The sequence below is a fragment of the Oryza brachyantha genome, chromosome 4 (genome assembly GCF_000231095.2).
Source record: "Oryza brachyantha chromosome 4, ObraRS2, whole genome shotgun sequence".
In the NCBI taxonomy this organism is placed as follows: Eukaryota; Viridiplantae; Streptophyta; class Magnoliopsida; order Poales; family Poaceae; genus Oryza; species Oryza brachyantha.
The window spans coordinates 3,066,372-3,138,460 of record NC_023166.2 but is presented as its reverse complement, the minus strand read 5'-3'; the positions used below and the strand labels follow the sequence as shown (position 1 = coordinate 3,138,460).

Here is a 72,089-nt window from a genome sequence, read left to right as displayed (position 1 = left end):
ACGTGCGAGAAGAACATCGATCACACTGCTGCTAACAGCATGAACACACTGAATTTCCCATATGTTTCACGAAGGTACATACCATCTTACCAATGGTTATCTAACCTGGGCAGGCAAAAACACCCAGCTGTAAATATCCAGCGGTAAAAACCGAGGAACGATATATGTCTGAAAGCTGAAAGACTAGCACGATGAAGGATGAATAAATAACAATAATTACACACGTGGGCTTGGTTGACAGCAACATACCTTCTAAGCAATATCATGATCTAGAATCAGCAACCACAAATAAATATACCTACAGTTTTGGTCGATAATGGTATGGCGCAAATCTTTGTATGGTTGTTTCCCTATCATACAAACCAAAGGTATGGCTAATACAGCCAATGGTTGCATCGGTGCTCTGATTGAGGCAATATATTGACATCCGTATTTAGCCCGCCTGACTAAAATGGCACAGCAGCCGGACTTAATCTGAACAACAGAAAAACGTTGGCAACGATAAACCTGTAGGTACCAATCACACAAACCGATTTCATGTCTGCCAGCTTGTACTGCAGCTCCACACAAGTGCACGATAATCTGAACTTTTTGGAGAAAATACTATTACAGCAACAATTAGAACAGCAACACGAAAGAACTCACCTCTCCCAACGCAAGGCAAACGGCAGCCCAGCTGTTGAGATAGGAAATGTCCTCATCGTCAACCTCCATGGCCTTTGAGCGGTACCCTGAGCGTAGTGGTGAGGACGGGTGGTTAGGCAAACTAAAACAGCTCACCACGCCGGGCCAACGAACCCAATAAATCCATCCTAAATCGTAGATGGGGATGTAAAAAGAGCAGCAGAATTATTATAGGAAAGGAGAAATAGCTGTGCTCAACCGTTAAAATCGCCCAATCGAAACCACAGCACAAAACGACACATAAATTCACCCACCAGATCTAGATGACCATACGCAAGATAAGTCCCCCAACCAAAAGAACGATACACAAATTCCTGGACCAGGCTCTGCCACCATCACCGATCCGTACATATGGCGACGCAACAGCGGAGCGACCTAGGAAGGCAGACAAAACGGGAAGAGAAGAGAAAAGGGCAAATAAAGAGGCGGTGGCGAAGATGGCTCTCTCGCTACCTGGGTAAGAAGATGGTGAACGGCAGGAGACAGGCCACGGCAGGGCAAAGCGCAAAGGGGAGGACGGTGCCGTGCGGCCGGAGCAAGCCGAGGAGGACGGGCAATAGTGCTGGACTGAGCTACGCGGGAGGGGACGGAGAGAACAAAACGGACAGGCCGCCATTAGCTGAACCAAGGGCCTCTCTGCAAGTTCGCCAATCCAGCGTCGATGGGGACCAAGGACCTTTCTGCAATAGTCCAGCAACGGGCCACGTGGATACCACCGTGAGCGAACACGCCAGTAGTTAAATCCCAGGAGCGCTGAGGTGGCTGCGCTTCGCGGTCCTCTTTAATATCTCTAATGAGTTTGTTTATAGGCAGCATTGCTTTTCTTCGTTGTCAGGCTGTATTCGGCAGCACCATCTTCCTAACCTATATTCTCTTATTATGTACACACTTTCCAAACTGTAAAACAGTATATTTCTTTGAAAAAAAGAAATATAGAAAAGTTGTCTTAAAAATCAAAGTCCTATATATCAATCTAGTTTTCAAGTTTTTATACCAAATAATTAATAAATTATATACTAGTTTACTGCTACATTTTCTATACCGGTTATCTACCTAAATGTTATTTCCAATATCCAACACTTCGCCACACCTCATTTTTCTTCTGTTCTCCGCCGCTGGTTGTCGCTTTTGTATCCTTCTTTAGCGAAGCCAGTTGGTGGGATGGCACCAGGTTGAATGTCGGGAAGAGTCTAAAAGCCATGTTTATTTTCATTCTTGATTTTCGTTCAGTTTGGATGGTTTTGTATAAAGTACTGTTATATTTCTAGGAATGGAAATGGGAAAAAGTTGTTAATAAAATATGTTGAGAGGAATATGAATCAATTCATGCTAGGGTGTGTGGCTCTTCAATTCACATGAACGTCGAAACGACAGCCAGGAAAGCAGGTATGACAGGTTGCTCTTAACCAGTGTCTTGTAGTAATCGGCATTATCCATCTCATTGTGCAGCAGATTCTCCATATTTTCCATATCCTCGATCAGGCGAGTCTCGCCGCCAGCAATCTGTGCGTGCTCACAAACGCTGAGGAACATCTCCCTCACAAGGAGTACTACCATTATTTGGTGGTAATCCATCAGATAAATTGTGTCCATCTTCTGCATCTCCCTCGCGAGAGTTGCCTCCATTTTCTCCATCCTCAACGCGTAGCGAGCATTGCCAACTACTCTTTCCCTTTCAGAAACATTCAGACACTTCAGCCTAGCAATGAGTGCCATGAATTTCTTGTAGTACATAGGGACAGTTACCTCCTTGCATATCATGGCCACTATCTCCTTCCCCAGGCGATGGTGCATCTTCTCCAATTCCATTGCAAGTTGGGTCTCGCCGGTAGATTGTGCATGTTTGGCACAGCTCTTGCACATCCTCTCCACAAGGTTCGCCACGAGTTCCTTATTGTTTGTGGGATCAGTTATCTGGATGGAAAAACATGCCTCCATGTTCTCCATCTCCATGGACATCTTTTCCTTCTTGAGTTTAACCTTGCCATCCGTCTGAGCATCTTGTGCACTGTACCCAGAGCCTTGGGGGGATAAATCTTTCATAAGCCGTTCCACAAGGAGTTGATAGTAACTGGGTTCAGTTATCTGCCCGTCAAGATTGGCCTCCAATCTCTCCAGCTCACTCACAAGTACCGCCTCCATGACAGCGTTGTGCACATGATTTTGAGAGACCTGCAACATGTTGTTTCCGAAAAATGTTAACTAGTGTTATCGATATAAAAGTTTTAGCCTTTTTATTAAATAATATGGAGAAAGTGTGTAAAATTACTTATGTTATTCTATCTTACTGTACATATAGTACTGTACAATGTATAACTCCAACCCTACCGAAGGAAAATTGAAAAAGATCAAGCATGATAACAATTCATTGGACGTGAAAAAAATGAAATACTTATATTAATTGCCATTACAGATGGTAAAAAAATGAAAGAAAAAAAACGAAGAGAAAGAAGATGTCAGATTCACTGATGTAGTAACAAACAATTAGGACATGCATATATAACTAAAGTAATTCAAAACCAGACTACTTATATATTTCATATGTACCTTATATGGTGAAAATGTTTGGTATTCACATAATAGTACCTTGGCATGTTGATAGTTCATCATGCTCCGCCTGGACTTGTTTTTATTCTTCTCCCTCTCATGGCGAGCCTTGCCGGCTTCTCGGGTGTACTCGTAGATTCTGAGGCACATCTCCCATGGGAGGCGTTGCATCAGTTTCATATTGTAATTCATGTCAGCCGTCTTCTTCTCCAGGTTGGCGTCCAGCTTCTCTGTCGCACTCGCGAAGATCTTCTGCATCGTTTCCATCTCCCCAGGGAGACATGTCTCCAGCTGCTGGTCGAAATTCGGATCAGTGATCTTAGTGACCATTTTGACGGCAGCAACACGGGCGATGCCGGCCTCTACCTCCTCGTCGTATCTGTCGATTCCGGAACGACTTGAACAAATCTTTTCACCGTTTTCTTTCACATCCTCTGTGCTCTTCGCTGCAGGAGAGCAGCTGACCTGAGCTGTGAACTGCTTGGACATGTTGCCATGACCACCCATATTGTCCAAGTAGAATATGAAGTTCTTCACCGAGGTGGCATGAATGGCACCAAGCCATACTGAACAAGACTTGTGGTTGTCGGCGACAGAAAACTTGAATTGGCCAGTCTCAACAGTGGACAATAATGCTGCACTGGAAGCAGAATCATTAGTGCATGTAAAGTCCACCTTTGTATCAACGACAACGATGCTGGTGATTCTGTCGATGCAGGACTTGAAGGCCTCCGTGATCAGGTTGCGTTCGTTGAGGACACCGTAGATGCCGTTGGAACTGTTGGCTATGTCGTACATCGCCCTGGCGTTGTGCGTCCCACTGAAACCGAATGCATGTATAGTGCAGTTGGGTATGGAGATCAGTGCTTGCTGGCGGAAGGAGTCGTAATCACTGTCGGAAATCACAATGATAAATCACACCCGTTCTGTCTCGTGTTTTGGCCGATCATCCAACATCTACCACAGTACATCCAGACAGAGACAAATGAATTAATAATTTTGTATATGACAATAATATAATTGTGATACGTAGGCCGCGTTCGGCCGTACATGCACATGATTCTCAAACTGCTAAACGGTATTTTTTTAAAAAAAACTTGTCTATAAAAGTTATTTAAAAAATTCAGATTAATCATATACTACTCTGTTACCGTATTTAATTTCCGCGTGGATTAACAAACGCCGTAGTACTGGAGTCTCACGGTGCTTTTCTACATGTATAGCTCAGAAAATAACTCGTGTAGAGTTGACAGAAGCCATATTATTTCCCTCAGAAAATAAGAAACGAACTAATCGGAGTTATATTCGTGCTAAATTATTAATTTAGCCTGTGTTTAGAAACCATAACATTTCCAAGATTCAGAATAACAAGAAACGGCCTGCTGCTTCTAGTCTTAGCGACAGTACTATTATTTAATAATAATAAAAATACTATCTCTATCCCATTGTATAAGAGCAAGTTCAATAGTATAGCCAACTACTGCTCCAATTTATTCATAGTCAACCTAATAGTCAATTCATACAATAGCTACCTATAAAATGTATACTATCATGCCCCATGTGCCATACACACACTATGTCTTAGAGTATGTGTGACAGCTAGCTATAAATTTGTAGCTCACTGCTCTTCTCTCTCCTCTCTTATCTCCTTAAAATATATTTATAGTTGGCGTATAGTCAGCTATTCTACCTACTCTAAGGGGCAACTAGCACTAACACAAAGTCCAAGAAACATTTATAACCACCTCCTGATTTAGATTACCTAATGCATGTATATATGCACGTAATGTGGTTGGATGTTTTGACGACGAAGAATTTAAAATAATCAAATTTAGAGGAAAAAATATGTGCTAGTTAATACATGCTTGTATGCACGCCTTATGTAATGGAGGGAGTATGAGTTAAGTTAATGTTCTAGTATTATAATAATTTTATTAATTTTGAATTTCTAAATTACTAAGTAATCAGTTGGAGTCTTAGTTATACCTTGCTATCGATGATATGGATTGGTAGTAATATACGGGGTGACTAACAAGTCACAAAATTAATGGTTAGATATAGACACGGGGTTACCCAAGTTCAGGCTCTTAATATACGATGTAACCCCTACACCTGCTTGGCGATTATATTCGATGATGAATAAATCAGCCAGAAAATAGATATTCTGCATGTGACGTGCCCGTAGAGGGGAGCCCCTGTCCCCCTTATATAATGAATAACAGAGTTATAGATAGAGAACTAATCTGATAAGAGTAGAGCCCACCCGGCCCAGATATGGTATAGTCTAGCAATCTCAGCATGTAATCTATATGTAGCCAAACTCTAACCAAACTAGTACAAGATATTGTTGCCTTCTCCGTACGGTACCCCTTCCTATACGGATACATATAGGTTACAGATACCCTAGGTACGGATATCCCACAGGCGTGCAAATCATCTGTGTATAATGTTGATCATCGGGCTTATATTCACACAACATGCTTGATGTTTTCTGAGTATTTTCCAAGTGCTCCCTGAGTCATCCCGAGTACGTTGTGATGATTGTAGAGGCTATGGAAGGATCCGAAGAATGAACAAAGATAGGTGTATTGAACATACACCTATTAAGTGTAGCCCCAGACTCTATGCTTAATTAGTAAATTTAAACATAGAGTCTAACAAAGACTATGAATATTTAGGTGCATTGAAGATGCACCTAATAGGTGTAGCCCTCTGACTCTATGCTTAAATGCGAAACAATTAAACATAGAGTCTAATAAGGACATTAACCTGAGGCGTCCTCAAATTTCGAGAATCTCGACTCGAGCAACACTGTGCTATGTCCTTCTAGACCTGCGTGGTTCCAAGTCGGGTTGCTCTCTCCCAAGCGATATGAACCCGAGTGCTCTTGTGGATACACCGTTGATACCCTAATTGTGAGAAATGGCGAATTTTATGTCACCATTTGGGCTAAACAGAATATCACAGCATTCTTGTTGGCATTGTATTAACCATGTTAACACTAAGTTTTAAGCAACGACCTGCTAGGCCCACGGGGAACATAGCAACATTTAGTCATTATTAGGCCTCTAGCTTACCAAGTCGTTGGTCGAGGAAGCCAAAAAGCAGCTTGTCTATATATCTCCGCCGTCGTTGCTTCGTCTTCCTTCCTTCGCCCTTTTCATTCAGCCCCACCACCATTTCGCCTCCTCTTGCTTTGACACAATCTTGTGCCCATAGATCTTTCACCGGTGCCTAGTTCCACCCCACCACCCATCACCGTCGCTCGTCGAGGTCCTTAGATCCAATTTCACAAATGGCATCTTCCGAGGATTCAGCCAAGGAGCTCCTGCTTGCAGCTTAGCAAACTTCCACCACCGGAGATAAAAAGCTCAAGAACATGGTGAAGGCTAAGCTTTTCCCTGACCTGCCACTCATAGGTTGGCGATTCACTGCGGGTGAGCTCTTCCCTACCCCCAACCCCGATGAGATTGTGGTGTTCGCATCTTTGTTTGAACGGGGGTTTAGCCTTCTAGTTTATTCTTTTTTCGGTGGCCTCCTTGACTTCTACAAGTTATAACTTCACCATCTGGATCCTAATTCAATACTCTGCATTTCTGTTTTTATCTATATTTATGAAACCTTTCATGGCATTCCTCCATATTTCAATGTATTCCACCACATCTTCATGGTTAAACCACAACTGAGCTAACTAAAACCCTCTATTGTTGGTGTTGCTTGCATCCAACCATGTGAGGGGTGTAAGAAGGTGTAGTCCGTCATTCCAATGCGGTGGCATACACCTTTGTTGGCCATGCTCCTTTGTATGCCGAGTGGTTCTATTGCTTGAAACTCTACGATTCTCTTCTCTCCTTTGTTCGCCATGCTCCTACCATTTAGGAGTGTTGAACTTCTTTTCCTTCTTGCAGTGAGACCTCTTAGATCGAGGCCTTGTTTTAATTTGTTGAAAAACTCAAGTCCAACAGCCTTACTAGGGTGTGGGCCGCTTGACACTTCATCCGTCTTTGGATTCAACCATTGAAGGAGCGGATCCACCTTTCCTTTGACTACAATAGGTTGTCTGACGTGATGAAATTGATAGTTATCATTGTTCGGGTCATTCGGTTCTTCTCAACGGGAACTAACATCCCGACTTGGGCAGAGGACATCCCAGCTCCTTTCACTGTGTTCTTCCAGCATCCTCCAATAATTATATCATAGAGACTGAAGACATGAATCTTATTTTGAAGACTGCCTTTGTTTGATCTTGACCGTCTTGTAGAACCGTCACCAGTTCTAGTCCTATCCGCCTAGGTAAATTTTGGCCAAACGGAAGCGTGTGGCAAAAACGTCCGCTGACGAGCCATCGGCAAAAAACCTTGCGCCTAACCCACACATCGGTCCTAAGTCCTCCAAAGCCTTGGAGGATGCTTGAGTGTCGAGCCCCCTATGATCTCCCTCACCTCCTCAACTTCGCTGTGTAAGGAAACAATTTACTTTTATGAAGGGCTCGAGGTGACTCTCTAGATTTAGAAATTTGTAACTTCTCTTTGCTTGTGTTTGCTTGCATTTGAATGCTTTTGGTATTTCAGGATATCAAGCGACATTGACCCAAATGCATCTGCATCAGGCGCAGGCTCTGCGCCACCCCCAACCAGCTCGCCAACCACACCACTCCTGATTAACAAGGGAGCGGAATGACCTTCGGTTGGCAGTCACGAGACACCTCCCCTGAGTACCGCTGCTTCTCCACCACTGAAGCCACAAAGTCTAGTGTTTGTGACCGTCTAGCCAGTTGCTTCTGCCTTGCAGACTAATCACCCAAAGGTCAGCATGCAGGTATGGCAACTAGCTCCCCTGCCTTCTCCTCACCCCTGTTCTCCTCAACTCATCGATGATCCCATTGTGGAAGAGATTCCTTGGGCAATCCCTCGACTGAAAGCACCTAGAGAAGAGGCGCCACACCCTTTAATTTGTCTTGGGAGATGGCGCATGGTCGGATTACCATCGACCATCAAGCCGAGGACGATGATATAGCACTAATGGAGAGTTATATCAGCAAGTCCGCCATAATTCTAGGGGTGAGTGCTATTTGATGACACCGTTCCTTGTTCCGAAACCAACACTTCTTGACGACTCCTATGCTTTGCTTTTATCATTTGGCTCATTTTTTGGTTCAATCTTTTTCTTAACCGTTGGCTCCATCAAGTGTTACACGAAGATGTTAGTTGGGACTTCGAGGCGCTTGGACCCAAGGCTGGCTAGTTCATCAGTGGTTATGTTGTGATGTCGCAGGATGTGAGCTAACTAAAGCCTATCAAATTTACTTTCCATCTTACAAACTTCCCAATCACATGGTTGACCACACAGTTGTGAGTCTCCGTGAACCAAGAGCCGTCTGATCTGGAACAACACAGCCAACCGTAACCCATTGAGCAGTGCTTCATAGTCAATGACATTGTGTGACGCTGGGAAGTGAAGTTGGAACATGTACTTGAAAATTTCTCCCTTTGGGGAAATAAGAACCACTCCTGCCCTAGCCCCTAACATTTTAAGTCTCCTGCTGGACGTCGATCCACTCGGCTAAAATGTCAGCCAAGGCTTGTGACTTTATTGCAGTGTGGGCTATGAAAGTGATTTCGTAAGGCATCATGTCAACTGCTGATTTTGTAATCCGTCCTTGGACCTCTTTGTTGTGGAGGATATCACTGAGTGGATACGAGGTCATGACCGAGATAGTGTGGGCTAGGAAATAGTGTACCAATTTTCTGACAGTAATGAGCACACCATAAAACAACTTCTGGACTTGGGGTACTTGACCTTGGATTCATTGAGTAACTCAATGATAAAGTAGACAGGTCGCTGCACTACTTGAGTGTGTCCTTTTTCTTCCCTCTCAACCACCAGAGTAGTTCTAATGACTTGTTTGGTAGCCGAGACATAAAGTAGTAGTGGCTCGCTTGGCCATGGTGATGCTAACACTGGTAGAGAAGTCATAGACTTTTTGAAGTCTTTCAATGCTTTTTGGGCCTCTGGAGTCCACGAGAAGTGGTCGCTTTTCGTTAGTACCTGGAAGTAGGGTATAATGCACATACCTAGTCGGGAGATAAATCAGCTGACTGCGGCCATGAATCTAGCCATCTTTTGGACATGCCTAAGTTCACTTAGTGGCTTCATGTTGAGTATGGTATGAATCTTCTCTAGATTGTCCTCGATGCCCCTGTGGGACACAACAAAACTGAGTAACATCTTAGAGGAAACGCCAAAAACACGCTTCTCGGGATTTTAGCTTCATCCGGTAGCCTCAAAGGTTGTCAAATGTTTCGTGTAAGTTGGCTACGAGGTCCTCCTTTATCTTGGTCTTGATCACCACATCAGCGATGTATGCCTCCATGTTGCACCTGATCTGATAACGGAGGCAACCCTAGATAGTCATTTGGTAAGTTGCTCTGACATTTTTTGGAATGAACGACATCGTGATGTAACAATATGCCCCGGATAGTGTGACGAAGGAGGTCTTCAATTGGTCTTTGACCTTCAAGCTGATCTGATGGTAACCTGGGTAGTAATCTAGGAAGCTAAGTAGCTCACAACCAGTTATTGAGTCCACAACCTGGTTGATACGTGGGACACCAAATGGACACCATTCGTTCCATTCTGGAACATGATCTGGATGGTGTCGATCTGGATCAACGACTTAAACGAATCTGGAAATGGCTACACCCTGGAGAAATAGAGAATCCGGAGAGCCAATTCTGGGTCCAAGTTATAGATCAGATAATCAAACTATTCCCTTAACTAAAGGGAAAACCCCTAACTGGCCCCGACAAGCACGGAGACTAGTTGAGGTCCGAACGCGCACTCTTCCTTCGTTTCTTAATACAAAATTTATTTGTAGGGAATCCGGCCGGCCCCTCCGATTGCAAGACAGACACGTCTTCATTGTTCAGTAGTCATTCTCCCTAACGGCTTCATTGTTCAGTAGTCCATCTATCCACTGATCGTGCCATATTTCAGTGGTACGACCATCTCCGATCCTACTAGTAAGAGGAAAGATAGATAGAATAGGGTGGGAGAGTAGGTTAGCTTCCAAGAGAATAAACACCTGGCGACTCGAAACATGATGCGCTAGGATTTAGGGCACGTCTTGTTTAGATCCACATGCGCTATTTGTTGTTTTTCTTTCGGACCATGACAGGGTTGGCCAGCGAGTCGAGATATTTGACCTCTTTGGTGAAGCCTGTTGCGAGCAATTTGGTTAGCTCTTCCTTGACTGTGTCTTTTCTGTCTTGGGTGAATCGCTGTAGTCATTGCTTGATCGGTTTGGCGTGCGGTTTGACATTCAAGCAGTGCTCAATCACTTCCCTCGGAACACCCAGTATATCATATGGTTTCCATGCGATTATATCTTTATTACTTTGTAGGAAAGTGTCACAACCAGAGTTTCTATCCTAAGCCTAAAGCACTAAAGAAATTATTAAATAATAATTGGCTTAATTAACTCAGGACAAATCCCTCAAGAGAACTAATTTAATTACATTTACGTTCGCCAGAATATTTAAAATATCTCAGGAACAAGCTAAACATTAACTGGATTTAAATTCAAAATGCAAAGTATAAAATTTTGCAGCAAAAATAAATTTAAAATTCGGCAAAAGTGAGGTTTTCCTCTTTTTCCTCTCTTTTAACCTCCTTTTCTTTTTTTCGGATTTGGGCCGTACCCCAAATCCCCTTCCTCTCCCTCCTTCCTCTCCCCTCGGGCTGGCCCGCAAGTCGCGCGACGCACCTCCTCCTCCTCCTGCGAGCCCGCGCGCTCCCCCTCCTGCCTAGGCCGCAGCCTTGACCTAGTGTGCCCGTGCCCGTGACGCAAGTCCATCGTACCTCCCCTGCCACTAACGGGTGGGCCCCACCCATCATACCTCATCTCTCCTGGCTCGACCGAGCCCACACTGCCACCTTGGCTGACACGGACTCCCGCCACCACAACCACCACCCCCCGTCGTGCCTACGTAGCCGCCACAGAGTCCAACTACCTCCCAACCCTAGCTGGCCACCGCGGCCCTACAAATACCCCTACGCCACATGCCGCCTCCCGCTTTTCTCCCTGTACCTGAGCGTTGTCGGCTCCTCTCCACCAATCGATCTCACCAATCATGCATCGCCCGCAGTCGCCGCCTATTCCGCCTCCACGCTGTCCTCGTCGCCGCCTTCGACGCCACTGGTGAGCACCTACAACTCCCTCTCCTCCACTCCCTCCCGTACAACACTGCCGCTGGGCCGCCGACGCCGTCGTTGTGCATCGTGCGCCACCCGCTGCCATCGTCATCCCTCTAGCCGCTATCGTCATCACCTCCCCATCTCCACGCCGTCGTCGTCGCCGACGCTCGCCACCTTCTCCGGCCGCCACGTGCCGTCACAGTCCCTGGCACTGACGCTGTTGCCTCCTCCCGAGTTCGCCGCCGGTCGCACCATCACCGTGCGCTGTCATCCGAGCCGTTTGCCGCTGCTGCCATCGCGCTGACAGAAGCCGAGTGCCACCGGTTGCGACATCCCATCCCTCCTCTATTTTCCCCCGCTGACACGTGGGCCCTGCCCGTTGGTCTCTCTCTCCTTTCTTCTGGTGGCCCCACCCATCAGCCACACCCGCCGCATCCCCCTCTCACTCCTGATCTCGGGCCCACCAGTCAGTCGGCCGGTCCCCTCTCTCCTTCCCCGTGGGCCCTGCCTGTCACTCTCTCCCTCCATCCCCCTCTCACTGACAGGTGGCCCCCACCTGTCAGCGCCACCTCACCTCTCCACTGACGTCAGTGCCTCACTTTATTGCGCAATTAATCCATTTAAGGATTTCTGTTTAGTTTAAAAACACAGTTAAAATTCTAAAATTCATAACTAATTCACCCGATCTTTGTTTAAGTCCATTCAAATTTTATTAAATCCATAACAATGCCAAGAATCCATTAAAAATAGTTTCTTGTGCTGTTTCCGTAGAGTTTGTGCCTGTTTTATTTGTTTTGTGTTTTATCGCTTAGATTAGGAACCCGTCGACGCACCGATTTACTTCAATGTCGTCGCTGAAGTACACCTGGGAGCAGAGCAAGGCAAGTTGCATTTATCTTTGAACATATTGATCATGCTTTATTGGTTCAAACTTGCATTGTTTTAATTAAAGTATTTACTATATTTATTTTACGGGTAACCTATTATTATTTCATTGTTTATCGTTCTTTATTACGTTATACCAGGGGTAATTTGAGGAGAGTTAGGCCTAGGTAATGCTTTGCTTTGCTTAGAACAAGTAGCTCGTGGGATCACACATTAATCGTTACAAATTGTGAATAGCTGATGATGATGATTTAATACCCGATGCGGTAATGCCTACTAAAATATTGATAATAGTGGGCTATGGGTGCATGGTTTTGAGAGTTAGTATGGGCAACGGTGGGATTTGAAGTGTAGTTGCAAACTATTTGATGTACCTAGGCTAGGGTGTGGGTGATGGCGTATGGATGGACCCTGCGACAGTCTATGCTGCTTCCGGATTCGCCTAGGTACAAGAGGGGGCTGCCTGACTTGGTTCAAAGGAGGGAGTGAATCCTGTAGTGTGGTGCGATTGAATATGTAGGGTTATGCGATGGGTCCTATCACATGTTCCTTTCTAGTATGCCATGGTGGTTTGCCGGTGCACTTTCAATTGTAGTGTAACTATGTCTTGTGGGTACAGTAGTACACCTCTGATCAGAGTAAACCTATTTGAACAACCGTGCCCACGGTTAAGGGCGAACTACTAGATTCACTGTGATTAGTCAAACCATTAATAACATGATTAATCTGGTACTGGTTTGGGACTATTGTAACGTGGTGTAACATTGAGTAGTTGTTGGCCCTATTGCAACATGGTGTAACGCTGGGCAGTGATGTTGGTACTTTACAAATGTAATTAATTAATTAATTAATTAATGTTATTCTCTTTAAATCACTGTAATTTATTAAATGCAATTAACCTTAGCCAATTCCTTGTGATCTATTGCCTCATTTATTACTCCTATTCCATGTTACTTATTGAGTACTACGGTTTGTACTCAGCCTTGCATAATTTCCCCCTTCAGAGTTAGAGGTTGAATCCGATGGAGGTGACTCTTAGGAGTAAGCTGTCCACCGACAAGTCGTTGCCTATGGACTGGAGCTGTGCTACGATGGAGCTAGTCTACTTTATCTTTCCGTTGCTTTTTCATTAGTTTAAATGTTATATTTTCAGTTGTTTCTAAGAACGATGGTTATGTAATCAACATTGTCTCTTTGTGTACCCTGGCTGGTTCTGGAGAGGGATTTTAATACATTTTAAAGTTCAGAAATTCATGTGAGGAATTTATGGGCATAACAGAAAGTGATGAGGGTGAGTTCCTCCTATTTGGGATCTAATTGAGTTCCTATGAATGTACTTATGGAGGGGTAAGCCAGGTCAAAGTGGGATTTGGTTTTTGTCACCTATGGAGATCTTGGTTGTCTTCTTGAATGGCACTTTGTCATCCTCTGGTTGGAGAGTTGTCTCAGATCTACTCACGACCAACTTTTCCTTTAGCGCTTTGGGCGATCTCGTAGCTTTCCATATCGCAGGTGAAGGCTTGTTTGATGTCACTGGGCAACGCGATAACACCATGGGGCCTGATATCTTTACCACAAGGTAAGTATAATGTAGAACTACTGTGAATTTCACCAACACGTTTCTTCTAATGATGGCATGGTAGGTCATTTTGAACATCAAAACAAATGTTCTCTGTCCTGTAGTTGCCTTTGGAGCCAAAGGTGATAGGCAGAGTGATTGACCTAAGTGGTGTAGCAGACAACCTAGGATTACTCCATGAATGCTGCGCTACTAGGATGCAACTCTGACCTAGGGATCTTCATGTCATCAGTGGTCTTGGCAAAGAGGATGTTGAGGTCATTGCCATCGTCGATGAGCACCCGCTTCAGTTTGATGTTCTTCACGGCTGGGGCTGGTACAACCCTGGGTGGGCCACTCAGTCAGGATGCTCCGAGCGATCAAACATGATCGAGACATTCGACCAACACAATTATTGTGGTATGTCAACCATTGCTATGTTTGTATCCCGTGACGAGAGCTTATGTTTTTGCTTGGATTCATCGGCGAGTGGTCCTCTAAAGATGTGGTTCAACATGGCCTATGGATCCTGGTAGTTTTCTTTTTTGATGGTCAGCGTGCTCTTGCTGCACACGGCCTAGCCCAAGAGGTTTTTACCTAGCTGTTCAACGTACTTCCACATGATGAAGTAGGGGCTTTTAATATTTTGCCACTCTTCACCACACCCCCTTAATCCCTCTCACAGCTATAGTGAGAGGGGGTGGCAAAAAATTTGCCACTCACTAGGTAAAAGTGGCAAATAGTTAAGTTTCTGCTTATGGCTTTCACTTCCTGCTATTCCTGCTATTCTCCTTCTCCTTTCCTTTAGATGATTGTTGGGGCTTGTCATCATGCTGATCGAATCTAGAAGCATAGACTGCATCTACTAATGCAATGTAGGAGTTAGTCATGTCAAAGAGATCTTTGATTGTAGTTGGCTCTTTGCAAGTGAATTTTGTGAAGAATGGCTCAACTTTCACACCCTTATGAAAGACGGTGATGACCACGCCATACTTGATATCAGAGGTGGAATTGCAAAACCTAAGAGAACCGTTTGATATAGGCCAAGAGGGATTCGTTCTTCCTTTGTTGTACCTAGTATAGGTCGTATTTGGTCCATGGCCTATCATTGGAACCCTGGAAGTTAGCGATAAACCCATCACGAAGTTCAACCCAAGAATCAAGGAATCGCTTGGGGAGCCTTGACAACCAATATCTCAACGACTGCTCCAAAATGGCCAGCAGATAGTTGGCCATGGACATGGCCTTGGAGTCACGACCAGCTGCCCGAATGGCCATTGGGTAGATCGTCAACCAAGACTTTGGGTCGAAGGAGCCTTGATAATTGTCGATGCTGGTTGGGTTAAAATCATTCAAGCAATTTACCTAGCTTAGGTATTTGGTGAATGCCAGCACACGGTCATCGAGGTCAGTATCAGAGCTATCAATTGAATGATGCCTCCACGATCGGCCCTGACTCTAGTTATTTCGATTGTCTTGTTGTCACTCACAACGTCACTGCTCATCACGTTCCTTACATTGACGATCGAGCTTACCACAGAGGATGAATCCCTTATTGTGGCAAAGTTGTACTTGTTTGCTTTCTAGTTGTTGGTATGCTCTTCTAGTTAGCGTTGTTCGTCATCCGACATCATTTCTTGGCGAGCTCCTTCCAATGCTTAGAGTCGGCAGACACTCGGCCCAACTGCATGGAGCTTGATGGTCGCTTAGAAGATGGATACCTAGATTGAGGAGGTCTAGACAGCTGGGCCTCTCATCTGGAAGGTGGATTTTCGAACTGGTGCTATGACTATTTAATGGCGGTGGTGTGATCATCGCCTTCACCTTATGAATTACTCTCGTGACTTGATGATCCGGGAGTTGGTCGAGGATGTCACCGAGTAGATCTGCCGCTACTTGGACATTACGTTCGAGGATCTTGAAGACTATGTACCCTTTGAATTGAGTGTGGAGTAGATTGTGCACCTTGCATGATTGGTTCCTCAACTCTTCGTGAGATTGGTTTGCATCGACAAGTTTAGCCACTTGTCCCTCCTGGCGCTCATCAACAATTGTGGGGATCTTGCATGTTGTGGTGTTCATCTTCTTGCCTCCTCTCCTCGACAAGTTTGGCCACTTGTTTCTCTTGGCGCTCATCAACAATTATGGGGATCTTGCACATTGCTGGTGTTCATCTTCTTCCCTCCTCTCCTTGACAAGTTGGGCCACTTGTTTCCCCTGGCACTCCTTCTTGGCCTCATTTATTGATGTCTGAGCGATGTTGAAGATCTCCCTGGGTAGAATGAAGCTTCCATAGCCGTGGTAGGTGTCTGAGGCGGTGAGTTGAATGGTCGGCCTGACATTGATGTCAACCCTAGGTGGCAGAGGTGACAACTTAGGAGACAGCAGCCCCGTGCGGTGAGACCCATATTAGATCTCGTCTTCGACTGGCATTGAGTTGTCTGGTATGAAGCGACACACTTCCCCCTTGGACTTAGTTGATTCAGAATAAATGAAAGAAAGCGCACTGTACTGATTACTGAGAAGCCTGGTTTGCCCTAGAGCAAACATCGTCTTCATTAACTTTGAATTCGGGTCCATTGATGTTGTCGAAACCCCTACCTGGCGCACCAACTATCGATGATCGAATTCCAATGTCAAGCCTGTCACGAAGGTCGTCATCAGGATCGCGAACATCGAAGCCATAGTCGGGGTTCTAGGCATCGGTGGCCCAAGAGGTCAGACACCAACATGGTCAACTGTGTAGCGGCTTTCACAAAAAACTTGAGCCAGATTACTTGGCCGACTGGTATCAATAAATATTATGGCTCCGCCGACCCAAAGGCTTGTCTAACAGTGTACACCATGGCTATCCGAGCAGCCAGCGGCAACACAAGGTAATGGCCAACTACTTACCGGTCGCTCTGGACGACTCGGCTAGCATTGGTTGTTGGGGCTCCCAAAATAGTCTATTGACTCCTGGGTAGAACTACGCAATCGGTTCATAGCAACTTCCAGGGAACTTACGATAGGCCATGGCCCAAATACGACCTATACCAAGTCCAACAGAAGAAGAACGAATCTCTCCGGGCCTATATGAAATGGTTCTCTGAGATTCTCAGTTCCATCCCCCGACATCAAGGATGATATGATCATCACTGCCTTTCGCAAAGGGTCAAAAGATGAGTCATTTATCGTGAAATTCTCTCGCAAAGAGCCAACTACAGTCAAGGATCTATTTGACATGGCTAACTCCAACTCCACATCGGCAGATTCAATCTTTGCATCTCGTTCCGACCGGCACGACAACTCAGATGACAAGAATCAGGAAAAATCAAATCAACTGTTCATGAGCTCTTCATCTGTTCACTAGATCGACGTCGGGATGCGGTTATGCGACTTCGTGGCTACATCCTACTTACTGTACCGAACCGGGTAAACGACGTACGCTTCGCGTTGGCTATGTCCGTCCGAGGGCTGTCGGGATGGCCACACGCCGCGAAGTCAACTCATCTCACAACTAAGAAACATACAACAGTAAAAGACTACTAGCAAACAAATTAACACCAAACATGATTGAAGTCCACCGCGTGGTGTCACGTCCGGAGTTTTATCCCAAGCCCAAAATCGTAAAAAAAAGAAATTCGTAAATAACAATTGGCTTAATTAACTCAGGAAAAATCCCTCTAAAGGAATTAATTTAATTAAATCGAGGTTCCAAATCGACTAACCGGATTTAAATTCAAATTGCAGAAGTATAAAATTTGATCAAACAAATTAATTTAAAACTCGGCAAAAATGGGGTTTTCCTTTCTCCCTTCTTTTCCTTTTCTTTTTCCCTTCCTTCTCAAATTGGGCCGAAGTCCAATTTTCCTCCCTTTCCTTTTCTTTTTCCTTTTTCTTTTTCCTCTCCTCCTTCCCGGGCCGGCCCAGCCGAGCCGGCCTTCCGCTCCGTCCCCGCGCACGCGCGCGCCTCCTCCCGGCCGGGCCGCCTCGGCCCAGCTCGCCCGCTCGCGCGTCCGCGCCCGCGCCGCCGCGAGGTCCGCCTCGCCTCCCTTGCGCCACTGACAGGCGGGCCCCGCCTGTCAGCGACCGAAACCCCGCCTCCGCGCCAGCCCGCACCCGCGCCGCGCCGCGCCAGCCGACTCCTCCGCCGCCCCGACTCCTCCGCCCGCCACTCCGCCGCACCGCAACCGCCGCCGCCGAGTTCGCCGCGTCGCCGACTCGGTCTCCAACCTCCGTCCCGCCCTAGCCGGTGCCGCCACACTATAAATCCCCTCCCTGCCACCGCGTCGCCGCTGTTTTCCCGTCCGCCACCAGGCCGCCGCTGTGCCCCGCCGTTCGTCGCCGACGTGCGATTGCGCCTTCCGCCGCCCGTCGTCGTCGTCCAGCCGCGTCATCACCTCCGCCTCGCCGTCGCCGACTTGCTACCACCCCGGTCGTCGCCGGCGGGCATCTCCAGCGCCCGCGCATCCTCTTGCCAGTCGGTCGCCGCCGCTCCCGACCTCGCCACCACCACCCCGATCCCATCGCCTGGTCGTCGCCGTCGCGCCGTCGGACGTCGCCACCTGTCCCGCCTCCTCGCCGACCTATCGCCGTCGTTCCCATCGCCGGTGAGCCTCTCCGCAGGATACCGCCGAGACCGCCGCCGCCGCCGCCGTGCGCGTGCGTGCCTTTGGCTTTGCCGTCGCCCCTCCGTTGCCGTCGCCCCTACGCTTGCCGTCGTCCCCGCCTCGCCGTCGCCGCTCTTCATCGTCGCCGCTCGTTCCCGCCATTCGCCGCACCGCCGCGCTCGTCGCGCCGTTGTTGCCTCCCCGAGCTGCCCGGCGTCCCCGTCGTGCCGCTGCGACGCATCTGCTGCCGGCCACCGGCCTCCGTCCCGCGCCGTTGCCGCTGGTCGCGTCGCCGCCGCCGCGTCGCCCGAGTCGTTCGCCGCCGGCCACGCTCTCCTCCCTTCCTCTGTTTCTTCGTGCGACCCCGAGTGCGCCCCGCCGCTCGCCGTCGGCCGACGTCCTCTGCCGCCACCCGTTCCAGCGCGCCGTCGCTGGGTGTCGTGCGCTGCCAGCACTCGCCGTCACATCTCCGCCCTTCGTCACCGTCGTCGCGCGGTCGCCAAGCCCCCGCTGCCGGCGTCCGTCATCGTCTCACCCTCCCGCCGCTCGTCGCCGCTCCGAGCCGCGCCACCCCGTCGCTGTCTCCGCCTCCTCCACGCCTTCTCGTCGTCGCCGTGCTGCCTGGGGCCGTCGTTCGCCAACTCCCTGCTGGACGTCACCGCCGTCGCCCCTCCGCCCACCACCACCTTCGCCTCCGCCGACCACCAACCACCGTTCTGCTGTCAAGCCGTCGCTGGCCGCCGCTGCTCCCGCGCCGCCGTCAAGCCCGCCTCTCCTCTCCTCTGTCGCTGCCGCTTGGCCGCTCCGCTCACCTCCGCCACCACTGGTCACCGGACCCCGTCGCCATCGCTGGTTATCGACCGCCGCCGCTCAGCCGCCCTCTCATTCCTTCGCTCCGGCCGAAGCCGTCACCGTCCCCCTTCCCCTCTCTTTTTCCCTCCGCACGCTGTCGCTGAGGTCGCCGCCGCTGCCACGCGTGTGCATGCCCCAGACGTCGCCGTCGCCCCTCCACCCGCCGTGACCCCTGCCTTGCCGTGCACCGCCGCCCGTCGCCTCGCGCCGGTGGTCGCCGACGCCGTCGTCGCCCTCCGGTCGCCGGTCGATGCCGCTGACGTCGACGCCCTCGCGCCGTCGGTCATCGCCGTCACCACCTTCTCCTTCTCCTCGGCCCTCACCGTCTCCGCCGCGCCGTCGCGCCGCTCGCTGCCAGCTGCGTCCTCATCCCCTCTCTGTTTCCCTCTCACTGGCCAGCGGGTCCCACCCGCCAGCCCCTCCCTCTCGGTCGGGCCCGCGTGTCAGCCGCCTACTTCACCTCTCTCCCACCGACAGGTGGCCCCCACCTGTCAGCCGTCAGCCTCCTCTCTCCTCGCTGACGTCAGCAGCCCCATTAATTGCGCAATAATTGATTTAGGACTTTTCTATTTAGCTAAAAACCCAGAAAACTTCTAAAATTCATAAGTAATTCATCTGGTCTCCGTTTAGGTCCAGTCAAGTTTCATTAAATCCAGAAAAATGCCAAGAATCCATTAAAAATAGTTTCTTTCTCTGTTTCAGTAGTTTTATAGCCTGTTTTTCTTGTTTTGCCTTGTTTGTCGTAGGTTTTGACCCCCGTCGCAGCGCCGTTCGTTCTCGAAGTCGTCGCCGAAGTTCCTCGTGGGGCTAAGCAAGGCAAGTGACACCCTTCTTTGATCATATTGAACCTATGTTTATAAAATTCCTCGCTTTACATTCAAACATGCATTGTATTCAAATGTGTTTACTTTATTTATCTATTGGGCATTTACCTATATATCCGTTGATCCCCATTCATTATTATTGTCAACCCTAGGGTTAATTTGACTAGAATTAGGGTTAGCCAATGCTTAGCCATGCTTAGTTCAACTAGCTCACCAATTATTATTTAATTACTGGTTAAACTTTGATGACCTTTAATGGTTGTAATCATTATTAATCTCCCGATGTGGATTAATACAACTAAAATATTGCTTATGGTGGGCTGTGGGTGCATGGTTTTGAGAGTCGTGCCCATGGCAATTAAGGACCGGTTCTCAGGAAACCCTGAAGGTCTTACACGTACTAACCACAAGCCAGAATGGGCAACGGTGAGACTCGTAATCTAGCTTGTCCCTATTCGACGTACCGAGGCAAGGGTAGGCGTGATGGAGTATGGACGGGCAATCGTGGTGTAACGAAAGCCTCTGCTGCTTCCGGATCTACCAAGGCACAAGAGGGGACTGCCCGACTTGGTGTAAAGGAGGGGGTGAAACCTGAAGTGTGGTACGATTGTCTAGGGAGGGTTAGGTGAAAGGTCTTATCATGGTTTCCGTACTGAGGTATCGTGGTGATACATTGGGGCATGGTAACATGCTTGGCAGCCATGTCTTGTGGGTAAAGTTGTACACCTCTGCAGAGTAAAACTATTCGAATAGCCGTGCCCGCGGTTATTGGGCAAACTGACAGACTCACTGGGATTAGTTGAACCCCTTTAATAATTTTATTAATCTTGGAACTGATTTGACCCTGCGCAATGTGGTGTAACGTTGGCAGTGGTTTGGGTCTGTCGCAACGTGGTTTAACGTTGGGCAGAGGGTTGACCCTGTCGCTACGTGGTGTAACGTTCGACAGTGGTTTGGGCCTGTTGCAACGTGGTGTAACGTTGGAGAGTGGATGTTTATTTTAATTGCTTACTTTACTTTTATTTCAGTCTAGTCTGTCTTCTGTTTTGCTAAATTACTGCAGCTTTGTGCAATTTAACCTTAGCCTATCCTTGTACCCTATTGCATTCATTATTCTCCCTCTCTTGGGCGTTACTTGTTGAGTACGGTGGTTTGTACTCAGCCTTGCTTAATTTTTCCCCCACCAGAGCAAGTGCCAGAGTTTCAGTCAGAAGGTTGTTCCCAAGGTTGAAGTGAGGTTCAGTCCGCCGTCGAGAATGCCTGTGGTGTGGAGCCGTCATCGCCAGCTGAAGCTGAAGATTAGATGGTTTAGTTTGTTTTCCTTTTCCGCTGCATTTCGATAGATAATTGTTTTTATTTGTTTTTAAGACGTGGAACTGTGTATTAATTTGTCATAGTGTGTACTCGGACTGATGCTTGGACCGAGATTTAATACATGCTATTGTTCAGAAATTTGGTGTAAATTTCTGGGCGTGACACGTGGTCAAGATGAAACGAGTGGTCATCAATGACCCTAGTTTCCAACAGAGGTTGTACTTCTTCATCAACATCGTCACCGCAGGATGAATCAACTTGATCGCCACGGAGTGGTGATCCCATCACCACACTGAATGCATGCACCGCCACCGTGTTGGACGCATCAACTTCGTCGCCGCTAAGTGGTAATCTATTTACCATGCCGGTCACGTCTCTCTTCGACATCAGGATCATCACCCCCAAATCGTGATAGCATCCGTAGGTCGACCATCATCATCGCCATCAATGAGAGAACTTGTGGAATATCGAACAGATAAGTCACTTTTATACTTAGTACATTTTCTATAAAAATTTCCTCTTTCTCCATCCTTTGACTGCCCACGCCGATTGGTTTTCACCCTCAGCAAGCTTGTCGGGGGCTATATTGTATTATGTCATACGGTTTTTATAAAAGTCTAATGTTTAAAAGCTCTTTTTTCTCATGAGATCAATACTTGAATAAAGCTAAACAAACTTCGCGGCTACGCCCTACTTACCATACCAAACCGAGTAATACGCTACGCTCCGCGCTGGTTAACCTACTCGGGGGCTATCCGGATGGGTACACAGCATAATTTTACACAACTCATTTCAGATTGCGAGATCTTAATCAAAATAAAGACTTAAAGCAATAGCAAAACAATTTACATTATAGACAAACAAATATCTTACAAAAGACAGGTTACTGTTAGTGGCTATATTTCCTATTTGCAGGTCAAAGGTCTGAACTATAGAGTCAGCACCGGCTCCAGCCTGCTCCACTAGCATCAACACCTTCTCCGAGTCGCAATCACCTATAAAATCTTCGACGGTGGCTAAAAAGGCTACCTAGGGGCAAAGGGACTTCATTATGGCCAAGGCTTGACAAGCTGCAACCATCGCCATGTTCCTCACCTCCTCGGCCACGTGCCTGGGTACCTCTTTAAAGCCTCTCAAGGATTTTATTGGGTGGCATGGAGCTAAAGTTGGTCGCCATAGTCTCGAACGACCCGAAGATCACCAAAAGCCGCAACAGCAAACCGGTCCCAAGTAGCTTTGACTATATTAAGTTGGGCCTCGAGATCGGCTACTATGGCATGGGTGCTCTATCGCACCAAATCTCCAAAATCGCCGAACTAAAACAGTTCAACGGTTCCAAATCTCTAAAATCGACAAGTGTTACTATGTCCCTCCACAGGCCTAGCGAGCCAATGCGTAAAACTCGGTATTGGCATGGTTAATACCATGTCGACGAGAATGTAGCGGCTTTATGGTTAGCCCAAATGGTGACATAAAATTCGTGATTTCTCACATCTTGGGAATCAACGGTGCGCCCATATAATCGGGCTATAACTTTTTTACACCGACACTATTTGATATCGCCCAAGGCACTTAAATACGCAATTTAGCATGTGCCTAAACATTGAGTAAATCCTAATCTACTCAGTACTAACTACTCGGCTGTAACGGTTATGCTATTCAGCATAACCTACCACTCAAGCAAGATAATTGTAATTACTTGTTTGAGGAAACACGGTAACTATTTATCTCCAAACCACTCGGGTTCAAATCGCTTGGAGAGAGCAACCAGACCTAGTACCACTCGGGTCCAGAAGCACAAATAATAGTGTTACTCAAGTCAGGAATCTCGATATTTAGAGGGATGCCTTTAGGTAATAGTCCATAGAACACTCTATGTTTAATTGTTACGCATTTAAGTATAGAGTCGGAGGCTACACTTATTAGGTGTATCTTCAATGCACCTAAGTTTTTTATACAATCCATAGAAGACTCTATGTTTAATTGTTACACATTTAAGCATAGAGTCGGTGGCTACACCTAATATGTGCATCTTTGATGCACCTACCTTTTTCTTCATTCAGAAACCCTCCACAGCCTCTACAATCATCACAGAGTACTCAAAATCACTCAGGAATCACTCGAGGAGCACCTGGGAAGCACTCGGACAACGTCAAGCATACTGTGCGAAGATACGTTTGATGATCAACAATCTACATGGACAATTTGCGCGGCTATGTACGATTCTGGGGGCTGCTGTGGAATACCTATACTAGGGGTATCCGTAGATTACATGTATATATATAGACCGGCTATTTTCTAGAATATGTATGCTCTTTGTATCTGTCGTGGATATGAATTGCAGACGTCATGGCCTAAAGAATTAGCCTAATTTTAAAATAAAATTTTAAAGTAGTTATAGAGATTGTCAAAACCTTCAATAAAATTCCAAACAATTAAAACCTCCATCACTAGAAGCAATTAGCTTAGGTAGATAGCATTGGGTTGGCTGACTTGTGACTGTGAACAAGTAGTATAGGACAGCCCAGCAGGTTAATGTCAATGGTCACCTCGCTTGTATGGTTATATTGTACTAATGCAAGGAGCTGTGCTTTCTCGAAAGGTCTTGGATTAGTGTGTCCGAGGAAGAAACCCTTCAGCGGGAGATGGTGAAGATCCCCTTTGAGTTTGACCTAGGGAGCGTGGGCAGGCGTGCTGTCTCATGTGTAACCAAAATATGTAGGTGCCTCACACAGAGATCGGTACAAAGAAGGTATACAGCTCCAGGTAGTGTGGAAGGATAATATGCTACACCTGTGTGTTTTTATGTTTCTGGGGTGTTTACAAAGACTTGTTGTAGAATTCAACCTTCCAAGGATCGATCACCCCTCTCATGGGCATGGTCATTCTTTTATAGTCTTGATGTGATATCATAGTACCTAAGAAGGGATGGTTCCAGAAGCCTAATTAATACTCCTTGTGTCTTCCGGAGGAGCCATTAATAAGCAGGCCCCATTCTTGTAGTTGGGTGGGTGGACGTCCGCATGAGGCTTGCATAGACCCACATGGGCTATGTGACGAAGAAAGTAGACAAAACTGTCCACCATTGGGGCAGATTTTAGTCTAGCGCGTCCCTACCAAGGGCATATATATGACGGCTGGTCGTTATCCGGTCCAACAATGTCTACCGTCCACTAGGTTCCTAGGGTGGTAACGAGGACATGCCTGATAAAATTGATGAGATAGGTCAGGGTGTTCCCCATGTTTCCACGACAACCCTTGAAATGACAGGGAACACCCTTCTCTCAATCAATGCCAGAGCATGCGGCAAGGTGTGCCAATCCGTCACACATGTACGCTGTCACACTCGTGTGACATTAAATGAGGTACCTGCAGTGGTACCCCCAATGCTTAGCCATCTTTTGAGCGAAGGTGTGCAGACAACCTAACTCCCCTTTGGATTAGCCTTGCTAGAATGGTCCTGAGGAGCAATGGAAAGCTTTGGCCAAGCATGATGCTTTGCTTCGAAGACCTGGAGAATGTGTTGGCCAAGCAGGACACTGTGGTGGCCGATCCAAAGCTTCTGCCATCTACATCAAAGCATCTCTCCTTGAAACTGAGGCCAACTTCTAAAAGCTGAAGGTGGAGCTAGACAAGCAGGTCCTAGAGATCCAACGGTGCGTAGTTGAGGCCAAAAGGTGAAGCGAGCTTGCCCAGAAGAGGGAGCAGCACCACGTAGAGAATTACCATGCTAGCAAGGAGAAAATGGTGACTGAGTGGGAGGCCCGCCGTCAGGACCTCCAGGTGCTTGAGGCTGAATTGAGGTTACGATGTGCACTAGTCAAGGCACGGAGCGTGTCCTCAAGGAAACCGATCAAAGAAAAATGTAAGGGTCTAGAGCCAGCCAGAAACCCATAGGTGCAAGACGGAAGCCCCCTCCTAGACCTTTGGGACCAATTGGAGGCCGTCTTGCTCTAAAGAAGGCGGGGGGCAATAAAGAAGGTGAATGACACCCTCCGTCGCCTAGAGCTATTAGAGTGCACCATCTTCTCACTAAGAAGAACTCAACTATGGGGGGCATTCAAATGACTTGGAGTCCATCGTCGGGGCTCTAGAGGACCTTCCCGTACGTCCGTGTCCAACACACGATTGTGACCAAGGATCACATCCTAGCACACACGGTTGCGGAGCACATTCTTGCCTCATATCACAAGTGGGATACCCAGTCCCCCTCGGACCTCTGCTCGAAGGCTTCCACCTTGGGAAGGAGGCGAGGGCCCGAGCTGCCGTGGCAGACACTGTAAGTGACATTGCCAGTACCTTCAACCACCCATCTCCACATTTGGAGCTCCACCGGATTTTTTGTGGTTCTTCTTCTAGTGTGTATTGATATTTTTTCTAATATAATTACTACATAGAACAATAGATAGATAGATAGTATTTCGTCCGTATTTTAATAGATTACTTTGGTCACTTTTTGCTACACATTTGACCTCCTATGTGCAAATATGCGAAAATAAAGTTGTAATTAAAATATATTTATCAATAAATTAAATCACCATAAAATAAATGATAATTATGTAAATTTTTTAAATAATATGTTTTGTCAAATGTGTAGTTAAAAAGTTAACAATATCATGTATTAAAATATGGAGGGAATAGTATCAACCATACCTTCCTGGCATCCATTATCGCTTTGGTCAGCTGGTTGATGCTGCTGCCATCTGCAGCTGCCGAGTTAGTGGTAGAGACCGTGTGTTGTTCTTTAGGGGATGATGATGGAGTGGTGGTAGTAGTGTTCGTGCCGCTGATATGGAGGCAATTCCCCAATGTCTTCATGGTCTTGTTAAGCTGCTTCCTCCAGATCGACGTCTGAAGTTAAAAATTTTGAGTATCACACAAATAATTAAGCTGGAGTTGAGTTATGCCTTAAAATCCTCTTTCTCTATTACCTCATGCAAATTCTTGCTAAAAACATCTAGATATATAGGTAGTGGGGCATCGATATATATATATACCTGTATGGGATTTTGAGTCGAAACCTTGGTCATTTGCTCTGTCATGTCCAGCATATAGTTGTCAGTGTCTCTCTGGCCTTGATTGGACATCTCCAAGAAGCACGAGGCTTTGGGTGGGGTGGTAGTAGCAGAGGAATCGACGGGTAAGATGGCGAGCCGATCCTTGTGCCTGAGCTTGCTCATGACGACATCCACGGCTTTGGACAGTAGCTGCAGCCTTTCCCTGGCTTGGTTTTCCATCTCCCTCCGGGGCCGGCCTTTGTCTAGTACCATGACGACATCGACAAATGGTGTCTTCAACTTTGCCAACCCTGTCTCTGGCACCTTGACACGCAGCAACATCGGAAGGCCACCCTGGTGTGCTTGCTGTTGGTTATCAGGAGTGCCAGCCTTTGCAAAGATTTCCAGTTGTATGGGGAGCTCATCGACGGCCTGTTTGTCCATGAACAACGGTGGCAGAGGTATCTGCCACCGTTGGTGCGACAGCCACGACAACATGTACTCCCTCCACAAGTAGTTGTTATACATCCTTATTTCCATCTCCTTGATGTTCTCATCAAGATTAGATATGAGGCCACCCTCAGTAGCCTCGATGCCACAAGATGATTCCTTGTGTGTGGCCCAACGATCGCACAGGTCCTGTGCAGCTGCGTGCAGCTGCTCCCAATCTCTTTTTTCGGTGGCCACGATGTCCGTGACAAGCGTCACGGCCATGTACCGCACCATCTCGGCTGCCACCTCCTTGGAGGCCACCTTCTTGGGCTTTTTGGATCTACTATCTCCATCCATGTCCTTCTTGACGGCGACCACCTCCCCTTGGAGCTGACCCTTTATATGAGCTTTGCCTGAAACTTGGTCATGCTTGACTTCAACTTTGAGCAGATTGGACCATTCTTCAGGGTTGTCAGGAGGGAAGTTGCCATCACCCATGCTGCTCAGGTGGACCACGAATTTGGTCCCTGAACAAGATAGCAGGGCGCTGGCCCAGATGATGCCAGCCTTCTTGTCCGAGGAGATGAAGTAGCTGACGAGGGGAGAATCGATGGATGACAGAATCGCGTTCTGCTCGCACTTGAGCTTCACCTCTATTGGCATGGTGGCACCGGCCATTGAGGTGATCCTCTTCATGGTAGCGTCCAAGACCTTGGTGATCCGGCCATCCTCGTCGTCCAAGACGCCGTAGGTGCATTCCCGGCTGTTGGCGGCGATGCTGTACATGGCCCTTGCGTTGTCCGCGCTGCGGAAGCCCAAGGCGTGCAGTGACTGGAACCTCCAGGGGAGAAGCGACTCCTGGGAGCCAATCTCCTCTCTGCTGTTGGAGATGATGATGATGTGCCCGGACCGCTCCCTCTCCTCGCGACTCCTTTCGAATAACACCTGCACACAGCATATAATAAATGGTATGAGTACAGTCAAATTTCACTCGAGATGATTAAGCCTTCCAGTGGATTGAAATTCAATCCCAATCCACTCCAATCCATTTCTTTGCTAATTAGTCTACGAAACCGATCCGCACCAATTATTCTTCTTTAGGATCCAATCCAACTTTAATTTTAGCCCAACCCGCACCAAACCATTTGGTTAAAATCGATTCAATCCATTGTTGTAAAATGAATGCACCATTTGACATTTGATATGTATAAACTCGGACCTAAAATTTTAAAACTAGCGTTCACACTATAAAAAATATCAAATTTGAGTGAAATTTGGTGGGATGATTTATTATGTATAAAAACAACTTTGTACAAATTTTGATCGATTTATATATGTGGGTCCCACATATGTCTATTCTCTTATCAATACCTAATTAAAGGATCCATTTACCCTCCACTGGTTAAATCCATTTAGAAACTGAAATCACCTAACCAAATACAGTCGGTAGCAATCCATTTGTCTATATAACATAATCTAATCCAACAATCCATTTGCACCCAACCAAACACAATTCAAATTAAAACCAACTCATTTAACCCATTTCCATCCAATCCATTAGCAGGCCTAGAGATGATGGGAAAGAAAATGAGATCACTATAGTGTCCCTATATGTATGTAAGTATTTCTCAAGAACTTTTTTGTGGTAAACTAAAACTATTTCAAACCATCCATCGTATTAATACAGGATCAATGTTTTCTTGTAACAATGTAAAAAATAATTGTATACTAATGTCTTTTTGTTTCAAAATTTCAATGAAAATCACCACAACAAAATTAAAAATCAAGTGTATTCGTTATTTACTTTCATGTTGTAGTGGAAGTTTCGAATAACTTTGAAATTTGAGTTATATCTAATACTTGCTTCACACATAGTAGTTTGTGACATAAAAATGCAACCATTTTTTCTTCACATTGAACATCATATTAAATTTATGTTGAATAGCACATAATTTCACAAAATATTGTTGGACTCTTTGTATTAAAATTTGGTGGGTATGTGGTTTATTTTTTGGTAGGTGCAGCACGGCCATGTGATATTTGGAAGAGTAACTATTGAGCATTAATTTGGCAATTTTTTTTTCCACCATTCGTTGATGGAAATAGCTAACAAGTTTTTTGCTATGATAATCAATACATGGTACCTTACACCTACCTTTCAGAAAGGTAAGATGGAGCAATGTATAACGACTGATATATATCTCAGCAATATAGAAATTCATTCTGTATGAATATATGTCACTACATATATGTACCGATTCAGCTGATCCGAGGGCTGTCACCAACGGGAGGTTACTTGTGATCGCCATCTCAGGCAATTCGTTGCGGGCTTTGACCCAGACTTGGTCGGAGATAGGTTGTAGAGCCCCTTGAATGGGGAGAATCGCTAGGCGGTCGTTGGTGCCAAGCAAGTCGACGACAACCCTCACGGCCTCGTTGAGCAGCCTGGCGCGTTTCCTCGGCACCGACGAGCCGCTGTGGTGGAGGCAGAGGACAAGATCCACGGCCTCGCTTCGCCCTGCCGTTCCGCCGGCCGGTGCGGCGATGCTCACCATCGCCGGGATGACGGGCCGGCCTGGGGGTTCCTTGTTGCTCCCCGCAGTTTTGCCGTCGATCTTCACGTATGCTTCCACTCGTATCTTTGCGTATGCTTCCACTCGTATCTTTGCATTTGTTTCGACAGAAAACCCATTCGATCAGCTAGCTGCCCCTCATGCTCATTACCAAATTAAACATAATACAGTGTACAGACGACAAGTTTTAATTAATTACCTGATCCATTTTGTCCCTGTTGTCCGATGAGCCTGCAGGCTGCATACGAAATATGTCTCTGTTTGGTCTGTGCTAGAGATCAAGCACAAGGATTCAAGACAGAACGACGATAGGCATAGGTGTGCTGGAGCCTATGTCATCAAATATACATAGCTCTTTATTGCTTTTTCACTTTTTTTTCCTCTAGAGAATATGTCATCAAATCTTGTTTGTTGCGTTATACCTTTAATACATTGCTTCCAAGGGCTTGCTTGCATATAACTTTTGTTTTGCCTTTCTCTTTTGTAAATAAAAAGAGAAGGGAACGGCAATGCAGGAAAGAAGAAGTGAACAAAATATGTTTGCTCCTTATAAACACAGCAACACGCAGACTACTTGTACAGGATCATCTAAAAAATTCCATTATAAGTAGGAGAACTTGCTAGTTGGTGCAGTTCAATACAATAACATGAAAATTGAATATTTGGTTACAGCTTGTGAAGTATGTTCCTTTCGGGTGCACAAGTTATTAATTGAGCATTTTGGCCCTACAACTTCGCTCGACAGATGTGTTCTTGATCAACATTACAAGGATGAACAACATTACAAGATTTTCTTGTGCAGGATTTCAGGGATCTTGTTTGCTGTGGTTCTTGAAGACACCCTTGCTGTCGGTGGCATAGCCTGGAAATTTCCGGTGGATACTCATGTCCAAACATCGTAAGTTAACGCGACGTAAAAAAAATTTGAACCAACAATCTCATATATGGGTAAGAATTTAGTTAAAAGAGTAAATTTTACAAATCCCTAGATTTGAGGCATTGTTTCAAGAAACCCCAAATTTTCGGCCAAAATGTTTCAATAAACCACGTGTTTATATAAAATATTTATTTCAGTTATGATATGTGCATTTTTAATATATATTCGGCCCAAAATGGACATCCTTTCCGTCTAATTCTTCTTCCTCTCACACTACATGATTGCAAAAACACACAACAATCCTCACTACTAATGATATACTTACTCCGTTTCATAATATAAGATGTTTGACTTTTTTACTTACAACGTTTGACCATTTGTCTTATTCAAAAAATTATAGAAATATCATTTATTTTGCTTATGACTTACTTTTTATCAAAAGAACTTTAAGCACGACTTATCATTTTTTATATTTATACTAAATTTTTAAATAAGACGAATGGTTAAACGTTGCAACAAAAAAAATTCAAACATCTTACATTATGAAATGGAGGTAGTATTAACCAATTATACATATAAAATTACTCTAGTCCCTCAATAAAATATAAAATTAACATCTTGTTAGAGATAAAACAGCATGTTTATTCCTTTCCTGTTTTTGCCGATCTCCTATCCAGATCCTCCCGATTCTGTTGCTATAAATCGGTAGAGCGGTTATAGTATGGTTGAGGCTATATGTACACATGTTCCGTGATTAATCTACATCGCGTTGAGCCAATCTAGCTTTCATGGTATCAGATACAACCGATCCTCTCGCTTCCGTTCTCTCCCTCTAACCTCTTCTCCTCGTCGCTCCCTTGCCGACGCCATGTCGCTCCATGATGCGGCTCTCTCGGCCGCCATCACCTCCGTCACTGATGCAGCCGCCTCGGCCATCCGGACAACGCTCCGTCCCACGACGAGTCGGCCTCAGCCGACGACATCGCTGCCGCCACGGAAATCACCGACGCGGCTTCTGCCGCAGCTGTTAAAGCCGTGCAGCAGGCCATCTCTGCGCTCCTCGTTCCTCCGACGTCAGCCGCCACGGCAACCGCCCCGGCAGCGACCATGGCATCCAGCCCGCCCTCGCCATCGACGGTCACCGTCGACGCCACGGCTCTCCGTGCCACGCTTGGTCTCTCTCCAGTCGGGGCGCCACCTCTTACGACATCAATAAAATATCTTCTTTCCTCTGCATGTTGTACCCAAATAAAAATAGTCCCTCACAAATCTTATAATAACAAGTAAATTATCAGATGTTGTAAGCCTATAACTTATAAGTTTATGATAGGTAAATAATTCACATTTTTGTATGAGCAAAGTAGAGTAGTGAGCACAGATTACTAGTGTACAGATTACAGAGAAAGACTGAGAGAGAGAGTGTCAGAGAGAGTGAGAGAACCCTCAGTGGGCGTTGGGCGGGCAAGCCAGGGGCCTGGGCGGGGGCGATGGTCCCCAAGGCACAGGCGTTGACATGGGCGTGGGCGGCTGGGCGCTGGGAGTATGCATGGTTGGTGGCGGTAGGGTTAAAAACAGTTAGGAATTTTCGGGAATCTAGACCTATTTTTGGAAACAGAACCCGTCGATCGGAATTTTTTGGAAACGTTATTGAAATCAGAATTTTTTTTTTGAAAACGGAAACGGATACGGTAAATGTAATATCCGTCGGAACTCGAAATCGGTCGAAAACTTTCCAAAATTTTTTTTGGAATTCCGGATAGTAATATCATACGAAATAAAAAAATGGCCCAGCCCAATGTACTAGGCCGGCCCAAAGTGGAGATGGTGTCCTGGCCGGCTAACCCCAGCCACCACAGAGTGCCACTCGTCCCGTGCGAGTGTGCGACAGAGACAGCAAGGGACCGAGGTCCGAGGGTGTGACCCCGACGGCGGGCTAACCCTAGCCGCCAGGCTGGCCAACGGCGGTGTCGAGGAGCCACCCTCCTCCAGCCCTGCCGCTCACTCCCACCCAGGCGCTGGCGTTCTCGCTCCCTCCGCCGCCCCCTCCCACCCTCGGTCCCCGACGCCACCTCTACTCCAGCCACCGCCAACGTCCCCCGTCGCTCGGACGCCAACATCCCTGAGGTTGCCTCCAGCCGCTCGCCATGACGCTGCCGCCTCCATTTCCCTCCAGTCGTCGGCCACGACGCCACCATCCCCCAGCGCCACCTCTAGCTCCTTGCCATCAGCCATGACGCCAGCAGCCCATGCGCCGCCTCCAGCTCCCTTTGCCCGACGGTCCCCACCCGTCGGCAGTCCTCGATGCCACTGGCCCCAGCACCGCATTCAGCCGACACCCTCGAGTCCCCGAATTCCGAATTTACAATGTGTTGTTCTTGCTGTGACATGGTATTTTAAAATTTGATGTGTGCTGTTCCCTTGGTTACTTTGAGAAATTGATACGTTCTTTTAGAAAAGATTTGCATACATATTTTGAGGTATTTTTATATTCCGGTAAATTTCCGATACCATATTCCGGTCCGCTTCGTATTCGATGCGTTATCTGCTGGGCCGGGCTATGAGGGTCCCTCTTCATGGGCTGATTTCGGGGGTAGGCACCGGCCCACCTGGTGTTGACGCTGAAAATGATAATCAACAGAGACACACATAGGCCTGAGAGTTAGTCTTAGACCACTCCAGTGCAGGACCTAATTCTTAGAAATGTTAGACGTGCCAGTCAGTTTGATCCTGTAACTGACAAGATATAACACGGAAAACAGTTAACCCTGAAACCGCTATCGGCCGGATAGTCGATATCGTCCCAGGACCCTAGCCGATGAACTAGACGATCGGCTTTACAGGAATTTCATGATAGTGAGTGTAAATATGCTTAATCGGCTGAACCAGAAGCAGGATAAACGCCAAACAAACTAACCAGCCAATTAATCTTAAAAGATTAATCAGCCAATCGGACCAGTTCAGTACTTATCGCGCGTAAAATTGACAGCTGTTAGGAGACTAGTGCACAATTAAATATAAACCGGAATGTCATACTAGTTACTAGCATAAAACAATAATAATCAACAGCATACATGCTCACACCAGATCTAGAAGATCGAATCTAATCGAGACAGTACAGATCTAAATATAACCATGCATGAGATCAACTAATCATTGTAGCATGCGAGCAACAAGACAACAAGCCGGCGTAATCTATCAACTCACTCATTAATCCTAGCTGATCGGACAGAGTTCTATAAGCATATCGCACCAAATATACATAGATCAGACCTAACCGAGACAGTATGCAATTCAGCACGATATAATCATAGAAACATGAAGATCGACAAACTTAATAAATGAATCAGTAGATTACTTAAGATAATGCTGGCTAGGACTCCAACAATAAACCTTCACTAGCACTCGATCTAATCCGATAATACAAACTGGGCCAACCAGATTGATCGGACCGAACCGAGACAGAATCAAGTCTACTAGAGTCATGCTAGCAGATCAAACCGAAGAAGTCGTGAGGATTTGATCGACAACTACTACTACTTCAAGCTAAAAATAGATTAAAGCAATAATAGAACTTAGCCCTCCGATCAACTATGCAGGAGATCGAACTTAACCGAGATAGTCCTGTTCTAGTTGATCGACAGGTTTTGACAAACAAGAACTTACATTGCGAAGCTGACAAACCCCGCGCCGAAAGCTCAAGCAAGTCGAAGGTTTTGGAGGCGATGCACCAAGTTTGATTGATCTGAAGATGATTTACAAGGACCCCGGGACACATATTTATACCCTTGGATCTAACTAACTTTGACCGGATAAGAATCCATGTTGGTAACTAACCTATTATACCCGGACTTTAATTAATCTAAAAATCCTAAACAAATTCTAAGATAAAGCCTAACTAACTCTACACGGACTCGCGGTTAACTACCGAATCTATCTTTAACTTTCGGACACAATCGGTCTCCACCTCCTGTCCGATTCGAACTCCATCAGCCATGGTAGTATCGTCTTCAACTTCTTTCTCCAGCAGATTCCCTTTCTCTTGTCCGATTTGGACTCTTAACCACATTTCAATTCGCAACGACAATTTACCAAAATCTGCCATTAACACCTGGAGTAGCCCCTAGCTAAGCTGCTGAGTCGCTGTAACAACTTTCTGTAGATAATTGAATCATTTTCACCCAATACTGTACTATCCAAGTGCCTATTGGAAGGCTGACCATGATGCTCTTGCCTGAAAGTGCATCTAGCCCCTAAACAATGTTTTGGATGATTAATGACAATGCTAGCCAAGCATGTGTGCGCTAATGAGTTGTGATTGCAGAGAAGATGAGAGATCATTTTGATTGAAGGATTACTTGATCAAACTTAGAGCATGTGTGACCCGAAGAGACGGCTCTACAAAGACGAAGGCGCTCGATGGCGTATTTTATTTTATCTTTTTGAGCCAATACACCTCCTAGAGAGATTAATCGTTGGATCATGTCTTAGAGAGAGTGTTAAGGTTAGTGAGTGATAGAGTGTTCATTCTCGGGCGTTGATGGATGCATGTGGAGTCAAGGTGGCCTGTTACTCTTGGAGATTGATCTCCTAGACGCATAAGCGTCGCCCGCGAGCCTCCGATTCGTGTGGATCGTCCGGGAGCAAGTTGTGAAGGTTGGTGCCTAACCTCCACAAGGGAATAGGTAAGATTGATAGTGGATTCTTGTACTTTCTCATAGAAGGCTGCAGGGTAGAGCGAATTGCAATCTAGGGCTGGGCAAGCCGCCTTGATCTTGACCTTGGTGGTCGATCGAAGGGGTTGCTAGTCCTTAGTTGTGAATTCGAAGACCCGTGTTGGCCTTGTGGGAGGAAGCCAAGAGAGGGAAATGTTCGAGAGAGATCCCGCTCACAGGAGCGCCTCAACGGAGAGTAGGATCGAAAGATCCGAACTTCGGGATAAATCTCTCGTGTCTTTATTCTTATGATTTCATGTTCTGTTTGTTCCTGCTATCTTTCTGCTGTTTTATTACACACATAATCACATCACGTTCCCAGGAACATCACCGAAAAGGTAGACTGTCAAGTCTGCATTTTTCACTGACCGGACGGTCCGGCCCCTGTACTGACCGCTGCGATTTGAAAGATTTTTTAGGACACCTATTCACCCCCCTTTAGGCTATCTCTCTAGGACTTCAATTGGTATCAGAGCCTATTCTTCTGAAAAGGCTTAAAAGCTTGAAGTAATCCAAGATGGGAGACAAGGCTAGCGACGTTTCCAACAACAACAACCATAAAGATGAAGATGGTGGAGAAGGCTCTACCAAAAAGGGAGCCTCTATTGAGTTTGATTACTCTAAACTCAATACTTCATCATCTAACATTTCTATCTCTTCCAGCCGTGCACCTTCCTTTGATGGTACTCACTATGGGGCATGGAAACATAAAATGAGACTTCATCTAATCTCCTTGCATCCAAGTGTTTGGAAAGTTGTGTGCACAAGTGTGAAGGATATGCCGGAAGATGAAGAAGATCTCACTCCGGCGCAAGAGCTCCTCATCCACCGCAATGCTCAAGCGGCAAGCGTGATTCTCAACTCCTTGAGCCCGGAGGAATTCAACAAGGTTGATCAACTTGATGAAGCCAAGGATATTTGGGACACACTCCGCATTTCTCATGAAGGATCAAGAGGGGTTCGATAATCCAAGATTGAACTTCTTGAAGGGAAGCTAGGGAGATTCGTGATGGAAGATGACGAAACAACTCAAGAGATGTATGACCGGATGATGGTCATAGTGAACAAGATCCGTGGCCTTGGGAGTGAAGACATGACGGATCATGTGGTGGTGAAGCGCTTGCTCCGGGCAATTTCACCATGAAATCCTACCTTGGTGACTTTGATCCGTGAGTCAAGCGGTTTCAAGAGAATGACTCCAAGTGACGTGCTCTCAAGGATCATCTCGCATGAAGTCTTGTAGGAAGAAGCCAAGGAAGTTAAGAAATACGCCACAAATGCCGCCCAAGCCAAGAACAAGGATATTGCATTCAAGGCAAAGAAGACTAGCTCCAAGTTTCAAGAAGAGAGCTCATGTGACTCGGAGAGTGAGGATGAAGAACTCGCTCTCTTGGTTCACAAATTCAAGAAATTCCTCCGCAAGAAGAGCTATGGGAGAAAGGATGAGGACCGGTACAAGAGGCAATCCAAGAAAACATGCTATGAGTGCAAGGAGTTTGGGCATTTTATAGCCGATTGCCCCAATCGCGCTAAGAACAAGGAGGGCAAGGGCAAGACCAAATATTTCAAGAAAAGGCCCGGGAGATCTCACATCGGTGAAAAGTGGTTCTCAAGCGACAATGAGAGAGACAATGAGGAGGATCACAAGTCAAGTGACTCCAAGAGCAAAGGCGTCGCTACCATGGCCATATCGTCATCAAGCACGGAGCGGCTCTTCTCCAACTTGAGCGACGATGACGGTGATCATACGCCATTGTGCCTCATGGCGCAAGGGCGCAAGGTATATCTAGCTCCCAAGCATCATGTTGATTCTAGTGATGATGATGATATAGACCATGATAATGATGATGCTTTGGTTAGAAATTTTAGCAAACCCGCTCTCATTCATATCGCTAAACTCATGAAAGTGCTAGAAGAAAAGGAAGGATCTCTTGAGAGGCAAGAGGATCTCCTTATTCAAGAGAGGAGAAAAAATGACTCTCTTGAGAAGGTCCTTGCCGGAAAGGATGAAAAGTTGGTTGATTTGTCTAAGGAGCTCACGCTAGCAAATCAAACCATAACCAATCTTAAGGATGTCAATGAAATCCTTGAGGAAACTATTGTGTCCATGAATGTGAGGCACAATGGTCTTGAGAATGAAATTGACAATCTTAAGCACAACCTCTCCAACTCTAAGGACAACACAATAGTCAATACTATTCTTGATTGTGAGAAATGCAAAACTATTGACTTAAGTGTTGTTGAGACTAACAATGCAGCTCTCAAAGAGGTGAAGAAAAAAAATGAGAGGTTGGAGACCTTGGTAAAGTTTGGATGCATTCGAACTTACCAATCCAAGGATGCTCTGTTCAAGACAATTACCTCTTATAACAACTAGGATAAGAGGGGTCTTGGATATTTCCCCGATCCCAAATGCAAACCCAAAAAGAGTAATGATCAATGGTAAACCATGTGTTGCATTTGTGAAGGAAAGGGAGTCAACTGCTGAAGAGGACACAAAAATCAGCCCTGAGGACAGACAGTCCGAACAGAGCTGGACAGTCCTGCCTGAGTCCTCTGTTCAATAGAGAAGGCAGGCCGGACGGTCCGGCCTAGCTTGGACGGTCTGGTCCGGCCCCTCTGTTCAACAGAGAGGGCAGACCAGACAGTCTAGTCTAGGTCGGTCAGTCCGGTCAAACTTCTCGGTCTAGCAGAAGTGTCCGGCCGGACGGTCCAGTCCCAATGACCGGACGGTCCGACCTGAGCTGTCTGCCTGACAGAGAGTACCAGCCAGACAGTCTAGTCCTACGGGCCAGACAGTCCGACCCCAGCTGAGCATAAAGGTTGACTTTGAGCTCTCCTTAGTTCATGAGGATCTAGCTCGAATCAGGCTAATCTATGGCTCTCATGTGATCATGAAGGACAACCGTGGACGTGTGGTTGCTATCTTCATTGGATCAAGTCAAGAGAAGAGAAGGCCAAGCATATGGATCCCAAAGGAGTTGATCACTATTGTTAAGGGACCCAAACTTAAACAAGTTTGGGTACCTAAATTGCATGCTCCTCTGGTGGCTCGAGTTGGGTGATCGATAGCGGATGCACTAATCATATGATCGGAGAAAGGAGTATGTTTATCTCACTCGACGAGAATGGAGGAAATTGCTACGACATTATCTTTGGAGATGACAACAAAGGAAAGGTAATGGGCTTAGGTAAAATTGCTATCTCCAAAGACAATTCTCTCTCAAATGTCCTTCTCGTTGAGTCCCTTAGCTACAATCTACTCTCGGTTTCTCAATTATGTAAGCTTGGATTTAATTGTCTCTTCACCGATATTGATGTTACCGTCTTTAGGAGAGATGACAAATCGGAAGTGTTTAAGGGAAGATTAAAGGGGGATCTCTATCTTGTCGACTTCGACAATGATAGAGTTAACTCTAAATCTTGCTTAATTGCCAAATCGACTTTTGGATGGCTTTGGCATCGATGCCTTGGTCACTCCGGGATGAGAAATTTGTCAAATCTTTTAAAGGGGGAGCACATTCTTGGCTTATCTAATGTCATTTTTGAGAAAGACCGAGTTTGTAGTGCTTATCAAGTAGGGAAGCAAGTTGAGACCTTCCACCCCACAAAGAACATCATGACGACTACAAGACCATTGGAGTTATTGCACATGGACCTCTTCGGACCAATAGCTTATCTAAGCTTGGGAGGTAACAAACACGGTCTAATAATTGTTGATGACTTTTCTCGCTTCACATGGGTCTTCTTTCTCTATGACAAGAGCGAAACTCAAGAAATCTTCAAGAAATTTGTGAAGAGAGCGCAAAACGAGTTTGAAGTGAAGATAAAAAGAGTTCGGAGTGATAACGGAGGAGAATTCAAGAATACCCAAGTTGAAGAGTTTCTTGATGAAGAGGGAATCAAGCACGAGTTCTCCGCTCCATATGATCCTCCTCAAAATGGGATTGTGGAGAGGAAGAACCGGACACTTATCGAGTTGGCTCGGACAATGCTTGATGAGTATAAGACTCCGGATGTCTTTTGGGCCGAAGCCGTCAACACCGCGTAACACTCCCTCAACCGTCTATACCTCCACAAGCTTCTCAAGAAAACTGCATATGAACTTCTAATCGTTAAAAAGCCAAACGTATCTTACTTTCATGTCTTTGGTTGCAAATGTTTCATTCTTAGCAAAAGGCCTAAATCATCTAAGTTTGCATCCAAAGTAGATGAAGGTTTTCTATTAGGATATGAGGCAAACGAACATGCCTATCGGTTTTTCAACAAAACCACCGGTATTGTTGAAGTCTCAAGGGATGTGATGTTTGATGAAACTAATGGCTCTCAAGAAGAGCAAGTTGAAGTGAATGATGTAGGAATTGGAATTTCACGGGAGGATATAGACAACAAGGCTATTGGTGATGTAAGACCCCGGGAGGTTGCGGGGGAGCAAGAGCAAGAACGAGATGTTCAACAAGAATCCTCAACCGAAGATGATTCCATACTAGTTGATGATGATGGTGGAAATAAAAACCTTGGGGATGGGATTAATGCCGTCGGCACATGTGAGCAAGAATCGGCTCCGGCCCCCACGGTGCACTATTCTCGAATTCATCAAACAGTACAAAGGAATCACCCGGTGGACAACATCATTGGTGCTATGAGGAAAGGGGTAACGATTCGATCCCGAATTGCAAGTTTTTGTGAAAATTACTCGTTTGTCTCATCTTTGGAACAAGTGAAAGTGGAAGACGCGCTTGGAGACCCGGATTGGGTAATGGCCATGCAAGAAGAGCTCAACAACTTCAAAAGAAATGAAGTGTTGTCTCTAGTGGAAAGGCCCAAGCAAAATATCATCAGGACCAAGTGGGTTTTCCGGAACAAGCAAGATGAGCATAGGATCGTCAGAAGAAACAAAGCACGGTTAGTGGTCCAAGGTTTCACTCAAGTCGAAGGACTTGACTTCGGTGAAACCTTTGCGTCGGTTGCCCGCCTTGAGTCCATTCGCATCCTATTAGCTTATGCCGCTAACCATAATTTTAAGTTATACCAAATGGACGTCAAGAGCGCCTTTCTTAATGGACCAATCTCCAAATTGGTATATGTGGAGCAACCGCCGGGCTTCAAAGATCCAAAGCACCCCTACCATGTCTATATGGGCTCAAGCAAGCACCAAGGACATGGTATGAGTGTCTTCACGATTTCCTAACCAAGAATAGTGTCGAAATTGGGAAGGCCGACACTACTCTCTTTACCAAGAAATTTAAGAATGACCTGTTTGTATGCCAAATTTGTGTCGACGACATAATATTTGGCTCAACTAATGTTTCATTTAGTGAAGAGTTTAGTAGGATCATGACCAAAAGGTTTGAGATGTCCATGATGGGAGAATTGAAGTTCTTCCTCGGCTTTCAAGTAAGGCAACTCAAGGATGGCACGTTCATTTCGCAAACAAAGTACTTGAGAGATGTCCTTAAGAAGTTTGACATGGACGGCGCCAAGCCCATCAAGACGCCAATGCTGATAAATGGACACCTCGACCTTGATGTTAATGGTAAGGAGGTAGATATCAAGGTATATTGCTCAATCATCGGCTCCCTCTTTTATCTTTGCGCATCTAGGCCCGACATAATGCTTAGTGTATGCATGTGTGCTCACTTTCAAGCTGCTCCAAAAGAATGTCATTTAGTGGCCGTTAAGAGAATCTTGAGGTATTTGGTTCACACTCCAAAACTTGGATTTTGAGCTAGTGGGCTACTCTGACTCGGATAATGCCGGGTGTAAGGTTGATAGAAAAAGTACCACAGGGACTTGTCAATTCCTTGGGCGGTCTCTAGTCACATGGTCATCCAAGAAACAAAATTCCATCGCCTTATCCACCGCCGAAGCCGAATACATAGCCGCCGGTGCATGTTGTGTCCAACTCTTATGGATGAAACAAACTCTCCAAGATTTTGGATACACCATGACTAGGATCCCCCTCCTTTGTGACAATGAGAGTGTTATCAAAATAGCCAACAACCCAGTCCAACACTCAAGAACCAAACATATCGATATACGACACCATTTCTTGAGGGATCATGAAACCAAAGGAGACATTTCCATAGCCCATGTGAGAACCGAACACCAACTAGCCGACATCTTCACCAAGCCCATAGATGAGAAAAGGTTTTGTGAGTTGAGAAATGAACTAAATATCTTGGATTCTCGCAACATTGCATGAAAAACGGCTTGACTTTTCAAATAGTTAAGTCAATTTCATACACATGTTAGAACAACATGATTCTTCGTATTTCTAGAGGTCAATTCATAAATAGAATTGGTCTTAAATACCAGGAGTAAGGGGTTGCGAAAATTGTTGAGTGCTTTGCGAAAACTTGATTTCTAGATTGCGAAAATGGTTGTTGACTTGAGAATCATAGTTTTGTATTGATTGCTTCATCTGATTCTCAAGTTGAATAGCCAAATCTTCTTCGAGTCAGTTTTGTTTTAGCCTCTTTTACTTCCACCAGAGTCCAGTCTGGACCGGACAGTCCACCCCCAGCCGGACTGTCCGGCCAGCCCCCTCGGCCTGCTTCGCAAAGTCCCAGCCGAACGATTCGGCCCCTACTTGGACGGTCCAGCCGGTGACTTACTTATCTGCCCCCAGGCCGAGCAGAGAGAGGAAATATCTCTCATTTCCACTCTCCCTCAAACCCTAACTCCCTCTCACCCCCATAGAGGCGATTTTGCATTTGCACCGTTGAAAAGGCTTTGGATTCCACGTTTTTTGCTGCATTGGTGGTGAGGAACTCGCCCCCGAACACATAATCGACATTCCCCAACTCCAGGTATTGGTTTCAATCTCTTTCTAGGGTTTTCACCTTGTTTTAGCCCGATCTCTAAATCTGTTAGGTTCTACAACCTTTCGACCATAGAAAACCACTTCGTTAGATGTCTAGTTTACCGATCTACTGGCCAAAATCACATACTCAACCACCTGTTCTTGCCCGGACAGTCCGGTGTTCAAGGCCGGATGGTCCGGCCAGCCCTCTCGGTCTGGCAGAGCACTTTGACAGGACAGTCCGGCCTCTGGCCGGATAGTCCGGCTCAGTTTCTCTGGCTAGACAGTGAGCTCCAACCGGACTGTTGTGTACTTGTCCGGACTTTTCGACCTACAGCCAGTCCGATTAATTCTTTGGCTCCACCTTCCACCATACTTCAATTCTTTCATGCTTCTTGATTCTTGCATTTTTTTGTCCTCAGTCATGACTTCAGAAAAGCGTCAGAAGACTCGTCAGGAGCTATCTACAGAAACAGATAGTGAGGATTCCTCTCCTGTTGAGTTGCCAAGAGAGAAAATGACAAAAGGAAAGAAGGTGGCAACCAAAGGGGGAGTCAAGTGAGCTGCTATCCGTAAGCGCTCCATGGGGATTGTGATTGAGTCTCCTCCGCATCCCCGCACTCACAGTCAGACAGGTCGAGAGACCGCTTCACCTGTCTCCCCCTCATCCCCTCCTGCCAAGAGCAAGAAAGCCACGAAAGCTAAAAAGTCCAAGAAATCCAAAAGCAGAAGGGGAAGGAACCAGTTGGTGGTAGATCCTCTGGACCTTTCCGTCGTGAGTTGAGCGGCCGCCCCCTTGAGCTACGGAAAAGAAGGGTTGTGATGCACTGTAACCAGTTTGAGACTCCAAGGAAGAGCATTGACTACATGAGGTGCATGGGAAAAACTAGAGTTGATCGTTTGAAGGCTCCAGAACAGCAGTACCTGTGTGAAGCAGATTACCATTTCAAGACCTAGGTGCAAGTGGATTGGTACAACTCAGTATTCCTCGGCAGGACCAATTCCCTCACAGAGATGAAATGGGTGGATTGGGACTACTTGCAGGCTTCTACTAATCTGGTAGCTAAGCAAGTGATCAAGATGTGCATCGACAAGGATGTCGGTGGCATCATGTGCTTGGAGAAGGATTGGAATGAGGAGCTGATTGGACAGTTCTTTGCGACTGTATTTTTTGAGGAGACGGAGGATAGGACTCGATGCACTCGATCTGAACAAGCCCAGCATACACGCAGAGTCCCCAATGTCCTCAGAGGTGGTTCGCACCTTGTATGCAGACCAGATGCCGGCAGGGGCACTTGGCTCGACCAAGGGGCTCCTTCCTCATTACGATCTATTACTCAAGCTTTTGAAGACTATTGTTTCGCCCAAGAGCGGTGACAAGACAGCCCTTATCTCTAGGCACCATACCTTGCTGTTGCGCATGAGGGAGAATGCGCCTTCTTTCAGCATCATGAAGTATATCTGGTATGAGCTGCAGCAGATCATCCTAGATGCCTCCCGTGGACTTGCATATGCTCCATACCTGGATCTGATGATTGAGACAGTCACTGGTCTGTGTTTCGTAGCTGACTGTGCTCACCGCAGTTACAAGCCCATTCTCCCCAAAGTCAGCAAAGCGAAAGGAAAGTCCAGTGCCTCAGCTCGCCCCTCCACTTTGCAGATTCCTGAGCGCCCATCTTCAGGATCGCTTTCTCCTTTCAAGAAAGCGCTCTCTGCTATCTTTAGGATCTGCAAGAAGACAGCAATGAAAGTAAAATTCAACGAAAGAAAGATCAATCAGCTTCTGCAGAGTCTGGGTATGAGATTCCCTCTGAGTCCGAGGATAAGGTCTACGAGGATCCCTTTGCTGCCTATGAGGCTGCCCGTACCATCGTCCGTGACGTCGGCGCATCCTCTTCTCGCCCTGCTCCTGTTGATAGTGATGTCGACACCGAGGAGGAGGAGTACGTTGAGGAGGACGACGAGGAGTCCGAGGTGCCTGCAGCGGAGTCCTTAGAGGAGGCCAAGTCTGATGAGGGAGAGGCAGTAGACGATGAGGAGGCAGACGCACAGGCAGAGGGGAAGCCAGAGCAGCAGGCAGAACAGCTGCCAGAGCAGGCGGCCCCAGAGCCTCAGGTTTCAGGTGGCCACTCTACTCAGTAGGAGTTTGTGTTTGGTGCACCTTAGATGGAAGAAACAGCTCAACCAGAAGTAGCTGCAGAGGCGGAGGCCACTGAGAGTGATGGGATTCAGATAGAGGATGACACTGCGAGCATCGCCTTTGGCGCCACTGAGATTGTCCCGTCAGATGAGGATTGACCATCTCATTCCCATGTCTGCTCCCTTTTCTGGTGTATTGATGCCAAAGGGGGAGAAGTTGCAGTATTGAGAGGGGTCAAAATGATTCTGAGTCTGTGTCAGCCGGACCGTCCGCCCTGAAGCCGGACAGTCCGGCCCCTCTTTTATCCTGTGTTCTGAACTTTTGTGTTGCTTGGATGTATTGACTGTAGGCTAGCTCGCATTTAATTTCCTTGCTATGTGTTGTGTGTTCGTTGCATGAACTCGTATGCCTTACGTTAGAAAAATTCAAGTTTCATGCATAATTGCTTGTTGAAGGTAGCACACACCTAGGGGGAGCTAGATTTATTGCATCTCTGCATGTACGATGTTTTATTGTCATGCATTGACTAGTATTGTCATCAATCACCAAAAAGGGGGAGATTGAAAGTGCATCTAGCCCCTAAACAATGTTTTGGATGATTAATGACACTGCTAGCCAAGCATGTGTGTGCTAATGAGTTGTCATTGCAGAGAAGATGAAAGATCATTTTGATTGAAGGATTACTTGATCAAACTTAGAGCATGTGGGACCCAAAGCAACGGCTCTATGAAGACGAAGGCGCTCGAAGGCGTATTTTATTTTTTTCTTTTTGAGTCGTAGGAACTCTGTACTACTAAGAGGGGTCACTGGAATCTCTGCATGCATCCTGGAGTAAGCCTAAGCCGAGTGGAGTAAGTTTAGATCTAGTTGTAGCCTATGCTGTTTTTCCTGAAGCAGGGACAGGACGGTCCGGTTCTTGGTTCGGTGACAGGACGGTCCGGTCCTTGGTCCGGCCCCTGCTCAAGTCAAGTGTGTGGACGGTCCGGCCTCAAGCCGGACAGTCCGGTGGCAGGACAGTCCGGACCTTGGTCCGGCCCCTGCTCTGATTGAGTGAGTTAAGTGTCGGCCGGACGGTCCGGCCCCCTAGCCGGACAGTCCGGTTAGGTTTCTTTTCCAATGGCTAAGTGATGTCTGCTAGCCTATAAAAGGGGTTCTTGAGATCTAGCCGTTGGAGAGGCTTTCTGTTCGAGTTTTCTGGTGGCTAGGGCAAGTTTAGAACCTCTCAAGCCTCCCCACTAACCCAATACACCTCCTAGAGAGATTAATCGTTGGATTAATCGTTTAGAGAGAGTGTTAAGGTTAGTGAGTGATAGAGTGTTCATTCTCGAGCGTTGATGGATGCATGTGGAGTCAAGGTGGCCTATTACTCTTGGAGATTGATCTCCTAGACAGATAGGCGTCGCCCGCGAGTCTTCGATTCGTGTGGATCGCCCGGGAGCAAGTTGTGAAGGTTGGTGCCTAACCTCCGCAAGGAAATAGGTAAGATTGATAGTGAATTCTTGTGCTTTCTCATAGAAGGCTGCAGGGTAGAGCGAATTGCAATCTAGGGCTGGGCAAGCCGCCTTGATCTTGACCTTGGTGGTCGATCGAAGGGGTTGCTAGTCCCTAGTTGTGAATTCGGAGACCCGTGTTGGCCTTGTGGGAGGAAGCCAAGAGAGGGAAAGGATCGAGAGAGATCCCGCTCGCAGGAGCGCCTCAACGGAGAGTAGGATCGAAAGATCCGAACTTCGGGATAAATCTCTCGTGTCTTTATTCTTATGATTTCGTGTTCTGTTTGTTCCTGCGATCTTTCTGCTATGTTCTTACATACATAATCACATCACGTTCCCAGGAACATCACCGAAAAGGTAGACTGTCAAGTCTGCATTTTTCACTGACCGGACGGTCCGGTGTTCTAACCAGGACGGTCCGGCCAGAGCTCTCGGCCCAACCCAAGAGTGCCGACCGGACGGTCTGGCCCCTGTACTGACCGCTGCGATTTGAAAGATTTTTCAGGACACCTATTAACCGCCCTCTAGGCTGTCTCTCTGGGACTTCATTGCCAATTTGAGTGATACAATTCTGTAAGTCCTTGACTCTTTGGGTTGTACAACCAAATCGATAGAATGCTAGCTACTACCTCTTTTTCATAATGTAACATGTTTGAGTTAACCGAGACAGTCATGTTCTAGTTGATCGACAGGTTTTGACAAACAAGAACTTACATTGCGAAGCTGATAAACCCCACGCCGAAAGCTCAAGCAAGTCGAAGGTTTTGGAGGCGATGCGCCAAGTTTGATTGATCTGAAGATGATTTACAAGGACCACGGGACAGATATTTATACCCTTGGATCTAACTAACTTTGACCGGATAAGAATCCACGTTGCTAACTAACCTATTATACCCGGACTTTAATTAATCTAAAAATCCTAAACAAATTCTAAGATAAAGCCTAACTAACTCTACACAGACTCGCGGTTAACTACCGAATCTATCTTTAACTTTCGGACACAATCGGTCTCCACCTCCTGTCCGATTCGAACTCCATCAGCCATGGTAGTATCGTCTTCAACTTCTTTCTCCAGCAGATTCCCTTTCTCTTGTCCGATTCGGCCTCTTAACCACATTTCAATTCGCAACGGCAATTTACTAAAATCTGGCATTAACACCTGGAGTACCCCCTAGCTAAGCTGCTGAGTTGCTGTAACAACTTTCTGTGGATAATTGAATCATTTTCAACCAATACTGTACTATCCAAGTGGCTATTGGAAGGCTGACCATGATGCTCTTGCCAATTTGAGTGATACAATTCTGTAAGTCCTTGACTCTTTGGGGTGTACAACCAAATCAATAGAATGCTAGCTACTACCTCTTTTTTATAATATAAGATGTTTGACTTTTTTAGTTGCAACGTGTGACCATTCATCTTATTCAAAAATTTAGTACAAATATAAAAAATGATAAGTCGTACTTAAAGTTGTTTTAATAATAAAGTAAATCACAAGCAAAATAAATGATATTTTCATAATTTTTTAAATAAGACAAATGGTTAAACATTGCAATTTAAAAAATCAAACATATATTATGAAACGGAGAAAGTAGATGCTAATTTTCTCTATACATATGACACATATTTCTGAATGAATTGTAACCGAAGAATGGAAGCAAAGTAAGCAACACACCTTACGTCATCATGCCAAGAATCCGATGCACACTAGGAACTTAATTGCTTGCGTATTATGAACACCTTGAGGCATCATCACCTACTCCATTACATTAAAACACTGTTGCATGTCATCAAAGCATTATTTAGACACTGTCATCGCTGCTTCGCCATCACTGTATCCTGTGTCAATTTCCGGCGAGTTCGCAATCTTTTCGTCACTGTCGTGGTGGCAAAGGCCCGTTCTTTCCTCTCCATTGTTTTCCTTTCGCCGCAACCGGCTTTGGAGGCACCGTGCCACGTCACTTGCTTGGCCGTAGGATCAGTCGGATTCAATCCGGGCTATACACAGTTTCACTTTTCCATCGCCTCCTAATAAATCATTAAATTTATTTTTTGTTTAACCAGAAAAAAAGCATGAATTTCTAAAATGTATAACTAATTCGTCCAACGTAACTTTAAGCCTATTCAAATTTCATTAAATCTAGAAAATTGTCCATAATGCAATAAAAACAGTTTTTAACCGTTTATAATGTCCAGTGTACTGTTTTTGATTGTTTTTACTTCTATGTTCTAGATTTCGGCGATTCGTATGCTCCTACAAAGTCGTAGCCCATTCTATTTCAAAGTCTCAAGGCAAGTTATACTTCACTCACTTATCATGTTGTACCCTGTTTTGAAATTATTTTCACATTTATGAATCATTTTTGCATTATTTTGCAATTAGATGCATTATGGATAAATCCCATGCTTCAGGTATTATGCCATAATGTTTTATTACCTATATCTGGTCACTTTGGGTTTATTTATATGATGAATAATTACATGATTAACAATGTTTAGTTTATTTGACTTGTTTAATTGGATAGGAACACTAGTGTGCAAATTCACAACCTATTGAATTGCGAGTTCGTAATGAAAATAGTTGATGGTACAGAGTTTTACGTATCACCTAAATTTGGCTCAATGCTGGGCTATGGGTGCTTGGCAGGTGCACCCATGGCAGTGATGGACCAGTTCACACAAAACCCTTATGAGAAAAAGTATTTTTCCTATCATTGAGGAGGTATCATGAGGTAACACTATTTTCTAGGTGAAATTTGGTACCTTAAATACTTGAAGGTACCAAATTTTATATAGAAAATAGTGGTACTCATGGTACCTCCTTAAGGATGGAAAAAATGCTCTATGAGAAAACATGTACTTACCTAGCATGGGCAACAGCTAGAGTTGAAGCATAGTCTTCTCTCCTATGCACCAAGGTGAGGGTAGGCAGAACGGAGTGGGCCAGCCCAATGAAGGGTTAATTGGCTGCCGGATCTATCGTGGCACAAGGGGTAGCCTGACCAACCGGGGTAACTATGTGGGAGGTACAATCTCTATGTTGTGCGAATGGTTAGGAGTGGGTTGTACAGAAGGTTCAATCACAACCTCTCAACGGGATGTCGTTGTGGTATACTAGTGTATGGGTACGTATTGCGGTTGTACTTTGTAGGTAAAGTTGTACACCTCTGTTAATGCCAAAATTTGGCATGGTTCACTAGTGGATTCTGTTAACGGAAGCCCATTGATGTCTGGAATAGCCAAATTCAAACAACAATTGAGAAGACCACGCAAACTCATTTTTATCATTTTCTAAAACTATTTTCTTGTAATTAGATTGGACTACTTATTTTCCTTCTCTTTTGTTGGGAAAGTCTTATCTTGTGTTCGATTTGGACTCTTAGGGCCTGAGGATATCAATATGTGCTCCGGGGGCCATGTATGTCATCTCACAGATCAATACAACTTTGGTAGGGGTGGTGGATCAGGCTCTCAGTTAGGCTGGATCGGTTCGGTCCGACCTATGGCATATGTGTTTGTTTTTGTCAGCATTATAGTCGTATGAACTAGATTAGGACTTTCTCTATTTGGTCTGATACTCTCGTCTGGTCATACGACTAGTAGTTGTCGTATTGGTTTTAGTTTGGATTGATCTGATATTCTCATCTAGTTAATTATTTAGTAATAGTATTGGCTACATCAAGACTTTCTTGGTTATGTCCAATATTCTAATCAAAACCCATATTGTTGCTAGTAATTATATCAGTTCAGTTTTAAGTTCCTCTAGTGTCTTGGATTGATCTAGTCAACCACATTGAGTGATTTATGCTGACGTAATATTATTTTGTTTGATATTTTCAATCTCGTAGTATCTCAGTTAGTTCCAATCTATTAGATTGTGTTTATCAAATAGTTTATATTAAGTTGATTTGTCTTGTTCACTGTTTTATTGGAGTTTTGGCCGATAAGTTACCCGTTATCGGCTCATCAGGTTGATAGTCTTCCTTGACTTGGTAGCTTGTCAATCTATCTCTTATTAAGATGAACTAGCGCTACATCGATTTGGTTTGAACTATCATGGTGTCCTTAATAACCTATATTAGGTAGATCTATGCTTGATACCGTCTGGTGGCAGCTTTTGGCTAATTGGCTCATTGTTGATAGTCAATTTTGGTATGGTTACTATCTAGCCTTATATTACTTGGCGTAGCCTGATGCTGCATCGATTTGGTCCAACCTATCTAGATTACTTGTAGTGAGCAAGTTTAGATATTTTAGAGATCTTAGTCGATCATTAGTTCTTTGTAGTCAACAATCCATTACAGTCTATGTAATTATTGCCTTTATATCGATATAGCCAATTGCATTATTACAACGCTTGTACACCAATTGGCTGGTCTTAATACCTTATTGATTGACAGGTCTCAACAAATCGTATCGGCTTATCATCCTATCGGTGGTGTAATATAATTATATCTTCCTTATCAACTGTAGAGGTTGAATTGACTGGAACGCCCCGAACCTGATATGATAAAAACCTACATTGAAGTTAAGCAGATCAAATAGGCATTCGAGTGTTGCCATGAATTTTGCACAAACAACATATGATCAGTGTAAAACTGTTCAAATAGCCACACCACTGTTATGGACGATCGATCGAGATTCACCGTGATTAGTCTCACTCTTTTCACAATAAATGAACATGGCTAACAATTTGATAGTATAGATGGGTGAACCTAGAGTTGTGTAGTTTAGCATAGTATTAATAGATGGTTGAGCCTGGTGTAGTCGTCGGCCAGTGTTTGGTTTAATGTTGATTAATACATGTTTTGGAAAGGCAGACTTATGCAAAATAACCGTAAGCCTATCCTTTGTACTCCTTTTGCATTATTTTGCATTTGTTGATTTTACTTATTGAAGGGAACTATTCAGATGAAGGTCCTTCGCAAGGTTAAAACGGTTTCTATGCTCAAGGATGCATGTTGGTCACTGCAATGAGAATTATTTTCTTCTAGTTCCACTGCATTCGTCAGACTATTATTTTGTTTCTTTCGTATGATGATGGCTATTGTTATTAAATTATTATAGAGTGTACCAGCGTAGGTCTTGGACCAAGATTTAATGCACATATTTGTTCAGAAATTGGTTGAATTTCTGGACATGACAGCATCACAGCAGCCGAACATAGCCATGTCCAAGCATGATGGACCCAATCATTGTATAACCTTCATGTTCCACGCCATCCATCTTCTTTGTGCTACCAAGATAGAGAATAACCCTCTAGTGACATCTCCTAACTGACTCTATGTTTGAGCTTATCGATGAAAGTGCCAAAAATATTGATTTTCTCCCTTGAAATCCCAGAATTTGAATTTTTGATAATTCGACAATTTCTCTGTCGCATTCAGAAATTGTGTGAATCAGCCATGAATACCTTATTTCAAATTCTTTTCATTAATTCCTCCAAATATTTCTCATTAATTCCCAAATCTACACGTTCTTCAAATTTTCCAATTCTTCTATGAAAAATTTCCCAAATTGTCCTAGAAGCTGCAATCTAAAATTTGCTCCAAATTCCACAAAATTATCCTCCAGAAATTCAACAAAACACCCTGAGTTCAAGTGTTTGTCTTCTTTCTCCTTGGGCTCAGCCCACTACAGTATTTCATCCTTGTCTCTCTTCTCTTCTCCCTACTCATCTATCCATTACTCCTAATAAGTTTCCTTGGCGCTTCTCTCCCTCTCGTCGCTGGAAAAATGGACATTGTGCCACGTTCAAATAGAGGTTTCGCTATAATGCCATCCCGAAAACGCGTTCCTTCAAAATGCCAGGTAGAGTGAGCGCTTCCATCCACTTTGCCTTTTTTTCTGGTTTTTCTAGTTTTTCCAATTTTTTGGCTCATCAGCTGGGCGACCTGACGTAAATGCCCCTGGTCAGTTGAATCAAACGTGCTCTGGACTAGTTTGGTCCAGCCAGTTCGTTCAGGAGGAAAGGAGAGGCAGCCACTCCTCGCTCGTCTTCCTTGTCCCTTAGGACTGTCACCTGCATCAATTGCCCAACTCCATTAAAACAAGATCAAATAATTTTAAAAAGTATATGGGAAATCATAACACAGAAATGTAGCGACGAGAAAGACGAGCGAGGAGTGGCTGCCTCTCCTTTCCTCCTGAACGAACTGGCTGGACCAGAGCAGTCCAGAGCACGTTTGATTCAACTGGACCAGGGGCATTTATGTCAGGTCGTCCAGCTGATGAGCCAAAAAATTGGAAAAACTAGAAAAACCAGAAAAAATTGCAAGTGGATGGAAGCACTCACTCTACCTGGCATTTTAAAGGAACCCGTTTTCGGGATGGCATTATAACGAAACCACTATTTAAATATGGCACAATGTCCATTTTCTCCTCGGCCCCCTTCTGACTTCCCCACTTAATCCAGACTGGCGACTTGGCTCACTTTGCTCCACTCGTCCCCTCTGGTCACCATTGTTTAGTGCATCACTTGAGGTTGTTGCTAGGCATCGATCAGCCTGGGCTCAACCGCAATCTGGCCAATCTAGCGTGACCAGCCACCACAGCCCAACTAGGCCCTTGCTTGCCATCTCATACATGTCGGCCAAGCAGGCTATACCAACAGCAAATGGGTTGGTCCATCGCGCACCTAGTAGGTCACAATCCTCCATAAAGTCGAGTATACCTCTCTCGTCAACTTATCAAGCCCTTTAACACTCTCTAGAGAAATATCTATCCTGCATCCTTCTGTCATTCCAACAGGCTGAAGACCTGAGGACCATTTCACTCTGCGATATTAAAGTCCAATATACATCCCTCCATCCAATGGGTTGTTGCCAAAAGCCCAATACCCCTCACCCATATACAAAATTCTATATTGCTCCCTTATCATGATAACACCTATTACCCCCCGGTGTAACTTAAATTATTCTTAGAAAAACCTTTAAAATCCTTTTCTATATTCTAGAAAATATTTATCCTTTTATGATATTCCAGAAAATCATTTTATCATGGAAAATTCATATATTTTGAACCATAGCTCTGATTGGACTAGTTCAAGTATCCATCTTAAATTGATATCTATAGAATTGAACTATTAGTTATTAAGAATAACACTTTCGTTTTAGGTTTTTGTATGCTTTTCTTTGTTTGCGCTTAGTCCAGATTGATGGTTCCGAGCATGGTTCTCTCAAAGACTTGTGGATCCTATATTTTCATTTGAAAATATTTTCATTGTGAAACATTCATGGTTAAGAATACATCAATTGTCCACACTCGCTAGTTGAGTTGATAGGCCCTAAGCCTATTTCAATATATCGCAACATAACTTTGATTGTTGAATACCCATAACCCCGGTACCCGTGCTCCCTATTTGCAAGGGGCAGTAGAAGCTCTATCATCAAAGGTTGACCATTGCCTGGTCCAGTACATTAGCATTGTTGTCTTCATCGACAAGCGAGGTTGGTGTAGGTAGCAGTTGTGACAATGGCTCAAAAGGTCTATGATCAGAGGAAGTAGTGGCGTGGCCGAGCTCCAAGGGGGAGAGGATCGCCAAAATGGGAGTCCAAGAAGATTGGATCAACAATTGGTGAATATCGTTGGCAGCATAAAAAAATGATCTGACAATACATGATATATCTAGTGTCTGTAGTTTGTAGATGGGTCTGTTGGGCATATATGAAAACTGCGTCACTAATGAAAAAGAAGAGAGTGATATAGTGGTCACATCTTAGGTGATTCGAGACACCAAGGAATGGCAGGCATGTATATGTTAGATTGGTTATCTCGATTCATATGATGCTACGTAAGAAAGGGTTCTTGTTAATTATCTAATGATTTCAAATTCGTTTACTTGGTTGTGATATTGGTTATCTGGTGAATCAGTAAATAAAATCGAATCCACGACAAAATAAGAAAGTGAACATGTTCGACGGGAAGTTGAGTTTCTACTAGATATGAAGGAATGTAATTTTAATTGGCAATACAACTGAGATGGTTGAGAATAAAGTGGAGTACCATTGCAGGTAGAATCTTGAGGAAGAAATTAAGAGGATAGCAGAATCTCATGATGTTGGTGAGCTTTGTGCAAGATTCTCGGGTGGCTTGGTGTGAGCGACGAAAGGGAACCAACTCAAGTCTAGCTACATGGAGATTCATGCAAGGAAGAAATTCAAAATAGCATGGACATATTTATCATGGTGTAGTTTGTGTCAAATATGTGTACAAAGTCGGTTATAGTTTATGACTTGGAGTTGTATTAGGTATATGATTGAGTTTGGGTAACATATATGGACCTTGGTATCTAAATACAAAGGTAGACTTCTTGTAAATACATGGAGACAATAACATAGATGATGGTGTGATAGCCCGACAGAGACTATGATGCGGTATATCTGTAAGACGTGCCCTGTAATCAGTACCTAGGATTACATGGGGGCTAAACCTCGTTAACAAAATTTGTGCCTTACTATCGACGTTAGTTTTGGATCTTCTATCATATGCTTTTGCGTATGGATTCCGATGTTGATTTTGCAGCTAATTGTGTAGCATTTAATGAGTCACATGTTGCGCACTTAGTTAGGCAATAGGATGAACAAAGTAAATTAGTGTGCATCCAGCCAATCAGATGTTACAAATCAACTTCTTCTTAAAGACAGTCCATTTGGATCTTGTTGGTGAAATGGGCCCGGGGTATGCCACGCGAAGGGAACATTCCGTCCAACAAATTACCATGTTCTTTAAGATAACAAAGTTAAAACCGCTACAGTTCAAGTTTTGACCCACAAGCCCTTACCACACGCAGGTCGCCGGCCTGGATCCATGTGGCCCTCCCAGAGGGGCCTCGGGCCTGGGGGCTACGAGACAGCTACCCTTTCATGGAGGGATTGGGCCATCTCGACCCCTCGAGACTGGGGGCCCAGCGCATGGCATCCTGCTACAGCGTTTAATGCGCCCTGCCACTTGAATGGTGCTGCATTTAATGTGGCATCTGAGCGGTGCGGAAAGCTGCCACAGCACTAACAGACACAACGGTAGACCAAAAGCACGTTAGAGGCATGCACATGTCCCCGGCAAGGGGTAGGATTCGTGTCAGCACCACCCCGTCAGCCATTAATGAAGAAGACTTTTCTCCACTCCTCTACCGGAAAGATGATGCTCCATTTCTAAGGTGTTTCATCATTGCTTCCACCGTGCTGCGGATACGATGGAACCAGGAGTCTTGAGCATGCATTGATTCCGCCCACCTCATGGCACGCATGGCCCACAGGTGAAAAGGCATGCGTTGTCGCCACATGCCTCAAATTAGACATGCATTAAATGCCCTAAGCTATGTGAATCTTTTCCTTTTCCCTTGTGGGAGCCCCTTGCACTATAAAAGGAGGCCCTTTCCTAAGGAGAAAGGGAGCTCTCTCCATACAACAAATACTCAGAATGGACTTAGGGCCTTTTGCTGCTAAGCTCGACTAATGCACGATTCCTTGTGGCGCAAGCAACCAAAATAGCAGTAGGGTATTACGCCTTTTGGTGACCCAAACCTGTATACATGGCCGTGTTCGCGCTCTCCCCGAGTGGTCCGACCCCTCTCCCTGGACAAACCAACAAAGGGGGTCCCATGGCTTCCCGCTATAGGAGTTTTACCCTCCAACAAATGTGCATGCTCATGGAGATGCAGACACGATACTGGTGCACCACACTAAAACAGATGTGTGCATATGTTGTTGTTAACGTTCACAGTACAATATTGTTGGAGGCATCACTACTCGGGAAACTGTTTTTACAGGCAGCCAAAACACATCGTTGTAGGTGGGGATGAGAGCCAAATAGAGTAGATCACCAGTGAAGATGGAGCATCTTTGTCGGCGGTGCACCCCACAAGCCACCTGCAAATACTTTTTTTGCAAGCAGACAAATAACTTTGCAGGTGGCTCGTGGGGTGCATCATCTGTGAAAATGCACACCCAGAAATGCAGGGTAGCCTAATTAATTAATTGTTTTGTATTTACGTATAGTGCTATAGAAATTAATACATATTTTTCCATGAGAGTTAGGACATGTGTGATATCAACTTAATTGAAATAACAACAAAAGATTTGAAATAAAAAATGAAACTTATTTGGAAAGACAGTTAATTATACAAACATGGAATGAAACATAGTAATTAAAATCACAATTCATTACATACAATCATACTACTTCGATACATAAAATATGCTATGTGGAATGTCCTATTCAGCATTGTAATTGAAGGAAACATTGGACAGTCCAAGTTGATTAATTCTGGTACTTCTCATGCTCTTTCATGTACCCTTCGTTGTCGAAGAATTTGCCGTTGATGTGGCAGATTTCATAGTGAACGAAATGACAACAGTCGTGAATCCTATTCTCAATCTCGTTATGGTCGAGTGTCTTCTCACTATCGTCATTTCATGGCATCTGAATACATGAATTTCATCTAGATCAATCGATAAAATATTTAGCTGTATGGTGTTTATGTTCATATATACACTTACAACTTGAGGGTTGTTGTAGTATCGTCCATTCAGTTCCACACATAATATCCACAAAATACGGTTTTGGCAAGTTGATCGGGGCACTTCATTAAAAACAAAACAGTAATAGATATACATTATGTATAAAGAATCATAATTAATATTTAATCAATTTGCATCACATAATTATAGACCATTTGTTGAGAATGATTTTCTTTCTGTCTGTCTCGACTATTCTGCCATTATTTTGGTAGTATATGGATGCACTGGTAGAGATGAAAAGTAACTAAGATATGACATTATTTTGTTGCAAGGTAAGGTATTAACAAATTAAACACATAAATTCCTTCCTAATCTAGATGGAGGGGTATCCATCGGGTCCAACACAATTACCTTACACTCTCTTGGATAAATCATAAAACATATGTAATGATCTCTGCATCAAATTTAATGTTAGAAATTCTCAAATTAGTACGATAATGCATCCAATCAAACTTATATGTTGTTGTACGATGCCATTATGCAAATTTTATTTGATGCAACTAGCATTGCACAGCCTATGTAGACGGCAACATCCATCTTCTGTACATTCTGGAGTTCCAGAATGTGTTTCTTTCTCTTCGCACGAGCACCTTTGAATTATGTGGAATCTCGCCTTACTTGACTGTGTGTGCTGGCCTTCAGATACAAAGCGGTTTTACATATGCAACTGCAATTACCAACTTCATTCTCATGCTACGTTGCATCGTACAAAAAGAGATGGAAATTTATTTAAAAAATTCATGGTCTGTAACTCAACTTACATGCACTAGGCTGCAATAAGATTGATGTCAACATCCTACACGCTTTTAACTTGAACAATACATTACATTACTGATATAGCTACTGCTTTTTTATCATCAATCGGTTCGTTTACACACAAGACCTAGGCAGTGCGATCAACATGCATCCATGGGTCACCTTTATGGCCTATGTTGTGGTGGTTGATAACTGTAAGTGTAAGTCTGAAACTATCCATAAACACACTCTGTCAGTGTTTTACCGATTGGCATCAATACAAGGGAATCTACATATTTAGGTTGTAATATAATTCCCATTTTTCTTGTATGAATGCAAAATATTTTTTCGTACACCATGCTCGTCGACTATTCTAGACAACTCTTGTTATCTTCGGCCTTCATGTAACATGTGTAACCATTAAAGTCTATTTTTGCTAGGAATTCACAATACTTGAAGGTCCACAAGCCAACCTTTTTATCGTTATTTTCTCCATGTTTCCTTCATCCAATAGGTTCTGGTCTCTTCATCACTCAGCAAATAACCACTTGTGTGACTTTATTATCCAATATTCCAAGTGACCAACATTGTTTATCTAACCATGCCTAGTTGTTTCTCGATGTACGGCGCTACTATCTCGAGTTGTTGGAGGATGCTAAAATGTGCTTCTCGAACTTGTTTTTAGTCCTCATCAATGAATCTTTTCTTTCCAACAATTCAATTCCCACGTAGTCTCCCCTCATGCTGGTTTATTAGTACACCAATTGCCAGCGTACCCTACAAGTAGTCAATGCATCACTCAATGACTTTTCTAGTAGTGTTACACTCTATCATTGATCCCTCCAGCTAAACCTGATTCCATACATACCCCTTTAGGATAGCTTTGTACTGCTCGTGCGTCCACATCTGCTGTAGGTATAACGGGCCAAGGGCAATTTTCTAAGGAATTATATGAACCATTAGGTGAAACACATCTTAGGATGGCAGAGAGACTCCACAATAAATACAGGTAAATGACCTACTTCTTTGGGTTAATGACCCTATGTGAAATTGCATCAAAGAAACAAAACATTCTTATGATAAACCATCTTTACGTGCAATATTCTGATGCCCAGATGGCAATATTGAGGAATACAATGAGAATGATGTGACTTTCATAGGAGTTATAACCTAACAAAGCTAAGTCCTAGATGGACACTATTCTCTTTATGTTGGATGCAAACATAGTGGGTACTCCGCCCTTATCTCTTAAGTTGTAAGGGTGAAGCTGGCGGGTGGAAAGTATAATTTGTTGTTTGGTGCTTTGGGAGGACGTAGTTCTTTTCGTATACCTATTCTATCATATCATTATGTGACTTAAGTGAATCTTTTGTTTTGCTAGGTATGTCCTATAATAATCTAATTGTACTATCAAACACATTTTTGTCCACGTATATCACATCGATTGCATGACGATTGTCTAGCTAAGTCATTCTAATATGGTAGATACTTGTAAAATATTGAATGTATTGTGTCTGTAGTACTCTTCTTATACTTCCCCACTTTCTGCTTGGTCTTTCGGAAGACTACCTGCACTTTATTTGTTAATACAAACATAAATTTACCTTTGTTTCTACTATGTCATTCTCTATTGTATTATCGAAATGTACCGCCATTATGATATCTATGACCTGTGGGTAAGAACCATCAATGTTGCATGTACACACATTTTTATACAATGTTAGTTACCTGTACATTCCATTAACACATATTTAACAATTGGTCTTCCCTTTCATCTGCTATGAGAGATAAAACATTGCTGGTAGCTCATTGATGGTCACAGAAATTGCAGCTCCTAGAATGAAGTAGTCATGCATGTACTCATCCTACAATGTTAGACATTCTCCCAAAGATATGCCAAGTCTTCATTAAAGGTACCAGAAAAACATTGATGTTGTTGTCTGATTGTGTTAGACTTATGTCACACCCGGAGTTTTGTCCCAAGCCTAAATTCGTAAAAAGAAATTCGTAAATAATAATTGGCTTAATTAACTCAGGAAAAATCCCTCTAAAAGAACTTAATCTACTTAAATCGAGGTTCGCAAATCGATTAACTGGATTTAAACTCAAATTAAAGAAGTATAAAATTTGGCCAAACAAATTAATTTAAAATTCGGCAAAAGTGGGGCTTTTCTTTTTCCCTTCCTTTTCCTTTCTTTTTCCCCTCCTCCTCAAATTGGGCCAAAGTCCAATTTGCCTCCCCTCCTTTTCTTTTTCCTTTTTCTTTTTCCTCTCCTTCCCGGGCCGGCCCAGCCGAGCCGGCCCACCTCTCCCGCCAGGCCGGCCCAGACGAGCCGGCCTCTCCCGCGCGCATCTCCTCCATCCCGGCCGGGCCGCCTCGGCCCAGCGCGTCGCGCCCTTCGTCCGCAAAGTCTGCCGCCACCTCCCTCCTCCTTTGCGCCGCTGACAGGCGGGGCCCGCCTGTCAGCGACCGCGCCTGCGCCCGCGCCGGCCGAGTCCGAGTCCGCCGCGTCGCTGCCACCGTGCCCGTAACCGCCGCCGCCTTTTTCACCGCCATCGCCGACTCGGTCTCCTCTCCAACTACTGCCGCCCACCCGAGCCGGCCATCCTCCCCTATAAAATCCCCCTTTCTCGCGCGCCGTCGCCGTTTTTCCCCGTCCGCTCAAGCCACCGCCGCGCCCGACCACCCTCACTGCTGCCGATCGATCTGCGCCGCCGCTGCCGCCTTCGGTCACCGCTGGTCGTCATCACGCGTCCTGTTGCACCGCCGTCGCAACCACGCCTTCGTCGTCGCCGGCAGGCATCCCTAGCGCCCGCGCATCCTCTCGCCACCCGGTCGCCGCCACGCCCGATCCCTCCGCCCGGTTGCCGCCGTCCGCGTCGTCGGCCATCATCTCCTGTCCCCCACCTCGCCGACCCTCTGCCAACTTCGCCTCCACCGCTGAGCCTCCCTCTCCTCCTCTCCCTCGCCCCAACGCCGCTGCCAGGCTACCCGCACCGTCGTCGGGTGCCGTGGATCGCCGGAGTACCGCCCAACGTCGCCGCCGCCACGCCGTAGTGGTGACGCACCCATCTTCCTGCGCGATTGGCCCGACTTCCCGTCGGCCGTCGCCGTCGTCCTCGATGCCATGCGCCACCACACGTCGTCTTGCGCCCGGCGTTGCCCTCGCAGCCGCTGTTGTCGTCCTCACACCGCCAGTCGTCGCCGTCGTTGTCGCCGACCCTCTGCCGGCGCCGCCCGCCCCGCCGTCGTCGCCCTCCGTCGCCCGCTCTGCCGGCCGTCGCCTCCCTCCTCTCCCGGCCGAGCCGATCTCCCCGCTCCCCTCTCTGTCTCTCTGACTGACAGGTCCCACCCGTCGGCCACACCTCCTCTTCCCTCCCTCTCTCCCGACCGATGGGTCCCACCCGTCAGCCACCGGTCGCCCCCTTCCTCTCTCCCTCCTCCCCGGGACCCACCTGTCATCCACCCGCCACTCCTCTCCCTCACCGACAGGTGGACACCCCTGTCAGCACGCCACCTCCCCTCCACTGACGTCAGCAAGCCCTGATTTAGGACATTTCTGTTTAGTTTAAAAACCCAGAAAACTTCTAAAATTCACAGCTAATTCATCTAGTCTCTGTTTAGGTCCATTCAAATTTCATTAAATTCATAAAAATGTCAAGAATCCATTAAAAATACTTTCTTTTACTGTTTTAGTAGAGTTGTGCCTATTTTATTTATTTTTGTGCTTAGTCGCTTACATTCGGACCCCGCCGAAGAGCTGGTTTACTTCGAGATCGTCGCCGAAGTTCCCCAGGGGCCAGAGCAAGGCAAGTGGCACTCATCTTTGATCATATTGAACCCATTATTGAAAAATTCCCTGCTTTGTTTATTCAAATATGCATTGTTTTAATTAAAGTATTTTCTGTATTTATTTTTCGGGTAATCCTTATTATTATGCTGTTGATTATCCAACTTTATTCATGCTAGACCAAGGGTAACTTGATTAGAGTTAGGCGTAGGTTAATGCTTAGCCGTGCTTAGAACAAGTAGCTCATGGGATCACACTTAATCATGCTTAGTTTTGAATAGCTGTAATATTGATTCATTACCCGGTTCGGGTTAATGTCAACTAAAATATTGATAATGGTGGGCTGTGGGTGCATGGTTTTGAGAGTCGCACCCATGGCAATTAAGGACCGGTTCACGGGAAACCTTGGAAGTAATTTAGTGCTAACCACATGCCAAAATGGGTAAGGTGAGATTTGAAGCATGGTTTCGAACTATTTGACGTACCAAGGCAAGGGTAGGCGTGATGGAGTATGGACGGGCAATCGTGCTGTAACGAAAGCCTCTGCTGCTTCCGGATCTACCAAGGCACAAGAGGGGACTGCCCGACTTGGTGTAAAGGAGGGGGTGAAACCTAAAGTGCGGTGCGATTAAATAGGGAGGGTTATGTGACGGGTCCTATCACGGTCTCCTTTCCGGTATGCCATGGTGGTATGTCGGTGCACGTTCAAGTGTAGTGGAGTCGTGTCTTGTGGGTACAGTAGTACACCTGTGATCAGAGTATAACCTATTCGAATAGCCGTGCCCACGGTTAAGGGCGAACTCCTAGCTTCACTGTGATTAGTGAACTTTTAATAACTTGGGTAAACTGGTTTTCATTCGAGACTACTACAACGTGGTGTAACGTTGAGTAGTGGTTGGGCCTGTCGCAACGTGGTGTAACGTTGGAGAGTGTTGTGGTATTTTACAATTAGTATTTACTTATTCCTTTAATTTATTCAATTACCTTTATTCATTTAAACTCTGTTATTTGTTTAACTACTGCTTTATTGCAACTAACCCTAAGCCTGTCCTTGATGATCCTTATGCATCATTTATTACCCTCTTTTCCGTGTTACTTGTTGAGTACGGTGGTTTGTACTCAGCCTTGCTTAATTTTTCCCCCTCCAGAGCTAGAAGTTGAGTCCGATGGAGGTGACTCTCAGGAGTGAGCTGGTCTGCCGTCGAAGCTTTGCCTGTGGACTGGAGCCGTACACGCTGGAGCTAGTCTACCTTTCTTTCCACTGCATTTTCATTAGAATAGGTGTTATTTTCAGTTGTTTCTAAGAACGATGGTTATGTAATCAACATTGTCTTTTTGTCTACCCTGGCTGGTACTGGACAGGCATTTTAATACACAATTAAGTTTAGAAATTCGTGTGAGGAATTTCTAGGCGTGACAACTTAGTATCAAGATGGAAACCAAAACATCTTCCCTCTTCTAACACAAATAGTTACGAAGGTTGTACATGGTCATAAGTAGGGGCCAAATGTCGTGTTTTGTCACACCTAGAAATGTACACCAATTTCCAAACAATAGCATATATTAAATCTCAGTCCAGGAATCAACCCGAGTACATACTATGACAAATTGAATACATAGTTCCATGACTTAAAAACATATAAAAACATTTTTCTATCGAATTGCAGTAATAAATGAATAAACCCAAACTATCTAATCTTCATCTCACGAACACGACCCCACTCCATATGTATTCTTGACAGCGGACAAACCTTCACCCTTGCAAACTAGCACCTTCTGACTCAGGCCCTGATAAACCGCAGTACTCAACAAGTTGCACCCAAGAAAGAAGAATAATGAATCCAATTGCTAACAAGGAGAGGCTAGGGTTAGTTTGCATAAAGCTGCAACCTTTAGCAAAACAGTAGACAAAATAGATTAAATAAAAGTAAAGTAAACATTTAAAATAATCATCCACTGTCCAACGTTACACCAGATTGCAATAGGACCAAACCGCTGTCCAACGGTATACCACGCAGCGATAGGGTCAACCCTCTGCCTAACGTTACACCACATCTCGAACCACTGCCCAACTGTCACGCCCAAAAATTTACACCAATTTCCAAACAATAGCATGTATTGAATCTCGGTACAGGAATCAGCTCGAGTACACACTATGACAAATTAATACATAGTTCCATGATTTAAAAACAAATAAAAACAATTGTCTATAGAAATGCAGTGAAAAAAGAAAACAAATTAAACCATGTAATCTTCAGCTTCTCCTGGTGATGACGGCTCCACACCACAGGCATTATTGACGACGAACTGAACCCCACTTCCACCTTGGGAAGTGCCTCCTTCTGACACAGGCTCTGCCACTTGCTCGGGGGGGGGGAGGAAATTAAGCAAGACTAAGTACAAACCATGGTACTCAGCAAGTAATACCCAAAACAGAAGAATAATGAATGCAATTGGATATCAAGGATAGGCTAAGGTTAATCTGCATAAAGCTATAGTAATTAGCAAAATAGTAGATAAAATAGACCGAATGAAAAGTAAAGTAAACAATTAAAATAATCATCCACTGTTCAACGTTACACCATGTTGCAACAGGCCCAAACCATTGTCCAGCGTTACACCACACTACAATAGGCTCAATCCTCTATCTCACGTTAGACCATGTTGCGACAGACCCATACCACAGCCAATGTTACACCACGTTGCGCAGGGTTTAACCAATTCCAAATTCATCAAGTTATTACAAGGTTCACAAATTCCAGTGAATCTGTCAGTTCGCCCCATAACCGTAGGCATGGCTATTCGAATAGTTTTACTCTGATCAGAGTTGTACAACTTTACCCATGTCATGCCCAGAGTTTAACCAAGCCAAGAAATAATTAAATAATGTATTAAAAATAAATTGTTTAATTAAAGTTCAGGAGAAACCCCGTGTAATTTAATTTAATTAATTGGAAGCTTTTCGGCATGTTCTAAAATGTCCTGAAAGCGTTTTAAACTATTAATGGATTTAAATTTGAATTGTAGTCAATAAAATTTGCTTAAGTAAACTTGATAAAAATCGGCAAAATTGAAGGCACTTTCTTTTTTTTCCTCCTTCCTTTTTCCCTTTTTTCCCCTCCTTTCTTTCTTCCTTTTCTTTTTTCTCTTTTCCTTTTTTTCTCTCCTGGCCGAACCCAACTCCCTCCCCCTCAGCATGTACGATCACCCCCAACTCCCTGGTCGTACTCCATCTCTCCCACCTCTCCCTGTGTGCCGCACGTCCTCTTCCCCTTCAATAGCCGTGATCAGCCCCCCAACTCTCTCCCTCACGCTAAAACCAATTACAATAAATTAGGACTCCAGTTTTTATCTCTTTAAAACCTGCATAACTAGATTTATCTTTAGCTCTCCCATATAAATACCCCTCATAGGGCGTCGCCTTTTCCCCCGTCTCCCTCTCCTGTGCACTTTCTGCCGCCTCTTGTCCAGCAGCAAGCAGCTGTCCGCCGGTTCCCTTCCCCCAAATCTCAGGTTCGCATATATTTTATTCTTGCGAATCAATCTAAATTAATCTACCGTTTAATTGTTTAGATGTCCTAGCCCAAAAGCGAGAAACAACCGCAATCCGTTGCAGATCTCTCCACCAAATCTCAGGTTCGCGTACATTTTACTCATGCGAATCAGTCTATTTTTTGATCTACCGTGTAATTGCTTAGGTTTTCTAATCTATTAGCTAGCGTGAAATTGATCTACAGTTTGAAATTCAATCTCGTACACGTAGATTGGTTTTACGTTAAAATCATATAGTTTCAATTTAGTGAGTCGTTAAACCTCAATTTACCGGGTCGTTAAATCCTGTCGCTATTCCGCTAATAGTACACGTCTTGCATTTCGGATCAGATTCGTCATACGAATCTCTGATTTGTGCACGTTTCGGTTCTATTGTCCGAATGCGCGTTCTGTTCGTAATTTCCCGAGCTGCGGCCCAACCCGCGCCGAAAGTCTCCACCACTCCCCTGGCCCACTCCTCCCCTCCACTCTCCTCTCCACCGGCCCAACACCCCCGGCCCACTCTTTCCTCCCTCCAGTCTCTCCCTTCGGTCTCCTCCCAGTGGGCCGGCCCATCCTCGCAAGCGCCCTGGGAGTCCAGGCTGCCTGCCCCTTCCCCCGGGTCACCGACTGGTGGGGCCCATCTATCGGGTCTGTCCCCAACCTCTGCCGGCGCCCATACCAGAGCCCGCTGCTCCGGACGGGCTCCGCTGAGCTCGCGCCGTCGACGCAGCCGTGCTTGTCACGCCCAGAAATTTACACTAAATTTCTGAACAATAGCATGTATTAAATCTTGGTCCAGGAATCAGCCCGAGTACACACTACGATAAATTAATACAAAGTTTCCTGACTTAAAAACATATAAAAACAATTAGCTATCGAAATGCAGCGGAAAAAGAATCAAAATAAAACTCAACTAATCTTCAGCTTCAGCTGGCGATGACGGCTCCACACCATAGGCATTCTCGACGGCGGACTGAACCTTACTTCAACCTTGGGAACAACGTTCTGACTCAAGCTCAGGCACTTTCTTTGGTGGGGAAAAATTAAGCAAGGCTATGTACAAACCACCGTACTCAACAAGTAACACCCGAGAAGGGGGAATAATGAATACAATAGGATATCAAGGATAGGCTAAGCTTAATTTGCATAAAAGCTGTAGTAATTTAGCAAAACATTAATTAAAATAGTCTAAAATAAAAGTAAAATAAACAATTAAAATAGTTCTCCACTGTCCAACGTTACACCACGTTGCAACAGGCCCAAACCACTATCCAGTGTTACACCACACTGCAACAGGGTCAACCCTCTGCCCAACGTTAAACCCCGTTGCCACAGAACCAAACAACTGCCCAATGTTACACCACATTGCGCAGGGTCAAACCAGTTCCAAATTAATCAATTTATTAAAGGGGTTCAAGTAATCTCAGTGAATCTGTTAGTTCGCCCATTAACCATGGGCACAGCTATTCGAATAGTTTTACTCTGCAAAGGTGTACAACTTTACCCACAAGACATGGCTCTAAAGCATGTTACCATGCCCCAACGAATCACCACGATACCTCAGTACGGAAACCATGATAAGACCTTTCACCTAACCCTCCCTAGACAATCGCATCACACTTCAGGTTTCACCCCCTCCTTTACACCAAGTCGGGCAACACCCTCTTGTGCCTAGGTGAATCCGGAAGCAGCAGAGGCCATCGTTACACCACGATGTCCCGTCCATACTCCATCACGCCCACCCTTGCCTTGGTACATCGAATAGGGACAAGCTAGACTATGAGTCTCGCTGTTGCCTATTCTAGCTTGTGGTTAGTACGTGTAATACTTCCAGGGTTTCCCGAGAACCGGTCCTTAATTGCCATTGGCACGACTCTCAAAACCATGCACCCACAACCCACCATAAGCAATATTTTAGTTATTATTAATCCACATCAGGAGATTAAACATGATCACAACCATTAAAGGTCTATCAAAGTCTAATCAATAATTAAATAATAATAGGTGAGCTAGTTGAACAAAGCATGGCTAAGCATTGCCTAAGCCTATTTCTAGTCAAATTAACCCTGGGATGACAATAATAATGAGTGGGAATCAATAGGTATAAACGTAGAAGCCCAATAGATAAATAAAGTAAATAGATTTGCATAGAACAATGCATGTTTGAATGTAAAGCAGGGAATTTTATAAACATACGTTCAGCATGATCAAAGAAGGGTGCCACTTGCCTTGCTCAGACCCACGAGGAATTTCGGCGACAACTTCGAGAACGAACAGCGCTGCGACGGGGGTCAAAACCTACGACAAACAAGGCAAAACAAGCAAAAACAGACCATAAAACTACTGAAACAAAGAAAGAAACTATTTTTAATGGATTCTTGGCATTTTTCTGGATTTAATGAAACTTGAATGGACTAAAACGGAGAATAGATGAATTAGTTATGAATTTTAGAAGTTTTCTGGGTTTTTAAACTAAACTGAAAACCTTAATGAATTATTGCGCAATTAATTGGAGGGATGACGTTAGCACCAGAGAGACAGGGGGCTGACGGCTGGGACCCACTGGCAGTGACTCAAGGAGAGGGGAAAGAGTATGACACGTGGGGTACACGGGGAAAGAGAGAAAAGGAGAGAAAGCTGTTGGGCGGGGCCCACGGTCCAGTGAGGGAGAGGGAGTATGACGGGTGGGGCCCATGGTGGGGGAGAGAGACCGACGGCTGGTCCCCACCGGTCAGTGAAGCGTCTCACCGACAGGTGGGCCCCCACCGGGCGGTGGCACAAAATAGGGGAGAGAGGGGAGATCGGCTTGGCCGAGGCAGAGGGAGGAGGCGGCCGGGCGGCGCCGTCGGTGACCAGCGACAGCGGCAGACGACCGGCGACCGGCGGCGGTGAAGGGGAGTGGCGCACGGCAAAGGCCGGCGGTGGCATAGGAGAGGAGAGGCGGCGGCCTTGAGGGCGGCGTGCGGGCAGCGACAGCCGGCGACCAGCGCGACGGTGGAGCGGTGGTCGGTGGTCGACGAAGGTGAAGGTGATGGCGGGCGGAGGGGCGGCGACGATGACAGGACCACGCACGCGCGTGGCGACGATGACAGGGCGCTTGGCAGTGGGACCTAGAGGGGAAGCAAGAGGTGGGGGAAGGACGGTGGCGGCTCACCGGCGATGAGAACGGTGGTGGCGAGTCGGCGTGGAGGAGGCGGAGGTGGTGATGGGGTTGCACGGCTCGGAGCGGCGACGAGCTGTGGGATCGGGTGGCGGCAACAGCCGAGGGAGAGAGAGGCGGTGGCAGGGGGATGGTGCCCGACGGCGGCGGCTGCGACTCAGAGCGGTGTCCCGAGCGGGGACGGTGCAGTGGCGACGTGCGGCTAGGCAAGCGACGGCGAGAAGAGGAAAGGGAGCCGACAGGGAGAGGAGGTGGCGACCGCAGCGGCGAATGGGCGGTGGTGACGAGGAAGGGAGGTGAGCGGGCTCACCGGCCAGGGCGACGACGATGGTGGATCGGCACGGGTACGATGATGCATGAGCGGAGATCGGCGTCCGATGGCACGAGGATGGCGACGCACGAGTGGTGAGTGGCACGGTCGTTCTACCGGCTAGGTAAGGAGTGGCGCAGGAGTAGTGGTGCTGGGCGGCGATGGTGCTCGGCCGGGCGGAGGAGCTCGGCGGCGGGGCAAGGCGAGCACGAGAGAGGAGCGACGGCGCCGGGAGAAGGGGTTTTATGGTGGCGGCCGGCGCGTGTGGGAGGTGGTTGTGACGGTCGGCGTGGGTGTGGAGGAGGTGGGGAGGTTCTTAGCCGTGGCGTCGAATGCGGCTGGCGGTTAGCGAGCGCGGGGCCGACGCAGCGCGGAGAATCCACGATGGTGTTTACGGCGGTGGCAGCACAGCCGATTGGCCGGCGCGGGCGGAGCGGCGGGATCAGCGACGACCGTTGTGGGCGACGGCGCGACCGGGTAAAGCGGAGTGGCGGTTGCGCCGGCGAGAGGGAGCGAGGCAGTGGCGCACGGCGAGGCGTGGGCACGAGCGCGGCTCAGCGACGGCTCAGGGTGGGGGGCGACTATCACGGCGCAAACCGGCAAAGGACAACAGGGGCGCGTGATCACGGCGGTGAGGCAAGGAGCGGCGATGCGCAACCGAGGACTCGGTGGTGTGGCAGCGTGGCGACAGCCAAGGTGAGGGCGCGACCGGCGCAACGAGCGCGGCGATGCGGTGGGATGCGCACGTCCGTTGCGCCGGCGCGGCTAAAGCGGGAGGCGGTTGGGTGGTGCGAACATGGCGCGTGCACGGGCGTGGTGCGAGTGCGGCCGACGCAATGGCGGGGCAGCGCGGCATGCACGGAGGACGGTGAGGCGGCGCGCTGGTCGGGTGCAGTGCGATGAAGGAGAAGAGTTGCAACGGCACACGGCTGCATCGACGGCAGCGGGTGAGAACGGACCTGACAGGTGGGCCCCACCTGTCGGTGAACTGGGGGAAGGGGGAGGCAGCCTGGATTTCCGGGGTGCTTGCGAGGATGGGCCGGCCCACCGGTAGGAGACTGATGGGAGAGAAAGGAGGTAGGAAAGAGTGGGCCGGGGGTGTTGGGCCGGTGGAGAGGAGAGTGGAGGGGATGAGTGGGCCAGGGGAGTGGTGGAGACTTCGAGCGCGGGTTGGGCCGCAGCTCGGGAAATTGCGAACAGAACGCGCATTCGCACGACAGAACCGAAACGTGCACGAATCAGAGATTCGTATGATGAATCGGATTTGAAACGCAAAACCGTGTACTATTAGCGGAACAGCGACAGGATTTAATGACCCGTTAAATTGAGGTTTAACGACTCGCTAAACTGAAACTAAACGACTAGCTAATAGATTAGAAAACCTAAGCAATTACACGATAGATCAAAAATAGATTGATTCGTATGAGTATAATGTACGTGAACCTAAGATTTGGTGGAGAGATCTACGACGGATTGCGGTTGTTTCTCGCTTTTCGGCTAGGACACCTAAACAATTAAACGGTAGATTAGTTTAGATTGATTCGCAAGAATAAAATATATGTGAACCTGAGATTCGTGAGAAGGGAACCGGCGGACGGCTGCTTGCTGCTGGACAGGAGGCAGCAGAAAGTGCACAGGAGAGGGAGACGGGGGAAAAGGCGAGGCCCTGTGCGGGTTATTTATAGGGGAGAGCTAGAGATAAATCTAGTTATCCATCTCCTATTAACAAGGAATAGATAAGGTTTCAAAGGGATAAAAATTGGAGTCCTAATTTATTGTAATTAGTTTTACCGTCAGGGAGAGAGTTGGGCGGCTGATCACAGCTATTGAGGGGGAGAGGACGTGTGGCACACAGGGAGAGGCGGGAGAGATGGAGTACGACCAGGCGGTTGGGGGTGATCGTACATGCTGAGGGGGAGGGAGTTGGGTTCGGCCAGGAGAGAGAAAGGAAAAGAGAAAAAAGAAAAGGAACAAGAAAGAAAGGAGGGAAAAAGAAAGGGAAAAAGGAAGGAGGAAAAAAAATTGTCTCCAATTTTGCCGATTTTTATCAAGTTTATTTAAGAAAATTTTATTGACTACAATTCAAATTTAAGCAAATTTTAGAACATTCCGAAAAGCTTCCAATTAATGAAATTAAATTACACGGGGTTTCTCCTGAACTTTAATTAAAGAATTTATTTTTAATACTTTATTTAATTTTTTCTTGGCTTGGGTAAAACTCAAGGCGTGACAACCCACAAGACACAATTCCACTACACATCAACGTGCGCCAATGTATCACCAGGGTACCACGGAAAGGAAACTGTGAAAGGACCCATCGCATAAGCCTCGCAATTCAATCATACCGCACTTCAGGTTTCACCCCGCACTTTACACCAAGTCGGGCAGTCCCCTCTTGTGCCTTGGTGGATCCGGAAGCAACAGAGACCATTGTTACACCACGATTTACCATCCATACTCCATCACGCCCACCCTTGCCTGGGTATGACAAATAGTTTAAAGCTACACATCAAATCCCACCTTACCTATTTCGGCTTGTGGATAGTACGTGTAAGACTTAAAGGGTTTCCCGAGAACCCATCTTTAAGTGCCATGGGCATTACTCTGTAAAGCATGCACCCATAGCACACCATAAGAAATATTTTAGTTATTATTAACCCTCACCAGGAATTAATCATGATCATAGCCATTAAAGGTCTATCAAGGTTTAACAATAATTAAATGATAACAGGTGAGCTAGTTGAAGTAAGCATGGTTAAGCATTGCCTAATCCTATTTCTAGTCAAATTAACCCTGGGATGACAATGAAAATGAGTGGGAATGAAGGGATATAAATGAAGGTACAACCCCAATAGGTAAATAAATAGAGTAAAGTAAATTTGCATAAACTAATGCATGTTTGAATGTAATCATCGGGTCAATATGATCAAGAAGGGGGCCACTTGCCTTGCTCAGACCCACGAGAAACATTGGCAATGAATTCGTCAATGCTCGGCGCTGCAACGGGGTCAAAACCTACGACAAACAAGGCAAAACAAGCAAAAACCCACTATAAAACTAGTGAAACAGAGAAAAAACTATTTTTAATGGATTCTTGGCATTTTTCTGAATTTAATGAAATTTCAATGGACTAAAAGAGACTAGATCAATTAGTTATGAATTTTAGAAGTTTAACTATGCTTTTAAACTAAATAGAAAATCCTTAATTCATTTATTGTGCAATTATTGGAGGGGATGATGTCAGCGAGGAGAGAGGATGCTGATGACTCGGACCCACTTTGTAGTGATAGAGAAAGAGAGAGGGAGAGCTAACATGTGGGCCCAGGCGACAGAGAGACAAAACTAAGAGGGAGAGGGGGTGGGGTGAGCTCGGCCGAACCGACAGCGGTGAGCTCGGCGATGGCCGGTGGCGGTCGGCGATCGGGCGGCGTGGGCACGTCGGCGAGCGGCTTGAGCATGGCGGGGCGATAGGCGGTGACAGTTGAGTGGGCCTGCGCGCGCGCGACAACCGGCTTACCAGCGGTGCTACGTGTGACGCGGCTAGCGGCGACAAGCGAGAAGCGACGCTAGGCGGCGTGCGGTGGAGGGCGGCGCTAGGCGGCGGGCGAACACGCGCGGCGGCGCCAGTACATGGCGGAGCAAAGACGGCCCGTGTCCAATGGCGCGGCTAGCAGCAGCGAAGGCGACGCCGGGATAGATGGAGAGGATGGGCGGAGGAAGAGAGGCAGCGTCGGCCGAGTGTCACGACGACAGCCGAGGAGGACGGTGATGATGGCCGGGGAGGTGATGACGACAGCTGACGGCGGCGGCAATGGCTTGGCGCCCATTTGTCGGCAGCGACGGCGGGCAGCACTGACGACGATGGATCGGCATGACGACGATGCACGGCCGATGATCGGCGTCTAGCGGCGTGAGGAGAGATGACGCGAGAGGCGACGCGAGGACGGTGCGATGGTGACGACGGTGACCGACGCGACGCGGGGCATTGGCTGTTAGAAATTAATCTTGTTGTTTATTAGTTTCAGCATGTTTATTTGTGTTCGGTCGCTGAAGAGCTAATTAGATGGATGTGCTGCATGGCTTAGTGAGTAGAGTGATTGGCAGTGAGTAGTGTGCCGATCATTGTGCCAGAAGATGAGAGCACATATTGCTAGATAGTTAACCATGCATGTACTTCCTGCACACCTCCAGAGTAGTAGGTGATTAGTTTGCATGCATGTACTAATTATTAACTAAGTTGTGTGCACGATATGTGTGCATGCATTAGTAGTTGAGTTAGTGGTTAGTTGCTAGTTAGTGGTTAGTTGCTAGGCATGCTGGCCAATAGCGTAGATAGTGGAACACGAGGCTAGCTCGTGACTGCATTGGTTGGTTATAAATACCCATGTAATTATGTTCAGTTTATGAAGTGAAAAAACAGAAAACAGCATGCGCTGTTCCGGTGCCACAAAGTTCCTGTGTCGAGTGATTTTTTTCTTGATTAATTTGCTGTGGTTCCTAACATCTGGTATCAGAGCTATGTCTAGTGAAGGAGTGTATACGCCACTGAGTCGCCGCAGTAGTG

The 72,089-nt window shown here is 45.9% G+C and overlaps 1 protein-coding gene across 1 annotated transcript; it reads left to right on the top strand.

The window, feature by feature from the left end:
* The first annotated feature begins 29,222 nt into the window (after window positions 1-29,222).
* Window positions 29,223-47,901, top strand: LOC107303988. The gene is made up of 4 exons (XM_015835889.1): window positions 29,223-29,502; window positions 30,257-30,352; window positions 47,709-47,767; window positions 47,888-47,901. The coding sequence occupies exons 1-4, from the start codon at window positions 29,255-29,257 to the stop codon at window positions 47,899-47,901; spliced, it is 417 nt and encodes a 138-aa protein (XP_015691375.1). The 5' UTR covers window positions 29,223-29,254.
* Window positions 47,902-72,089: the final 24,188 nt, after the last annotated feature.

Bases quoted from the DNA above. Each gene is read 5' to 3' on its own strand.
- LOC107303988 (XM_015835889.1), top strand. From the start codon at position 29,255: ATGGGGAGAATCGCTAGGCGGTCGTTGGTGCCAAGCAAGTCGACGACA. The intron at 29,503-30,256 runs GTATGCTTCCAC...TTTCTTGTGCAG, and splicing joins GTTTTGCCGTCGATCTTCAC to GATTTCAGGGATCTTGTTTG. The intron at 30,353-47,708 runs GTAAGTTAACGC...TCTATGTTCTAG, and splicing joins GATACTCATGTCCAAACATC to ATTTCGGCGATTCGTATGCT.